This window comes from Phoca vitulina, unplaced genomic scaffold, assembly GCF_004348235.1.
Source record: "Phoca vitulina isolate PV1807 unplaced genomic scaffold, GSC_HSeal_1.0 scaffold16, whole genome shotgun sequence".
NCBI lineage: Eukaryota > Metazoa > Chordata > Mammalia > Carnivora > Phocidae > Phoca > Phoca vitulina.
In genome coordinates, this window is record NW_022589719.1 from 27,795,346 (window position 1) to 27,867,434 (window position 72,089).

Below are 72,089 nucleotides of genomic sequence, written 5' to 3' on the forward strand. Positions count from 1 at the left end.
ATACCAAATACTTAATAATTCACTCACAATAAGGTAAACTTATACTTTATACCTATAAGGTAACAATTTTTATTCTCATTTTTAGATAAAAGATATAATATTTTAATAAGTTGGTAAGTTAATATGAATATATAAATTAATGTATCACTTAGTCAAGACCACATACCTAGTACATAAAAGGGTTTGGAATTAATTCTAAGCTTCGATGCTCTGAGGATTGAGTCTTTCAGAACTGCATCTCCAGAATTAGCTTGCATGAATTGAAGCATAATAAAAACTTCAAGTACTCTTTCTACCATTTGTCTGATGGCTATTAAAACATTGTTCTAGTCATCATGCTTAGGGAAAAAGAGAAAGAGAAAGAGGAACTGGAAAAGGTTCAGAGGAAAGCTAAAACATGAGTAAATAAGGATGAAATGGTATTATAAAGTATATTGGAATAGAGTTTGCTTAACTCAGAGAACACTAACCCAATAGCAAAGGATTTTCATAAGGGAAGATCACCATTAGGATTCTACGTTCATGAAAAACTGAATGCTGGAAGGTAAAGTTGGTCCTTTAATATGTTCTAACTGGCAAGTGGCTAGAGGCTGTCTCATCAGGATTTTTTAATTTAGGAAGACCTGCTCTTATTAGGAAACACCAGAGAATGACAAGGTAGAGTGTGTAAATGAATACAAGTTCTTCTCCTCCCTTCATCCATGTCCTTGCAATATGACAGTATAGATCTTCCCGTGAAGGTATGGAGTGTTTCCTTATCCTCAAATATGGGTTGTCTCTGCAATTTGCGTAGGTCAATGAGAGATTAGCATACATGATTCAGCAGAAGTTTAAAAAACATTCGTGAGTTAGAGAAGAACCAAGAGCCTACCAACTGCCAGATATGTGACTGAGGTTATGCTAAATCATCTAGCTTTGGCCACTCCACCAACTGACCACAGATGCAGAGAAAACCTGGCACACAAGAGCTGGGCTTGACCAGACCGGTAGAACCACCCACATGACCCACAGAATTCTGAGCAAAATCAAATGCTGGTTGTTTGAAGCCACTAAGTTTTGAGGTGGTTTGTTCACAGCTAAAGTTAATAAAATCAGGTGGCAAAAACAAAAGTGATAGGCTAAACAGACACTATGTCTACTTTAAGAAGTGGATTATTAATTAATTCTGAGGGCCTGAGAGCTTTTGTCCCCTACCTCCTGAAGACAGAGAACTAGAATAAGTATTCGCAATACTCATTTATTTCGGAACTAAAATGTCTTCACAGATCATCTAGCCCAGCCTGATCAATGTACATATATGGAATCTGAAACCAAGAGAGGGGATGTGACTTGCCCAAGGTCACAGTGAGTTCCTGACTGAACTAGGACTACTGGGCAGGTCCTCTGACCTCCAGTCCTGGGTATTTTATTCACTAACCTTGAGATCTCGACCAATCCTGAGATTCCATGACTCTGTGACTCTATGGTTCTATAATTCCAAGACAAAGCACAACAATGCCAGTGCTCCAGGCAGCCTTGGTACAGAAGAAGAACATGGTCTAGACTTAAGTACCATCAAGAACATTTTTTCATTTCAAAATACCAACTGCACCATCATGGATTCAAACGCTGCACACAATCCTGTGTTTCTGGTATTTCCCCCAGATATCACTGTTCCTGACTTGCAGTCAGCAGACCTTACAGCCACAACCTATGATACAAGCGGCCCTTTTCCAAAATTACTTGCTACAAAAATGAAAATCTTAGGGGTAAGTCAGATTTGCCCCAATGTATACTCTACTGAGGGTGTGTTACGGACGGTTTGTGCTCCCCACAGTTCATAGTTGAAACCATAATTCCAGTGTAATGGTGTTTGGAGGTGGGGCTTTTTGGGAGTAATTACTTCATGATGGTAAAGCCCTCATGAATGGGATTAGTGCCCTTATAAGAAGAGGTCAGAGAGGTAGCTAGCTCTCTTTCCACCATGTGAAGTTACAAAAGAGAAGTGGGCGGTCTGCAACCCAGAAGGGGTCTACACCAGAACCCAACCATGCTGGCACCCTGATCTCAAACTTTCAGCCTACAGAATCATGAGAAATAAATTCCTGTTTTTTATAAGCCACCCAGTCTATGAACCATGGGCTTAATCAACCACCCCCAGCAGGATGTTACAGATTCTATAACTTTGCAATAGAAGCTGAACTAAGATAGGGGGTGGGGGAGAAGAAGAGGGAAAGAAATGTCTGGTGGCACAATGTTTCAAGGTAGGAGCTAATTCCAACTTTTATTTCCATCCAGTTCAGGAAGTATATGTCACATTTCTAAACCAATTATGTAAAAGGTTCTATGGAGAGGAAGATATAAAATGAATAAGCCAAAATCCCTGGGCTCTTGAAGATTGCAGTTAAAGTAAAAATCTCCAAACTCACTACCTAGCAGTTTTTTCATAGTTAAGTTCAGAGAAAAGAAAGAGAAAATCAGGTAGACGTCAATAGATCAGATTTTATATCCTGGGTTACTGAGTTCGACAGTTTTACATTTTCCCAATCAAGACTCAGAATTCAGTTTCACAATATTAAATGGTATTTTTATATGTGGGGCTTTTGCAGAAAATCCCCTTAATACTGTAAATGCTCATCTCTCCACCCACTTATCCATTTCATGACTATTAATTATTTTTTATTTACCAATCTCCTTTCAGAAAATGTGATTCAGTATGTTTAAGGCTGTGATAGTGTCTATATCTTATAAAATATTTGTCATTTCAACCCCAAGCCTTCCAGAGTGGAAAATAGAAAGAAATTGACTTTTTTTTCCCAGGAAAAAAAAACAAAGTAGAGAAAAATGGCCCACTGACATGCAGAAAAGGGCCGTCAGTCTAAACTGCTTTAGCATCTATTCAAATACAATGGTACTGAAACTTCTGCCAAAGCGTTCAAATTACTTTAACAAATATGGATTGAACTATGTGCAAAAAACTATGCTAGACACTATGGGGGTTACAGAAATAAATACAACCTAGTTTCTCTCATTGAGGAGAGAATACACAATTTAGAAAGAAAAAAATAACAATATTAAATACCATGTTTCACAGTAGCATCTAATAAGAGCCATAAATGGTTGGGGGTGAGAGGCAGGGGAACCCAGAGAGGGAACGGTTACTTCTATCTAAAAGCAATGGGACAACGTTATGGCAATTTTGGCATTTAGTCTGAACACTAAAGAAGTGATGGAATTTTAATAAGTAGATATGAAAGGGGAGGAGGAGAGCAGAATATTCTAGATAGAGAAAGCACCATGAACAAAGAACTCATGGTAGCATAGTTTGGGAATGACGAAAGAGCTGGGAGGAAGCACATTAGACTCGAAATATTTAAGGGGATTAAAAGACAAACAAAAAAAAAGAAATAAGAAAAATCAGGATGGATAAATACACTGCAGTACGTCCATACAAGGGAATGTTATTCAGTGCTCAAAATAAATAAGCCATCATGCCATGAAGATACATGAAGGAAACTAAAATATGCATTTCTAAATGAAAGAAGCCAGCCCGTAAAGACAACAAACTATATCATTCCAACTATGTGACATTCTGGAAAAGCCAAAAAATGGAGACAAAAAGATCAGTGGTTGCCAAGGGATGGAGCAGAGAGGGAGGGATGAATAGGTAGAGGACAGAGGATATTTAGAGCAGGAAAACTATTCTGCACAATACTATAATCGTGGATACATGTCATTACACATTTGTCAAAACCCACAGAATGTACAACAGCAACAGCGAAGCCTAATGTAAACTATGGATTCTGGCTGACAATGATGTGTCAGTGTCGGTTCAATTGTAACAAATATACCACATTGATATGGGATATTGGTAGTGGGGGAAGCAATAGGGGAGGGAAACAGGAAATAGATGGGAACTTTGTACTTTTCACTCAATTTTGCTGTGAACCTAAAACTGTTTTTAAAAAATAAAGCCTAGGCACGCCTGAGTGGCTCAGTTGGTTAAGCCCCGGCCTTCAGCTCAGGTCATGATCCCAGCGTCCTGGGATCCAGCCCCACATCGTGCTCCCTGCTTAGTGGGGAGCCTGCTTCTCCCTCTCCCTCTGCAGCTCCCCCTGCTTGTGCTCTCTCTGTCAAATAAATAAATAAAATCTTTAAAAAAATAAAAAATAAAAATAAAGCCTATTAATTTAAATAAAATGGTAAGTATGTACCGTAAATTTTGTTATAGATATTTTACCAACATTTTTTTAAAATGTGAAAAATAATATTTTGGGGAGAAAAGGAAACAACCAGGAAGGTAATTTGGAGACCTAATTGCCAAGAATCTTATACCCATCCCTACTTAGACTTTACAATATTGACAAGTAGTTTCCAATCTGTGAAATCAACAAATCACCTAAGGAGCTTTATAAAATGTGTATACCAAGTCCCCAGGCCTTGTTCCAGAACTACCGAATATCAATTTTGAGGGAGTGGGGGCGGGGGTTGAAATCTGTATTTTGTAAACACTTCTCTGAATTTGATGACCACCAGATTTGGGAGCTTTGTTTCAAACAAATTGAGAAGAGTAACCAGATTGGTTCTGTTTTGCGATCTTACTTCAGCACTGATATAACACTAGAATAGAGAAAAAGGAAGCTGGTGCAGAAAAGCCAGTTAGAAAACAATTTTAATAGTTTAGATGAATGGATAGTGGCTATTGAGTTGAACTTACTCAAATGGACTTGGACTTGAGGAAAAGGATATCCTTCACAATTCACCTACTTAAAGGTCATAGTTGCTATGGGAGTGAAAGAAAGGACTCAGAGAAGGTAGATGGAGAGTAAGAGGGCAGAGAACAAACACTCACACATGGTACACCTTCCATTCTTTACGTCATTCTCACCAATCTTCCCTAGCAATCGTCAAACCACTGCTTTACTTTTTTTTCATTATTTGTTCTATTTTTAATTTTTTGAGGAATCTCCATACTGTTTTCCATAGTGATACATCCCTACCAACAGTGCACCACATCCTCACCAGCATCTGCTATCTTGTCTTTTTGATGTTAGCCATTTTAACAGATGTGAGGTCCTATCACTTTGTGGTTTTGATTTTCATTTCCCCGCTGCTTGGAGAGTTTGACATGGTCTAACCTGGAGATTCTATTCAGTAAGTATAGGATATAGGATATAGGGCCTGAGAGTCTGCATCTCTAATTCTCAGGTGATCCTAATGTTGCCAATCCATGGGCTACATTTTCCAGAGCACTGATTTAGATCATTTTACCTGTTACCAAATATCAGTTAAAGGGATCAAGAAAACACCTGGGAGCATCATAAGGGGTTTCTACCATCCTTCCCCTATTTATAAAAGAAGGTAATCACCAAATCCTTTTAACCAAAAGAAGATCATGTATATTTTTGGAAAGGAAACCTACCATTTTGCTTTTTCCTTACCATGACTTTTTACTCTATTTATAGGCTATGCAGATCCTGTTTGGAGTGATGAACTTTTCTTTTGGAGTTGTTTTCCTTTTCACCCTTGAAAATCCATACCCACGGTTCCCCTTTATATTTGTTTCAGGATATCCATTCTGGAGCTCAGTTTTGGTGAGTATAGTCAATTGAGTTCAATTTGAAGCCATGACAACAGGGATACTAGGGAATTCTTAATTACAAAATGAGCTGCATTCAGTTGTAGGATATGCTTTGTAAAGATAAAATAAAAATCAACTTTATTGAAATCATTTCCCCATTAATTCATCAGAGTTGCTGACGTTCCATCTTTGGGTCCTGAAGTTCCTTTGGGAATATGTCCTTGGGTCTTGATGTCATTTGTCCATTCATTCATTCAAAATGAGTTGCTATCTATTATAAGCCAGATACATAGTGGAAGGCAATGAGGATCGAAAGGTTAATAATATATGGACCCTCACTATGAAAGACAGTATGAAGTTTCCTCAAAAAATTAAAAATAAAATGACCATATATGATCTAGCAATTCCACTTCTGGGAATATATCCAAAGGAAATGAAAACCCTATGTCACAGATACATCTGCAGCTCCACGTCCATAGCATTAGTCACAGAAGTCAAGACATGTAAACAAGCTAAGTGTCCATCAACAGATGAATGGATGATAAAGAAGTGTGTATATATATATATACAGGCCATAAAAAAACAAGGAAATCCTGCCACTTGCAACAACATGGTTAGACCTTAAGGGCATTATGTTAAGTGAAATAAGTCAGACAGGGAAAGACAAATACTGCATGATCTCACTGATATTTAGAACTTAAAAAAATTCATAGATAAAGAGCTCAGATTTAAGGTTACCAGGGGCAGAGAGTGAGGAGAGAGGGGATGGAGGGTGGTGGTCAAAAGGTACAAGCTTCCAGTAATAAGATAAATAAGTACTAGGGATACAACGTATAACAGGATGATTTCAATTAACACTGTTGTATGATATACATGAAATTTTTTAAGAGAGTCTCATCACAAAGAAAAATATTATTTTTCTCCTCTTTTTCTTTTTCCTTTTTTTTGGTGGGGGGTTGTATCTATATGAAATAATTAACGTGAAGTAAAATTATTATAATCATTTCACAATATATATAAGTCAAATCATTATGCATATGCCCTAAACTTATACAGTACTGTATGTTAATTACATCTCAATAAAACTGGGGAAAAAATAAACAAAAATAATAATACATGAGCCCTTCCTTCAAAGGGCTCTCAGTTTAGCAAGAAAGAAACATGTAAAGAGGTCATTTCAAGGTAATGTGATAAATGATATCACAGTGCTTGTGTAAGGAGAGATGAAAGATCAGTTTACTCCTTAGAAAAGTAAAGAAACAGGGAAAGCTTCTTAGATGTACCTTTGAGCTACACAGAGGCATTTACATAATTACATTCAATAAACATTATTTTAGCACCTAGTTTAGTGCCAGAGAATGGATGGTGTGTGGGAATTCAGGAAAAAGGCAGTTCTTGGTCTCAAGGTCTCTCAAATAGAGAGTCAGATCATCACCATATGGTGTGATGAGTGGTGACAGACATAGGAACTGCCTCTATAGGAAAGGTACCTACAAAAAGGAGGGGAAGATGCCCAGAGACACTCCAGCTTGGCTGAGTTTTAAAGGATGGGTGGTTAATCAGGATGAGAGCACCTAGAGAGGAAGGGTGGAAGGAATGGTAGAGAGTGGGGAATGGTTGGGCATAAGGGCTAGGGATATCTTGCTGCATGCCAAGGGAGAACCATGAACAAAAGGCTCAAGGTATGGGAGAACACTTTCTATCCTGTAAGAGTGAGGGTGAAGAGATAAGGCTGAAGAAATACAAGGCAGTGGGACTGGAAACTTAAAAACGCATGTGCTGTAGTCCGATCTGGAGTTTCTACCAGATGATGCTACCACATATGACTCACCTCCATGAAAATTCTTGGGATTTTTTTTCAGAATTCCCAGCATATTAGCTGGCAGAACATGCTGGATTGCAAATGGGTATGAAGGATGTGTCTGATAAGAATGACAGAATCTGATTTTATTGGTTGTGAACTGATTTGACACCAGTGTGGCATGATATCAAAGCTCAGTCCACAATAGCTATAAAAGGAAGGTAGATGAGAAAACTAAAGCCCAGTGAAGCTAAAAGAAAAAAAAAACAAAAAACTCATGTTCAAATAGATAGTTAAGGCTAAAGCTAATTTCTAGTTCAGTATTTTGTCCACTACTCATGTGTGGACAATCTTATCAGGCATCTCACCCTGCCCACTGCTCTGAGGATCGTGTGAATTAGGAAGGAAGACATGTGAACGAAACACATAGAAGTCTATTCTCTGAGAACTCTTTAACATCAGTTAAGCAAGCCCATCACTAAAATATTTATTCTTTTTAATAGTTCATTAATTCTGGAGCCTTCCTAGTTGCATTGGAAAGAAAAACCACAGAAACTCTGGTGAGTTACATTTTCCCCGTCACTAAAAATTTATAACTTTGAAATAATGATTTTAACCTTGAAAGTGAATTTGGAAAATCATTAACCCACTATAATTCCACAAACTGTCAAGTACTGATACCAACCAATGTCACTGGTCTTTTGTCCATAGAATCATAAAACAGTAGTGCCAAAAGAGTTTTCTAGGTCATCCAGTTTCTTATTTTATATATGAAAACACTGAGGCATAGAATAAAAGCCAAGTTCCTAAACAAAATGGTAAAATGGGTCTCAGCATTCCAGTAACTCATTCATTCATTCTTTCTGTCATGCCAGACACTTTGAAAGGCACTAGTTTGACTCACATGATAGGCACACTGTGAAGACAACCTAATTAAAAAATAAATAAATAAAATAACATAAAACCTTATAAGCAGAAGTTCAAAATAAGTAATACAGTGTTAATGAATGCAAAAGTCTAACTTACAGATAAATTTAAGTATAATATTTTTACTTTTCTCAAAGAATCAAAAATGTGAGATATTAATTAACAAGCCAATAAATTATTTCCAACACAGGACTTCTCCTGTAGGTTTGAAGTTTTAGGAAGGAATAAAAATTGCAAAGAAATACAATGTTTAGTTAAAAAGAGCCATAAAACAAAAATGCAAGTAGGTCATGATTTTTACCAGAGCATCAAAGTGCAGGGCAATGTGGCTATGCCTAAGTACCCCTTTTGTCCAGTGTGCACCTGTCCCCCCAACTAAATGGGAGTTAACTTATTAGGTACAGACTGTGGGGGATAGAAGGGTTATTAAAAGTTCACTGGATTCCCTCATTCTCTGGCTGAGTGCCTGAAGCCCAAAGGGATGAAGTGTCTCATATATGATCATACAGCTGCTTTGTGGCATTGCAATGCTGTGACTAAAACTCTCCCTCCAGTCTCCCCCACCACTATTTTTTGTCTGTAGACTCAGTGTTATGGTCTTCATCTCTTTCAGGTGAAGTTAAGCCGAATAATGAATTCTCTTAGTGCCCTGGCAGCAATAGCTGGAATCATTCTCCTCACATTGGGCCTCATTCTAGATCAACACTTCTTTTGTGGCTATGCTGAAACAATTAGTCAGTGTCAGGCCATTGCTACCCTATTCATTGTAAGTATACTGCATTTTTATGGCTAGGAGTAATGGGTGTAATCATAAAGATTGATTAGCATCTAATCAGCAAAATCCAAATAATGTGTGGACACATGTATTTTCTTTTATTTACAAACATTTATAGAAATCATAATATCTGATAGGTTACACCAGGCATTGTGGAATAGAAAATAAACACATTATAACCCCCAACTTGAGGAATTCACAGATGAGTAGAGAAGATAAAGCATATATACCAATGAGTATAATATAAAAGGTAGAGTGATATAGGAAGAAAAATGCAGGTATAGCAGTACGGTAGTGATTCATAGTCCCAGATATATATTAGAATCTTAAGTGGAATATTTTTATGGTTTTGGTTTTGGCTTTAATACTCAGACTGGACTTCTGATAAAACATGGTATATATTGAAAACAGGCATTTATTTCTGCTCTTTCCAAAATACCACTATTATTAGTTTAAGGGAATGGAAAAGATGTAAATCTACATGGAGAGAAAAATTAGTCAACAAGACCCATCAAAATTTGTCAAGAAAGCTGGAAAGTAATCAGTCACCTAAGGAAAAGGTAGTCTTCACAGAAGTAAAATATCACAGTTGCAAGAGTAGATATCTTTCCTCATCTTTTTCCTGTACTTAGAAGGAAAACATCTTGTCTTTCACCATTAAGTATGATGTCGGCTGAGGGTTTTTTAGATGGATTTGATCAAGTTGAAAAAGTTTCTTCTCTTCCTAGTTTGCTGAACATATTTACCATGTGTGTTGAATTTAGTGAAATGCTTTTTCTGTATCAACTGAGATGATCATGTGGTTTTTGTCCTTTATTCTATTGTTATGGTGCATTGCAGTGATTGACTTTTTTATCTTTTTTTTTATTATGTTATGTTAATCACCATACAGTACATCATTAGTTTTTCTTAATTTTATTATGTTATGTTAATCACCATACATCATTAGTTTTTGATGTAATGTTCCATGATTCATTGTTTGCATATAATGCCCAGTGCTCCATGCAATACGTGCCCTCCTTAATACCCATCACTTTTTTATCTTAAATAAAAATAAATTTATCCTGGGATAATCCCATTCAGTCATGCTGTATAATTCTTTTTAAATGTTGTTGGATTCAATTTTCTGGTACTTTGTTAAAGATTTTTACATCTTTATTTATAAGGGATCTTGGCCTATACTCATCTTTTCTTGTGATGTCTTTGGTTTTTGTGTCTGGTTAATATTGGCATTATAGAATGAGTTGGAAAATACTGCTTCCGTTTATACTTTCTGGTAAATTTTGAAAAAAATTATGTTGAATTTTCCATAAACATCTGGAAGACTTCACTGGTAAAGTCTCCTAGGTCTGGGCTTTTTTTTTTTTGTGAGAAGTTTTCTTAAATTACCTGTTATCAGTTTATTTAGATTTCCTATTCCTTCTTGGATCAGTTTCAGGGGTTTGTCCCTTATTGTCAGCATGAGTGAATGAAGGAACATGACAATACTGATTTTCAAAAAAGGCTGTCTTGGTAGTGCTGTGTTAGTAGAGTTGTCTACCAATAATCTAGAACCTTGAATTAGCATACAGGAGATAAAATAGCCAAGAGTATAAGCCCATCACCATCAATGGCATCAGTCATTTTGAGGGAGGGTAGTTTTGTTCCAGTCACCTTGAGTGGAAGCAGTCTAGTCCCTAATTCTGAGGAGCTTGGGCCACCTGTGTATTAGCTGTCCTATCTTTTAGACCATTTGCTTTTGTAAAGTTTCTAGAGGATTATAGCTTAACGTCTATAATAAGTGCGGTAGTGGTGGTGGTGGTGGTGGTGATTTTAGTAAGATCTTATCCAACAAGGCTCAAGTGTACTCTTTCCCTGATGATATTTCCAAAATAACCAGTCACCTGCCTAAGGTCACAAAGAATGATTAATTAGATGGCTGGCAAGGAAAAGTAGTCCACATCTGTTAGTGGAAAAAACTGACAAATTTATTATATAATCAGAGTTATCAGAATGAAAGTCAAATCATTCACTGAGATATAATACAGAATTAATTTCTGAGAATTTAGTCAATGATTACCAGGAAGTAAGAAGAAAATAGGGATAGTGAAGGCCTTGGAAAATCCACCCCTGCCTGCTGACTCAAGAAATCAGCAGCCTCCGACAGGTGGAATATGTGAAGAAGAGTCTCTCCTACAGCCAATTTCCTACATATAGATAAGACTAGAGAAGGTTCTTAAAAGATTTTAATGAGTAATCCAAGATAATTGGTCCTAGAAAGGATATTGGTCAAAGAGACATGTTACTTATTAGTCCTGGTGGCTGGCTAACAAGACATAACTCTTTTCCTAGGATTTATTCTTATAGATACACAAAAATATAGATAAAAGGCAGATAGACAGACAGGATGGTTAGTGGCAAAGCTTTGGCAGACCATCTTTTTCTTCACCCCCACCCCACCAAGGGAAAAGAAAACAAGAACAGATGTGAAGGGATAATGAAAAAGTCGTGGGAAACCTGACTCCCAGGACAAATAAAATAAACCCTACCCAATAAAAAGTGCTAGATCACCTCATCAACATAGATGTGCAAACCCTGGGCAGGGTTGCTCTCAGACAGCCAGTGGAATAGCCACTAAGTGAGTCAAAGGACCAGAACCGTAATAGTGAGGGGTCTGACAAGACCTCTCTGGGGCCTCTGTGACTGTCTAGCACCTTCAAAGACCACCGGGAAAATCAATGACGGTTAAAAGCTGAATTTATTAAATTTGCTAATCAAGGGAGAGCATGGGTCTCAGACACAATAGGGGGAAACAGAAAAGGGCATTTATAGGATTTCATCAGCTGGAGGAGTCATAAGGTAATTTTAGGGGAGAGTAACAGCAGTCTGGAAAGGAACTGGTTAGATTTGCAAACTAGACGAGTTGCAGAGACAGCCAATGGTCTAACTTTTGGAAAACATGAATTCACATGGAATTACGATTAAAACATCTCTCTGTGGCCCTATTTTGAACATAAAGCTCTGAGACATCTTATGTTAAAATCTTGAACTTAGATATTCGGTCTTGCATATCATGCTTTGATACTTTATCAATTTGCTGAGTCAAAGTACAGTTATTTTTCAAATCATGGTTTTGTTTCATTATCAATTCTCAGTAATCTTAACTAAAACAAAAACTAAAAACTATGAAAATTACCAAAAAGAAAAAGTAGAAGGAACTGGACTGATATCTAACTTCTCAAAAGCAACAATAAAAGCCAAAAGACTGAACAATATCTTCAGTATTCTGAAAAAAATAACTGCCAACCAATAACCTATCACTCACTACCCATTACTGTGATACAGATACATACAAACATACATACATACACAATGGAATATTACTCAACCATAAAAAAGAATGAAATCTTGTCATTTGCAATGACGTGGCTGAAGCTAGAGTGTACTATGCTAAGTGAAATAAGTCAAAGAAAGACAAATACCATATGATTTCACTCATATGTGGAGTGTAAGAAACAAAACAGATGAACAAAGGGGGGTAAATAAAGAGAGAGTCAATCTAGGAAAGGGGGGTAAATAAAGAGAGAGTCAATCTAGGAAAGAGACTCCTAACTATAGAGAAAAAACTGATGGTTGCTGGAAGGAGGTGGGCAGGGGATGAGCTAGGTGTGTGATGGGCATTAAGGAGGGCACTTGTGATGAGCACTGGGTGTTATATGTAAGTGACGAATCACTGAATTCTACTACTGAAACCAATATTACACTATATGTTAACTAACTAGAATTTAAATAAAAACTTGAAACAGAAAAAGGAGAAGAAAAACATCTTACAAGAATGAAGTGAAATGAAGAATTTTTAGAGATACAAAAATTGAGCTTGCCTCCTGCAGACCAGAATTAAAGGAATAAAGAATGAACTCCAAATAGAAAGAAAACGATAGCACAATGAGATGCAAGAAGGAATGAAGAACAAAGAATGTGATAAACGTGTGGACAAATACAAGTGAATACTGCTTGTGTAATGCAGTAATAATAATATATATTGAGATTAAAAATAAAGTATTTAAAATACCAGTCAGCATTAACATATAAGTAGAGAAGGGAGCAAATGGTGTTTTTGTTAGTTGTGTTTGCTAAGGACCTGAGTTTTCTCTGAGAAGAGCATGAAGGTTTGAAGAACTTTTAGACTTTGATATGTTTTAACACCTAATGGTATCATCAAAAGTAAAAAACTAGAACTAATAGATATATTTAGTCTATTATATCCAACAACAAAGAATACACAATTTTGTAACACATACCAACAAAAGATGACTATATATTGGTAAATATGACAATTCCAGATTAATACCAAAGGTTGAAGTCCTAGTGTATGACCTATGCAATAAAACCATAAGCAATGATAAAAATAATTTTAACCTGTGTGGTTGGATATTAAGCAGTAGGTTTCAAAGTAATTATTGGATCAGGAAAGAAATCATAATATGAATCCAAAGATGTTCTGAAATGAAAGCTCAAAAACTTGAGGGCGAAGGTAAAGCAATACTTTTAAGGCAATTCATAGCTTGGAAATGTAGACACTATAAAATATGAAACTTTGAAAAATAATGGCCCAAATATTAATCTCAGGGATTAAAGGAGAGAAAATTAGTCCAAAGAAAGAAGAAGAAAGGAATTAATATATAATGACAAGAGAAGAAATTAGTAAAAACAAAACAAAACAAAAATCATGCACACATCAGAAAGGATCAAAACAGCCAATGATTGGTTTACTGAAAATACTAGTAAAGTATACAAATCCTTTTTTTCTGGTTATGACAGAGTAATTTATATCAGAGCATCTCTCTAGTGAAAACCACTTTTATTAAGAGCTTATTAAAATAACAAAAAACTTCCAAATGTTTGAATATACATGAAAGAAACCATGGCAGCCAGGATTTAAAGTACAAGGATCCTGTGAGATTTGTACACGTTGAATGAACTAAACCCAAAATTCTCCATCACTTTTCTCCACAAGTTATTTCCTGACACCTAAGATGTGTAGGATGCAAAGCTCAGGAGCCAAGTTGATAAGAAGCTAAGAGGCTAAAAGGCCAAGAAGAGATTTCGGCAGTCATGCAGTACTGCAGACACACACACATTGTTCAGAGTCCACCAAGAGGAGTAGTGGAGTCTGGTAAACACCCCAAAATTTCACTTCTGAAGAAAGACTACACCCTAGAATTAAGGACAAAGGAAACAGACCAGCCTCACAAAACTGAAATTTGTCCTTGAATTATTTTGATCATGGTAACCTTCTCCTAATCTGTCTGATGGAAGAAAATTAATTCATCCCTAGAAGAAGATAACATAATTTAGAATTTCTACCATTTTTTGCATACTACATTTGTTATTAAGTGCAAAACAAAACAAAGCAAATTAGTCATACCAGAAGATAGGACTGAACATCTAAAAAATAAAAACAAAATAATCAGGGCATCTGGGTAGCTCAGTTGGTTAAGTGTCTGACTCTTGATTTTGGCTCAAGTCATGATCTCAGGATCCTGGGATCGAGGCCCAGGTCAGGCTCTGTGCTCAGGGGAGTCTGCTTTAGGATTCTCTCTCTCCCTCTCTCTCAGCCCTTTCCCCCACTCTCTCTCTCTCACTCTCTAAGATAAATAAATCTTTAAAAAAAAATAATCAATGATTGAAACCACCTCAGTGGTGACACAGATGGTAGGGTCATCAGATACAAACTTGACAATAAACATGGCTGTTATATCCAAGAGAGAAGAGAATGAGTTGGAGAATATTATGGGACACTGAAACCCATTAGAAAGAAGTCATTGGAATTTATAGAACCGCAACTAAGCACTCAGTAGATGGGGCGAACAGCATTATTAGACACTTCAGAAGGGCAAAGGAAGAGAATCAGTATAAAATATGAAGACTAATGCCCGAAGAGAAGAAAGTGATATAAAATATTAGAAAGAACAAACATAAGGGACATATGGAGCGGAACAGAAAAAAAGGTGCCCTATATACAACTGAAGAACCACAAGAGAGAAAATGAAAATGCAGCACAGAACAATGCTCACAGAGAGAATGGCTGATGATTTTGTAAAGGAATCAAAGACAAGACATGAACCACAAACAGGAAAATACAAGGAAAAGTACATAAAGCACATGATACTTAAATTTCTGAGGGAAAATAATGTATAAAGAGCAAAACCTAAAAAGAAGCTGGGGGTGGGGACAGAGGTGAATACATTACATTCAAAGGAACAAAGGTAAACTTCCAACTGACTTTTCATTTGGAGGCCTGGCAGAGGCCAGAAAACACTGGAATGACATTTTAAACTGCCGAAATAAAATACTGCTAATCCAGAATTCAGTGTTCAGTGAAAATGTTCTTTAAAAGTTAAGTTGAAGTAAAGATATCAGACTAACAAACCTGAAAACAATTGGTATTGGCAAATTAGTCCTGAACACAGTAATTACTAGTAAGAATACTGGATAGGTAATCAAAAACCTCCCAAAAGAGGAAAGTCCAGACCAGATGGCTTCACTGGTGAATTCTACTAGAAATTTAAAGAAGAATTAACACCAATCCTTAAGCTCTTCAAAAAAATAGAAAAGAAGGATCCAAATTCATTTTACAAGCCCAGGATTACCCACACCAAAACCAGACAACTATGCTACAAGAAAAGAAATTTCAAGTCAATATCCCTGATGAACATATATGCAAAAATTCTCAATACATTGTTAGCAAACTGAATTCAATAGTATATTAAAAGTCTCCTACACTATTATCAAGTGGTATTTATTCCAGGGATGCAAGGATGGTTCAACATACACAAATCAATAAATGTGATATACCACATTAACACAATGAAGGATGAAAATCATATGACCATCTCAATCGATGCAGAAAAAGAATCTAACAAAATTCAACATGAAAAAATTTAAATTCTCAACACACTGAGATAAAGGAGCATACCTCAACATAATAAAGGCCATATATGACAAGCCCACAGCTAACATGATACTAAACAGTGAAAAACCAAAACTTTTCCTCTAAAATCAGGAACAAGACAAAGATGCCTAGTCTCGTAATTTCTATTCAACAAAGTACAAGAAGTCCTGGCCAGAGCAACTGGGGGAAGAAAGAAAGAAAAATAGAAGGGAAGGGAAGAGAAGAGAACAAAGAAAAAGCATCCAAATCAGAAAGGCAGAAGTAAAAATATCTGTTTGCAGAGGACATATACTTAGAAAACCCTAAAGACTCCACCAAAAAACTATTAGAATAAAATAAATTCAATAAGATTGCAGGATACAAAAACCAACATACAAAAATCAGTTTCAGTTGCATTTCTATACACTAATAAAGAGCTATGAGAAAGAAATTATGAAAACAATCACATCAAAAAAGGTAATGTATTTAGGAATAAATTTAATCAAGGAGGTGAAAGATCTGTACACTGAAAACTTTAAGACATTGACGAAAGAAACTGAAGACACAAATAAATGGGAAGATATCCCCTGTTCATGGATTGGAAGAATTAATATTGTTAAAATGTCCATACTACCCAAAGCAGTATACAGATTTAATGCAATCCCCATCAAAACGCCAATGGCATTTTTCTTAGAAATAGAAAATAGTCCTAAAATTTTATGGAACCACAAAAGACCCCAAATAGCAACAGCAATCTTGAGAAAGAAAGAAAAACAAAGCTGAAGCCATCACATTTCCTGATTTCAAACTATACTACAAAGCTATAGCTATCAAAACAGCATCGTATGAGTATACAAATAGACACACAGGTCGGTGGAATGAATAGAGAGCCCAGAAATAAGCCCATGCATATATGGTCAATTAATTTACAACAAAGGAGCCAAGAATATATGACAGGGAAAGGACAGTCTCTTCAATAAATGGTATTAGGAAAATTAAACAGCCACACACAAAGAAATGAAAGTAGACTACTATCTTACACCATACACAAAAATCAATTCAAAATAGATTAAGGACTTGAATGTAAGACCTAAAACCATAAAACTCCTAGAAGAAAACACAGGTAGTAAACTACTTGATATCCATCCTGGCAATGATTTTTTGGATTTGACACCCAAAGCAAAAGCAACAAAAGCAAAATAAACAAGTGGGGCTACATCAAACTAAAAAGCTTCTGCACAACAAAGGAAACCACCAATAAAATGAAAATGCAGCCTATGGGATAGGAAAAAAATTTACAAATCACATATCTAATAAGCAAAATATATAAAGAATTTGTACAACTCAATAGCAAAAAAATAAAAATAAAAATAAAAAATGGGCAGAGGATCTGAAGAGACATTTTTCTAAAGAAGACATAACAGATGGCTAACAGGTACATGAAAAGATGTTCAGTATCATGAGCCATCAGGAAAATGCAAATCACAACCACAGTGAAATATCACTTCACATCTGTTAGAAGGTTATTATCAAAAAGACAAGAAATAACAAGTGTTGGTGAGGTTGTGGAGGAAATGGAACCCTTGTGCACTAGTGGTGGGAATGCAAGTGCAACCACTATGGAAAACAACATGGAGGGTCCTCAGAAGTTAAAACTACTATACAATCCAGCAATTCTACTTCTGAGTATTTATCAGAAAGAAAACACTAACTCAAAAAGATATGAACATCTTCATATTCATTGCAGCATCATTTACAATAGCCAAAACATGGAAACAAGCTAAGCATCCACCAATGGATGTATATGTGGTACATTTACAATGGAATATTATTCAGTGCCAAGAAAGAAGGAAATCCTACCATTTGCAACAACGTGAAAGGACTTTGAAGATATTATGCTAAATGAGATCTCTGTCTGACTGATGGAGGAAAACAAATACTGTACAATATCACTTACATGTGGAATCTTAAAAAAGCCACATTCATAAAAACAGAGTGGAATGGTGGTTACCAGGGGCTGTGGGGCAGAGAATTTGGACTGATGTTTGCCAAAGAGTACAAACTTCCAATTAGAAGATGAAAAAGTTCTGGAGATCTAATGCACAGCATTGTGCTTATTGTTAGCAATACTGTATTATATACTTCAATGTTGCAAAGAGATTAGATCTTAAACTGTTCCCATTACAAAAAGTGAAATGATAATTATGTGACATGAGAGAGGTGTTATCTAATGCCACAATGGTAATCATATTGCAACATATAAATGCTTCAAATCAACACACTGCACGCCTTGTGCACACAATGCACACACACAATGTTATATGTCAATTATATCTCAAGTTAAAAAAAAAAAAGGCAAGGCACAGAATGGGAGATAATCTCCTCAATGCATATATCTGACTAAAGACCCATATCCAGAATGTATTAAGCACACCTGAATATTAATAATAAAAAGACCAAAAAAAAAATGAGTAGGACTTGAACAAGTACTTCACAGTAAAAGATCTGCCAACAGCCGGTAAGCATGTAAAAACGTGCTCAACATTATTAGTTACCAGAGGAATGCAAATTCAAAATCACAATGTTTGTATGCACAGCAGAATGACTTTAATGAAAAGGACTGGCAAAAGAAAATGTTGGCAGGAAGGTAAAGCACATGGAATTCTTATACATTTTTGGTGGGAATGTAAAATGGCTCAGCCACATTGGAAAACTATTTGGTAGTTTTTATCAAAATTAACAAGGCCTATTTTATGTCTTAGCAATATATACAAGAATGTTCACAGAAAACCTATTCATAACAGTTAAAAACTAGAAACAATCCAAATGTCTATCAACAACAGAGTGGCTAGAGAAACTGGTTATTCAAACAACAGAATACTACTTAGCAACAAGAAAGAAAACAGACTACTGATACATGCAACAGCATGGATGAATCTCAGTCCATTATACTGAAAAAACAAATTCAGATACAAAAATGAACAGGCAAAGTTATTAAATGGTGTTAGTAATCAGAACAGTGGTTGCCTCTGGCTGGGGTAGGGAGATTGACTGGGAAGGGACACAAGCGAACTTACTGGGGTGATACATGTTGATCTGGAAATCAAAAAAGGGTAAAATACATATATACTTAAATATAAAATCTGGCATGGTAAAAGAAGTGGAAAATATTTTTAAAGCAGATAACAGCAGTTTCAATGCTTTTACATACAAAGAATGAATATAACTAACAAGTCAAGAACACAATTTAAAAAATGGACAAGATTATGAGGAAGGAATTTACAAAAATGCAAATGTGGTGGCCAAATATACTCAGAGTGATGTTCGAATTCACTAGTAGTCAGGGAAATGCCAATTAAATTAATAGTGGACTAAGATACATTTATTAGATTGGCAAAAATAAAAGTTATAAAAATTATCACAGGTTGGGAAATGGTGGAAAGGATGTTCCTGTGTATTGGTGGCAGAAATCTGAAATGTTACTACCGTTTCAGAAAGGAAGGAGGCATTTATTTATATGAAAGATATCCAGGTAGCTATCTCCATAGCAATTAAACACCTACATATAAGGGCATGTGTACAAGAATGCTTATTGCAGCATTATTCAGAGCATTAAGAATGAACAAACATGGGGCGCCTGGGGGCTCAGTCATTAAGCGTCTGCCTTCGGCTCAGGTCATGATCCCAGGGTCCTGGGATCGAGCCCCGCATGGGGCTCCTTCTCGGCGGAAAGCTTCTCCCTCTCCCACTCTCCCTGCTTGTGTTCCTGCTCTCACTATCTCTCTCTCTGTCAAATAAATAAATAAAATCTAAAAAAAAAAAAAAAAAAAAAGAATGAATAAACACAACAGAAGAGGAGGAAAAGTAAATAAATTATTTCCTGTCACTAAAGAATAAATGAATTATGGCAACTCTACCATGAGATTTTATCATGTGGCCATTAAAAACCATGTGGCTCTAAAATAAACAATATTTTAACCTATACTCAAAACATGTAGAAAGATACGGTTGCAGAACAGAATGTTAACCATATGACCTTCACAAACTTTCACCGGCAAAACACTTGTATGTCCAGCCTCTGGGTTCCTAACAAGGTGTGTATCCTATTCATGCTCTCTGTTGCCAAGCTACAAAGCATTTGAAAATGGTCTCTAGCAGTGATAAAAAGAACAGAAGACGGTACTATTCGCCTATGCTTCTTTTCTGTGTGTGTTTTTCTACACGTTCCTCTTTTGTCTGTGCCTTTAGGGTTTTTACCCTCTTTTTCTTTCCTTTTCTATTTCTGCTTCTATTTTTTTTCCCTATTTCTTAACCTTTCTTTCTCCTTCAACAGACCACTTTTTCACATTATTTCTTTGTATTGTATATATTTATGAAATGGAACATTTCTGCATATGATATAGAATGTGGATTGTTTTGTATGACTTTCTCTAAGAAAATAATGTGCTGTCCTGTGCTGAAACAGCTGTATGCTCTCGTGATCCTCCACTATTTTACTTCCTAAGCATCCGATACACTTGAGACATGTGGGAGAGATTTTCTTAAATGGGCATTGCTACCTCACTGTCATCAGAAAAACCATTATTGTGCTAATACCGTGATTCTTTTTTTCTTCTTCTTCTGTTACAGGGAATTTTGATTATGTTGATGGCCTTCAGCATTATTGAATTATTCATCTCTCTGTCTTTCTCAGTTATGAGGAGACCCTTTTATTGTTGTGACTAATGGTGCTGAATATCACCGTGGGAATAAAGACGTGTTATAATATCATCAAGAAGTGAATTATGTTTGTGAGAAAAAGCCAGAAGGAACATAGAATCTTAAGACTGGCAACTGTCGGAAGCAAAGGGAAGTGACTTAAGAGAGTGGGGTCTGGGAACACTTTTGGCTGATGAAAACACATCCTGCCTCTTTGCAATGCCATCTCTTCCTCTCCCCAAATCACATGGTCATCTTGGTGCCACTCCTCTGTTAGTCATGCATGCACTGAACCGAAGGACAGCAATGTAGTGTTGCCACTGTACAAACAGAGAAATGAACCAAAGCCCACGGTGTGGAGTGACCAGGTCTATCATATCTCCTGCTGATTTCTCTAAGACATTCTACCTAGTGGCTCCATGGTTGTGTGGAAAAATGAGTTGGTTGGAAGAATGGCTTGGCCCACAGATTTTGCACTGATACTGCAAGATCATCAATGTGAGCCACTCGTAACAACTAGAATAGTAACAAGGAGGATATATGTTGGTTGAAAGCCACTATAACGTTCCAGGAACCACGCTAAGTGTTTTTTGTGTATTACTCATTTAACCTCACAAAAAGTCTAAGAGGCGAATTTTATTATTATACACGGTTCGTGGACAAGGAAGCTGAAGGCTAGAGAAGGTGAGCAGAGTGCCCCAGGTGACAAAGCATGGTATCAACAGGCAGTCTGGCTCCAGAGCCCAGGGTCTTAATCCCTACACCAACATACCAACGTCTCTTAGACTCTTGGTCTCAGAACCCCTCTACACGCTGAAAAAATTATTGAAGACTCATTACACATCAATAAAAGTAACCTTTTATTAACATAACTGTTATTTTCCAAAATTAAAAAAAATGAGTGTGAAGAGTGGCACTGATACATAGTTTTACAAATCTCCTTTTTTAGCTTACTTAACATTCTTTTATTTTATTTTTAGCTATTTTTAGTTATAGTTTATTTACAAACAAAGGCACACACTTAATGTATACGTACTCTCCTGACGCCAACACCATAACCGAGGTACTAAGCATATCCATCAGCTCCAAAATTTTCTTGTGCTCTTTTGTGGGGTTTTGTTTCTTTGTTTTTTGATGAGACCATTTAACATGAGATCTATCTTCTTAACATATTTTAGTGTACAATTCTGTATTAGTAACTAAGTACTCTGTTGTACAGTAGATCTCTAGAACTTACTCATTTTGCATAACAAAAACTTTGAAAAACAAAGGCCAATTTAACTTTACTGCACATTCAAATCACCAGAGGAACTTTAATAACCTGCGCCGCCCCCACCGCCCCCAAATGCACCAGATACCACCCAATAGCAATGAAATCAGAATGTGGTGAGAGCCCGGCATCAATAGTTTTTAAAGATCTCTAGGTGATTCCAATGCAGAGCTTCTCTCGAGCTTAATAGAAGGCAATTGGATTCTGGTAACTGCTTTTGCATTCAGTCTGATGTGATATCTCATGTTCTGTAGCCTGTGGAGATGACAGATGTAAACTTGTGTAAAGGGAAACTAAAGTCTTGGTATTATTATGAGAGCTGTCTTGAGATCACAGACCCCCTGAAAGAGCCTCAAGGACTCCGGGAGATTCCCAGGCCTCACAGGGAGATGGCTGCCTTACATTATATTTCCTTCCGCTGACTGAACACCTGCTAAGTATTAGGGATCTTCCTTCTGTCATCCCAGCTGTCATGACAGCCCTCTGAGGTAGGTACATCTAGCCTGTGTCCTCAGACATGAAAACTGTAGCTCAAAGTGGTTGATTTTTCTGAGACCACAAAAGGGAGTAGGATTTAGAACCAGGATTTGAGTCAAGATGCCCAACTCCAAATCTCATTATCCTTTGCTTCTTTTGGCATAGAAAACATTTAGCATATGCAAAGAGATAAACTATCAGGTTTTCATTTCTGCCATAAGCTGGAAGGAGAAAGGCCTATGGGTACATATGTGAGGGCAGGAGGCAGGGGAGTGAGATTCTAATGAAAAATATTTATTTAAAAAATTTATTTCCAGTGGAATCATGTTCTGATGAAAAATATCTGGTGCCTGAGTGAGGCTGAGAGGTATGGGTATGTGAGATATATTTAAGGGTAAGAATCCCCATCACCTAACAATAAGGGCTTTTAAGTCAGACCTAGGTCTAAATGTCAGTTTTACAATTTAAAGCTTAGTGACTTGAACAAGTTATTTAACCTTTGTGAGCTTTAAACTCCTAGACTAAAATGCAATAATATTATCTACCTAATGGGTTTACCATGAGCCTTAAATGAAATGTGAACTAATTTAATCAGTGCCTTGAACTTAAAAATCACATGGTAAATGGTAGGTTTTCTTTTGAATTTATAATTGAGGTTTTTTTTGCTTTCCATGCATCACTTTTTATCACATATGTGGCTTGGGGGCCAGTTTCCATCATTTCCTGATTGTTAGTCCCCACAATTACAAAATGGAATCAATACTATAGGTGTTATATGGACAGTGCTTGGCATATAAGTAGGTGTTCAACTCATTTTATTTGCCTGTTAAAAATATAAAGTAGTCCCTCAGAACAGAAGGAAGACCTCGTAAACTACAAAGCTCTCCTGATACTGGATAGCATTGTGATAATCATCTGGATGGGAGAACTAAAGCAGAATCACAATCTCTCACAGCAATCAGAAACACCAGCCCCACTTTCAAGGGACATACAGACAAATGGCTGAGTAAGGCAAGGACACAAGTAATTATGATGTAGAATGTAGTTTCCACAGGAGAGGCAAAATGTTCCAAGGACAAAAAAAAAAAAAAATAGAGTTAGGAGGTAGGGGGAATAAAAGGAAGGCAAATATGAACTAAATTAAAGTTTAGTTAATAAAATTTTGTGTAGACTTTAAGAAAGAGATCATCGTCTGGAAGCAAGAGGGCCACTAGGTAATGACAAGAGGGGAAGAGATTTTAAATGTGTACATATTTGACCTGATATCCTCAAACACTACAGAGAAAAAAAAATTATGAAACACAGGAAGTGCTACTGACAGATCCAGACTGTAGTTGGGATTTCAACACACAGCACTGCAGTCAATCAAGCCAAACCAGCAAAGACAAAGTGAAAGTTTGTTTGTTTATATAAATTCAAATGCAAGTTTATTCAGGAGGAATCACGCAAGAGCTGCCTAACTGATCTCACTGGCCACAAAAAAAACAGAGTAACAAACACTCTAAGACAGACTTGGAAAAACAGGGCCTACATAGAGAAAAGGATACGAAAATTCAGGTTGTGTGAGAAAAGGATATGAAAACTCAGTCCAAGCCTCACTGATGCCAGGCATTTGCCAAATTTCCATGCCAACTAACATGAAGGCAGATTCCAGTGACCACCCATCATCCTGGACTCCAATCTCTGGCCTCACAAGCACCCACAGCTCAGATCTGCTGTAATTATCATCCCTGTCGCCAACATTCAAGCACTCCAGCAGATCATCAGACCTACATCCAGATGCTTAAATAGACAGCAGATCTTATGTTTCTGCTCCTCTTCTCTCTATAAGATTTATGAGAGGTGACTGTATGCCTTTTACTTGTGTATACTTGATGACAGCAAGTTCTCTATTCACATGGTAGCCTGTTCCACTAATGAACTGCTTCAATGGTGGGAAGATGGCACTTGTTTTGATGTCACCCCAAAATCAGGCACTCCAGAACTACTCCTACCCATCGGCTCTAACCCTCTGATCCAAACCGTCATCATAGAGAGATGCAGAGGGAGAAACAGAGAACAGAGGAAGGAGGTGGGGAGAGAGAGAGAGGTGAGAAGAGAGAGGGATAGAGGGAGAGATGGAGGGAAGATAGGAATTAACCTCAAATTTGGCAGGAGAGCTGCCATATTTTTAGATTAGGCAAACAACTACCTAATTATAGCCCTGGGGGTCTCATAAAATAAAGCAAGGGACAAGGAAATTAAAAGCAATGAGAAATCCAACATATGGACATAAAAGTTGTATATGGTGGGGGCAGGGGAAACAATATCTTTGGGCAAAACTTTCTTTGATTTTTTCCCAAATATTTACACTTCCCTGGCTACCGGCTTCCTCCATTCTCTCACTTGATCTAGCAGTGGTATAGCTCCAGGCCAGACTGAAAAGAGAGGGGACACAAGGGAATGAGACAGATGGAAGAAAAAGAGGGGGTTTGTCGGTAAAAGGGCTACTTCAGTTTGTATCCCAAAACATGGAACTCTTGCCTCAAGCTTCTGAGGATGTATTCTACAGCACCAACGTACACTTTTAGGCCATTTCTAGTAAATCCCACACAAGACATACATGGTTCCACTAGAACCCTAAGTGTGGGTAAATGTGGACAATATTTGGAGAGGGATACCTACAACACTCCCAAACGACCGGGCTTAATGATTCTTCAATCTCTCCACTTGGATACCTTCTTCCTACCTACTCACTCCTAAAAGTGAAGTAAAAAGGTAAAAGTCCTAACAGCCCATCTTTAGAGAATTTCTAGAGCCCTTCTTGCCCTTGGGGATCCACCATCCACACCTGCTTACAGGGTGGGGGCTGCAAAGTTCTTCTAATTAAGGTAGCGTAAAGTACGCCAGGCAGTCCCCTGGGGTCCTTTTCAAGAAGTGAAACCTCCTGGTAAGGCAGAAACTTTTTTGTATATCCTTTGGCTCTGGTAAGTGTGCATTAAACCGAAGTGATTGGGGCAAAGGCCAAGGTAGCAGAAGCCACTGATTTCCTGTCACCTGGTATCTATGAGAGGCCCCAGACCTGCCTTATGTCACTCACCCCTGTGTATGTGAGACACCAGCAGTGGAAGTGAACTCAGCAGCAAGCATCCGAATCAGCCACGCGCCCGAAGGCTTCGGACACTCAGGTAAGGAGCCAGTTTGCTTTTTTTAAGCGACTAAAAGGGAGTGACGGGTAAAGCATTGGATGGTTTTGGAGACTAGATTCTCGGCTTTCCCTCAAGGGTTCCCTGGTCAGGTCTTCTGGTATTGTCACAATGTGAGGAGGGGTACCAGGGCTTGCTGCCCACCCACTCCCTTAACCACTCCCTCTCTCAAAAGAGAGCCTGGCCAATGAACTAGGAGCCATTCTACAAAAGCAGCAGATTGCAGCATGTAGACAATAGCGTTGTTACCAAGCTCCTGGGCTCAAACCAGAGCTCCACCACCTGCAGATCTACAGGCAAGTTACCAAACCTCTACGTTCCTCGGTTTGCTCACCTATAAGATGGCAGCCAATGTATTACCCACTGCTTTATCTAAGATTAAATGAGCTAAAATCCTAAAGCTCTTAGAACCACCTGGTTCTACAGAAGAAAGTAATCAGCCATGGCTATCATGAAAATATTTCGACTTCTCTCGTTCTGAATGTTTTTTTCTCCAAAGATATCCTGCTAGATGTGAATACCCTGAGATGTTGTTAAACATCACAGGCTAACATTTTCTGGAGGGGACTTGGGGACATCAAACTGAGCACAAAATTCCTGCCTCAAATCTATCACAGAAGCCTACAGTGAGACTGCGCACTGTAGACGAGGAAGGTTTAAGGAAGGGCCACAAAGATGAGTTTTAGCCACGTCATAATTGTTTCCTAAAACCAATATATAATGTGATTACCTTTCCTGTTTCCCACAAAATGGCTTGATCTCACTGATCATCAAGCGAGGTGAAACGATCACCTTTTGGTCCAACATCCTGAGCATTTATGTGTAAATCTTCCCTGAGGAAAAAGTTCAGTTTAACATTTATTGAGCTCATAGTACACGGAGAAAACAGGTTCTCTATGTAACCCTAGCAGGACATCCCTTAAGAAATGTACACCCCATTAGAAAAGTTACAGTATTAGCTCATGAGAAAGAAAACAGTTGGTGACAAGGAAGGAATGCAGAGAGCTGGGGGCTTTGAAGAAGCCATGCGAGATAGTCTCAGGTGATGTGAGTGTCTAATGGGGAGTCTGGCCCTGAAGGGGGCGGGAGGGGAGCATTTCAATGTGGACAGGGTTCCAAGAAGAAAGCAGGATATGTGTCCAGATCAGTGGCTCCGGTGGGGAGCGGTGGGGTGCAGCTTCAGAAGGGCTGTAGACCTGCACCTTGAAGGCCATGGGGGGCCAGGTACAGGTTTCTCCCAGAGGCAATAACAGTCCAGACAAAGAGTTCAAGCTCAGGATGGGCAGGCCTTCAAGTGGTGATTTGGGGCCTGATCTAGCGGCTCTACAGAGGATGGATTAGACAAGAGAAAGACCAAAGGCAGAAGAGTAGGGCTTTTGTGCTAACCCAGGAGGGGAAATGAGAATCAAACTCATGGGGTGACACTGGGAGTAGAAAATGGTCCACACGCCAAGTAAGACACCTTACAGAGGAAGAAGCGGCATGACTGACCGAACATGGAGATGAAGGAGCTGGAGAGAAACATGGCTCCCGCTCTTTAAGCCTGGGGGACAGGGGGACAGAAATAAAGCAGTCTGAGTGGTCCTGCCTGAGGAAAGACCACAGACTCTGCAGCACAGGCCTCGGACACAGCAGCCTCAGCTGAGTGGCTCTGGCAGCATCCGGCAGGCAGCGAAGCTCGCGGAGCGAGTGGGTGGTGAGGCGGTGGAGGCGACGAGCTCGGAAGAAGCTGGCGCTAAGACAGGACACTAGGCAGTGGCTGGGGACATTGCCAGATTGAAGGAAGGGGGCTGGGAATGGGGACACTGCAGCACATTTTAATCACCAAAAGGTCCAGTAGTAACGGTTCTTGTTTGAGTGTTTAGTACATTATAAATTGCAAATCACCTCATGTTCCCGAACAGTACTCTGAATAGTGAGGCGAGAGCAGTGGCAAGCAGCAGAGCCGGGACCAGCACTTTCCGTGGTACAGCCGCACAAATAAGACTGAAGGTACAAGAACCACTTTCTCTGAAGGACTGACGTCCTGGTGCACGGAGATGGCTGAGGAGCACAGGCAGAGGGAAAGGAAGTCAGAACATCCTTCCTCAGAGATAATACGCGCATGAGGCCAGAAAGGATAAAAATGCAGAACTATTTTGAGTGGCAAAGGAGGAAGTTGAGGTGACAAAATCTAGGCAGCTTTGAACTTCTCATTACATGATGTAATTACTGGACCTAAAAGTCATTATTTGAACCAAAACCCATAAAGGCTGTGAGATTTTCTGCAGCGGATGTACACAGAAACAGTGGTGCCTTTTAAAAACCAAAAAAAGATTTGCAGAAGTCACTGTAATAAAATATGGGGCAGTGTCTGATCGACTGAGCCCTGATGGTAATGCAGTTTAGTGAAAACGAAATCCTACTGTGATCACATTCTGACCAATGTGCCCAGTAACCCTTGCTAATATACCAACTAGGCTTGGAGCACAACTGTGTGTTGGGCACTGTTTAAGTCATTGTGAAAAATTAAAAAACAATGACAGGGCAAAGCTGCAGGAATCTATGATATCCTTAGGAGTATGTGCTCTAATTTTATATATTCCCATACAACAAAAATTTCATTACCTAGTCTATAATGCTCTGGCATAAAAATATGTATATATTTTAGAGAGATTATTTCCATAAAAAATGAAGCAGCATATTGAAACGGGTATGTTTATGTTTATAAACTACTATTTTACATAATACGTGTTGAAGGCTTCATAGAAACAGAGTTGCCATAGTGAGACATCAATTTTAATAGCGAAATAAAATATTTCTCCCCAACAGTCACCACTGCCCCTAGCCACTGCAGACGTGGCCCCAGTAGGACGTGGCTTATACAGGAGGTTTATCTCCCCAATAATACAGACATAGCCTCAGGCAGTTGAAAAATAAGGAGAAATTAAAACAACACTAGTCCAGTTGTCTTGTTCTGTCCAGAGAACTGATGACCTTTGCTCTTTAAATTGTCCTCACTAAGAAGAGCCCTCTGGAGAGGAGTGTGGGGACTCCAGCTCATTCCCTTCCTACCAATGGGAAAATTAACCTCTCTGGGCTTGCACTTCCACATCTGCAAAAAAGACAAAATGCCTACTTAGTAAGGCAGGCGGCTTGGCACTAGATGCATGACATCCCAGGCATGCAGAGGGTGCTCAGTAAACAACTGAACTACGTGGTCTGGCCACGAGGCAGCAGTAAGAGCGCCAGCCTCAGAGCTGCGGTGACTGCCTTCTGGTTTGACTGTCACCGAATGCAAGGTCTGTAACGAGCCACAGCCCATCCCTGGGCTGCAGCTTCCTCATTTGTCAAACGAACAGAATGGTTTCTGAGGTTTTAACCAGCTCCAAAAATTCTGCCTGGTGATAAGAATCAGTCTGTAAACTCCTTCGTGGGCTATATTAATACATTCCTTTTCGTCAGTGATCTTGTTGGTTGGTTTGTGGTGCAAAGCACCAAAACCTCCAAGACCACATGACACCTGATAATTGAGAGGTGAAGCAAAATCAAGTGCAAAGCACCCAGTTGAAGCCTCCTCTCTTCCCTTCAGCCCGTGGTCCTGAAAAATATTGTTTTCGATTGCTTTCTAGTCACCCAAATAGCACATCCATCTGAAGAGGGGAGAGGTTCATAAGTGAAAGGCTGAACCCCTGTTCTGCACGGGGGCCAAAGCAGCCAGATACCTTGTTAGATAGGTCCAAGCCCTCACTTTCAATCTCTAGTAGTCATGTAACTGGAACAAGTGACCTAACGATTTCGTGCCCCATCACCTTTTCTACACAATAGAAGCAACAATTCATCCCTTGTCCACTCTGTGAGGCTTAAGTGAACTTCAGATTGTGAAATCTCTTTGTCACTATAAAGTGGGTGCAAACACGAGGCCTGGGCGACTCCCAAGCACCTGTCCCACAGCACACCGACAGGCACCCAGCTCGGTGTGACTTCAACAGGATAAGCAAGCTGGGCAGACAGTCTTGGTCTCCAAGGCCCCTTACATGACTTACAGTTGACAAAGACGAGACCAAAGATGTGTCCCTAAAGAGAGATGTCCAGGGCCCAGGAAAGACCCAATAGAATTCATGTAAGTAATTGACATAAACAAATGCCAAAAGGAAGCACAGATGAAGACAGTTGAACAGTCTTACAACATGAGAACTGGGAAGGGTCTTGGTAATAATCACTAACTTCAGAAATGAATAAATCATGAAATCTAAGAACAGACAGCACTTCCTACTTTCTCCCCATGTATGAGGCACTTTCATATGCAAACTTACTTATTTCTCACAATGTATCTGTGACAGGGGTACTGGTCTCATTTTTCCAATGGGAAAGACAGGAACTAATGCTCCTAAAGGTAATAATACTAAGAACTAGAATAGCAACAAAAACAGGTAATAATTATGCAGACACGAGTGCTTTACATACATTTATTTCCTCAGCAATGTTAAGAAACTACTCAATCCACATAATTTAGATACTGAACAAGAGGGTCAAGGTCTCTGCTTTGATGGAATTTATATTCTAGTGGGGAGAAAATGCCAATAAACAAGCAAGCAAATAATCAAGGTAATTCCCCATAGTGGTAAGTACCATGAAGCAAAAAACTGGGGTGCTGTGGATGAGGATCACTGTGGACTGAGGACTCGGGCAAGGCTTTTTCTGAGGAGCTGACATTTGAGCTACACCTGAATGAAAAGACACCAGCCACACACACAGTCCATCAGTCAATTTAAGTCTTACAGAAACCCTATATTATAAGACAAGAATGGTAATTCCCATTTTGCAGTTGAAAAACTTGAGGCCCAGAGAATTTAAAGAACTTGCCTGTAGTTTTGCAGCAACAGAATAATCACAATTTGAACCTAGGCAACCTGTCTCAGGAGGCCAAGTCTTACATACAACCATAGAGAGCCTCCTTAAAGTGGTTTATTCAAGGTTGCAGAGCTGGTGGTAGAGGAAGACTAGAATCAGCTCCTATTGACTCTAATGAGTGCTCACCATACTCCTTCACGATGCCTCTGGCCCATCACAACGGACAAAAGCAGGTAAGCAAAAGGATGAGGATAAGGCAATGACAAAATACATTTTCCAATATGAGAGTGTAGAAAAGCATCCAGGAATGAGAGACACACGGGCCATGCAGACAGACGAACATGGATTTCTCTACAATGATAAAGCATGCCCCAAACATGGTTGTCAAGAATCCTGGCAGGGAGGTCAGTTCGCTTTTGTGCTACGTGTCCCTGGTGTCTGAGCAGTTGGCTGGCAGTCATCAAGGATCAGGTAATGCAGTTTGTTGAGCCAAGTCGGCAGTTTGTGAAGGACTCAATTCGAGTGGTTAAAAGATGCACTAAACCTGATAGAAAAGAATGCCAGAAGATTGCCATGGCAACAGCAATAGGATTTGCTATAATGGGATTCATTGGCTTTTTTGTGAAATTAATCCTTATCCCTATTAATAACATCATTGTGGGCAGCTGAATACCTTTTTAGAAGAGTTTTTCATCTTGGGGATTGGTATGAATAAGTGAGGATTTGAGAAGCTCATGGAGTAAAAATTTGCCTATATGTTTTGTGTTTTTCTTTCATTTTTTTGTCTTCCAAGGTGTTTTGTGTTTGTAAATTAAAACAATTTCAAAAAAAAAAAAAAAGAATCCTGGCAGGGATCCCTGGGCTCATGGGTCCTTGCCTGAGATGCCCCCTTCAGATCCTGTCTTCAAACACAGCAGTAGGCTTTGCCTCAGACTCAAAGCCACTGGGAAGAGGCCATGTCTACCCTCAACAACATTCATGGAAGGAATACGGAGAAAAGTATTCAGATGCACGAGACAAGATAAAAGACTGCTGAAAATCCTATTCTCTCTCTCTCTCTGCCCATTTTATTATTTGTTCTATTTTTAGGAGTTCTGAGGGTGAAATGACGACACCCAGAAATTCAAGGAGTGGAATTTTCCAAGCCGATCCTATGAAAGGTCCTACTGCCATGCATCCTGTTCAAAAAATAATTCCCAAAAGGATGCCTTCAGTGGTGGGCCCTACACAAAACTTCTTCATGAGGGAACCTAAGACATTAGGGGTAAGTCAGCTGCACTCCATTCTGTATCCTAGAGACTCTCTGGCCTACAGAAGCAGATGCTGTAGGCTAGGTACAGAATGCAATCCAACTAGAAGGTATTTGACCCAACCCGAGATGTTGTTTACATCTGACACAATGTGCCAAATCAGGGACGTGCAGAGAAATTACCACAGTGATCTTTCCCCTTTTGATTTTGTGGTTTGCATATTTAGGGGTCTCCCATCCAAGTTTGTCACCAGCATCCCAGACATCTGCCTTGGAAATGCCCCAGGTGGTGGGGAAAATGGATCTGAACAAGACAAAGGTCTTGGCACCTCCACCACTTCTTTTAGGCATTTTACGCAACCCCAAGTCAGGAGCCAGGGCTTCTAGCCTTACCTTTGTTTTCTGACTTGATGATGACTTCAGTGCATCATCAGTGCCCCCATTCTCTCTCCAGGCCATCCAGATTATGAATGGGCTCTTCCACATTGCCCTAGGCGGCCTCCTGATGATTCACACGGATGTCTATGCACCTATATGTATAACTGTGTGGTACCCTCTCTGGGGAGGCATTATGGTGAGTAAGAGCTAACAACCATTTGGGAAGTGATGCAGACAAAAAGGCTGAAGAAAGTATATGGCTGGGAAATAGGTTACGAGGTTAAAATAATTTACCGGAAAGAGAAGTTGACTAAATTGAGCATGAATCCCATTGAAAGTCAGTGGTCATGCTTCACGTGAATTCAGAGGGAAGGAAGATTGTCCAAAGTGGGACCTCTCCAAAGTCAATGTGGAGAGGGGGGAGAAGGGCACTAAACATTTGGACCATACAGCATGGTGTTTCAGAAAGCAGGAAGGCAGGGGAGCATCCCATTTCCTCCCACCTGGTCCTTTCTCCTACAGTTCTGTGCAGCTTTGTCGCAGGTGGTAAAATCAGTCCCATCCCAAATGAATCTCCTCTGGCTTATCAGCAGAGCAGCAATCCTTATGGTTCTTTCATGTACATGTTTTCCAAGCTTGTAACCTTGTCTGGGTGTGGTATGGGGCAGCCATGTTTATGCCATCATGATACTTCCATAGTTGCCACTATAAAGATGTGTCCAGGATTGAAAATTTCAGAACAAAGAGAGATGGATTAAAACAAGAGTTTCCCCCATTTTATGTCCTGAACAGTAGACAAGGAAGATAAGAAATAATCGCCGTCACTTCCTGCAATGGCCAACATTTTAGTGGAGCGCCTACGGCCTTCAGGCCAAGTATTTCCTTCCACACTGATTCACTCTTCATTGGCATCAGTCCTTTAAACCACTGTGAACTCCAAAGAGAAATCCACAAATTCAAAAAAGAAAAAAGAAAAACTAAAACTAAAACTTTCAAATTCACAGTTGTTAGTATTCACTGACCTGAAAACATGAGTTCTGCCTCTGGTCTTACTATATTCCTAGTCACAGCTCCCCAGTTAGTTGAATAAAAGGCATAGACTGAATATAGCTGAGCACGAATAAAGGAGAAATGTGACTGCTGAAAAATGAATGAATACTGTAAAAATGGCTGGACAGTTTTGTGAAAGGGGTTGGAAATGTGGATAGCTTTTTTACAACCAGGTCTCAATGTAAAAAGTGACCTCCCTCTCTGCCTCTCTCCCTCTCTGCCTCTTCTCCCATGTCCCCCACGCCTTCCCCAACCACCACCTCTTTTTTCACAGTATATCATTTCTGGATCACTCCTGGCAGCAGCGGACAAAAACCCCAGGAAGAGTTTGGCAAGTAATCGTATGTCCTTCTTTCCCCACATCAGAGAAATATCTACTTTCTCAGTTGAAAACAAAAACCTTTAAAAACCTTTGGGATGACAGTAGCACTGAGTTATCTCTCAATCCCCAAAAGCAAAATATTCTCTAGAAAGCTGCTGTGATGTTATTCATAATAAACTTGGAAATGAGACCTACCTGAATTATGTCTGTGGAAACAGAATTATAGGCTGACCCATGAACAGCAACATGCTATGGTCTAATGAATGTTAAATGTTGTGTGAGAGTAACAGATCTCTTTGAGAGCTGTGTCATTTCTCTTAGACCACCATTTAGGAAACTCTAATCAATACTGTGATTCACTTAAACCTCGTTAAATGTGAGCAAGTCAGTTTACCTCTATAAAATGGTGCTACCATATTGTCATGAGGATGAATGGCCTAATATACATGAAAGTGCTTCAGAGGCTTCAAGGACCTACAGGGGGACTTACTCTATAACCCCTGTAACACATGTACACCCAGGGTCATGAGCTTATCAGCAAGTTCCTCCCCCAAGTTTTTTATACTTACTAATAAGTTATTACTAATTTGTGTCACTTCCAAAGTCAGTGAGGGATTGAGTGAATGGAAATGGCTCTTCTCTAGAGTGGTCTGACAAACTCAGTTTTGGGCGGGGGGGAGGAACAAGTTGTTTTATTCTCCAGATATAGCCAGTCCTACTGACTTGCCATCTGTAGGTCTTATTGCCAGGGATGAGCTATGTATGTCTTAAAATGATTATTTTAAGATAATCCTATACTATTAGGTACTTGTCATATATATTTTCCTGTTTCGACCTTTTATCATTCCTGCAAGTAGAACGCTCCCTCTGACACCCTTTACCTACGCTACCTAGAGACGTCAGCCCTAATGACATTTTGAAAGATGGCAGGCTCAGGCTGATTGCAACCTGTGTCAACAGGGAGTAGGTGGTGGTGTTCCTGCCACTGTTGTTTCCACTTGTTGGTATAGACCCAGAGGGTTCTATCTGCTCCTTCCCTCCCTAAACCCACAGAACCATCTCACTTCATTGTGATGGAAGAAGCTCCTTCCCCCCTCTTCCCTCTACCTTCCTATGCAGACGTAATCTGAATACTATTTATATTCACTCACTCAACCAATATTTACTGAATGCCTAGCAGGGTGATAGCAGTGGCAGTGAAAGCAAGTGCAGGGGTACAAAATAGAAGAATTTAGGATGACGCCTAGAATTTTCTCTTGATAAACTGGATATGAAGCAGTAAAATGAGATGGGGAAGACCAAGGAAGGAATGCAAGTTAGAGATGAAGGTTGTCATTTTACAGTGACAAGGACACTAAAACCACTGAGAGAAGTATAGTTTAATATGATGTAGGTGTAGTGCCCTTGTGAGTCAGAGGAATGGCATCTGGAATTCCTTCCTAGCTTAGATTCTTCAAATGAAATCAAACCCCATTAACAAATCTTCATGTCTCCATTTCAGGTCAAAGGGAAAATGATAATGAACTCATTGAGCCTCTTTGCTGCTATTTCTGGAATAATTTTTTTGATCATGGACATATTTAATATTACCATTTCCCATTTTTTTAAAATGGATAATTTGAATCTTATTAACGTTTCCATGCCATATATTAACATACACAACTGTGAACCAGCCAACCCTGCTGAGAAAAACTCTCTGTCTATACAATATTGTGACAGCATACGATCTGTTTTCCTGGTAAGTGTGAAATCAGGTTTCTTTTCAGGGAAGAAATTTAGTGTTTTTATTATGAGTGTCAACTCTGGATCAAGATATCTGCTACTTACTGCCTATACAGCTTTTGGGCAAGAATTTTAACCACATTCTGCCTCAGTTTCTCCAGCTGTAAAATGGGGAAATTAACAGTACTTATCTCGTAGGGCTGTTTTGAGTGATTAAGTTAACATATGCAAAATGCTTAGAACTGGAACACAGAAAATGCTACGTGTTTGCTTTAAAATTAATTATTATTATTATTACTGGTTAATAATTATTGGTATGATTAAGATGGACACTGAAGAAGTACCTACGTTATTATGAACATCTTTTGCCTCAATGAATTTTCCAGGTAGAATCTGAAGGGGGAAAATGTATCTTCCAAGTATAGATAGGTTTCCTTCATTGTGATACCATACCACCTAAAGCTGGATACAACTTAATTTGGGATTCAGTGGTTAATTTTTCCTACATAGGACTGATTCTTCAACTAATTTCCGTTGCCTTATTTTCTATCAGCAACATGCATTAACCATCTGTGGGGTGCCAGTTGTTGTGCTAAGTGTTAGGGTTTTAAAGATAATAGTAGTTCTTACAGTTGATCATTACCTAAAGAACTGAACTTCTAATCTTAATTTTAGCCAACAGTCACTGACTGAGCAGCAGCCATATTCTTTAAGCTATTATTTATTTTTGCCCTTGTTTTTTCTGTCGTTCTTCAGGGCATTTTTGCTGTGATGGGGATCTTTACCTTCTTCCAGAAACTTGTGACGGCTGGCATTGTTGAGAATGAATGGAAACAACTGTGCTCCAAACCTAAATCTGTAAGTAGTAGCCACCCTGTCCACTCACCCCCTCTGGGAAATCATACCTACAAAAAAATCATTTACAGCAAATGTAATCTAATCTATCTTTGAGACTAAGAGCTTCATGAAAAATGGTCTTGGCAGATTTCTGGAAAGCAGAAAATACCTAATGAGGCAAAAGTGTCTTGAAATTTGAAATAAGCCTAAAGTTTAGACAGAGGATACAGCCCTCTAATATGTGCACTTACTGACCCTGAGTTCCGCTTCACTCCACATGCCCATCTCGATTTCATGATTCCACACTGAGCGTGTAAAAGTGGGGTGGCTGCAGGTTGAAGGCTGATAAAAGCACTAGTTCATCCACTTAATTTCTCAGTATTCCCTCCCCCCCGCCCCGCACCTGCACCTTTTCATCAAATCCCTCTTCCAAAACAGTAGGTTCAGAGAGGCTCCACAATTGGGAGATAGGAACATCCCAGTGACAGATTGATTATCAACTGCTTCGAACTACAGAATGTTAGCTTAAAATTTAGAAATCATCACAGTTCCTTCATTTTACAGATGAGAAAAACAGGATTCGAGGGAAAACAAACTTCCCAAAGTTATATCCAATAAAGGCAAATCAAAACTAGAATCTAAATCCTCAATTACTGCAGTGTTCTTTCCCAAATACTGTGTGATCATTCCAGGCAATGTAGCAAATATCTGCTAACCTTGAAGATGAGCTTTGATAAGTGACTTGATCCCTTGGGAAATCAGTCCTGGTATTTGGAGGCATATAGGAAATAACATAAACAGCATAAAAACCAGGAGGTATTTGATAAATATTCATAGAGTTTGTTGACAAATGTGCCAATATAAAAGGTCAAGAAACGTTTGTTTAATTTTGTGTCCTAGGATGTAGTTGTCCTGTTAGCTGCTGAAGAAAAAAAAGAACAGCCAATTGAAACAACTGATGAAATGGTTGAGCTGACTGAAATATCTTCCCAACCAAAGAATGAAGAAGAGATTGAAATTATTCCAGTCCAAGAAGAAGAAGAAGAAATGGAAATAAACTTCCCAGAACCTCCCCAGGATCAGGAACCTTCACCAATAGAAAATGACAGCATTCCTTAAATTTCTTTTTTTTCTTTCTGTTTCCTTTTCTTAGGCATTAGAAACGTGTTCATAGCTTCCAAGAGACATATCCACCCCCATTTCCTGAGGCCTTCTGCAAGTATCCTCCATCTGTCTCTCTGGCCTTTGCATGGAGTGACCACAGCTCACTCATGCTCACACTCTCTCTCTCTCTCTCATGCAGAGAACACAGCCATTGCAGGCAAAACATGTCAGCATGTTTCCTGTCCAGGGCAGCTTACTTACATTACAACAAGGCAGACTAGGTGCTGCGCCGCATGATTTCTCACTAGCCTTTTCCTTGGATAAGGCTTTGTAGTAGTGGTCAAAGTGGCAATTCCATCTCTGCCCCTAATGAGAAAGATAAACGTGGGCTCCAGGCCATCCCAAAACTATCTTTAATTCCTTCCACATCTACATATTTTGTGGAGTCTCTTTTGCACCACTGTCTTAAGGAAAGTAAAAAATAGTAATAATGAGGTGCAATAAGGAACTATTCCATCTTTCTATGGGGCTGACACTGTGGTACATTCTTAGAGCGTCCACACCCCATCACAGAAGCTCTAAGTGGCCAATACCAACCCTTTCTTTGTACAAACAGCACAGCTTATAAATGGACATGTCTGTATCTGTCTTAACTTTTCTTAACTCCTGCTCTAGGCTCTTGGTTGCACTCTCTACCTACTTTTAGCCTTTAGGCAAGAGAAGAATCAAAGAAAATGCCATAATGAGTACCCAAATCTTAAATGATAATCAACAGTTGTATTTGTAATTTCCAGTTCACAAAGTAGTCTATCAAATAATTACATTTGATCTTCCATAATCAAGAAAAAAAACCCTATCCATGTCCATCATACAAATGATTCAAAGAGGCTAAGTAATTTATAAAGAAGTAAAGGTAATTTGTCAGTGGTCACAGCTAGTAATTTTGAGAGCCTTTTTTCATACCCAGATCTTCTTACTCAAATCCTATAATGTCTGAAATAACCAAACTGCCTGCATAAACTACTTGAGCAAAGTCAACAGGTTTTAATAAGCACCTGCTCTCTGACCAGCATGAAATAGGTGTTGAGAGAGACACAAAAGAGTCAGGAATCAAGTTTTACTCCTTGGGGATAAAAAGACTTAAACATTCACAACATTTGGAAAACTACTTACATCATTAATATATACTTAGCTGTTAGATTACATAATGTAGACACTAAGTACTATGGACATTCTCAAAAAAGAAGATCATGCTTGAAAATAATACAATTAGTTATGATGCCAAATCTCAGGCAAAAGCTACCTTACTTCTCAATTCCTGTTTATATTAAGACATACTAGTACCCTACATAGAAAGAATGTTACTATAATCTATCAATTACATTTGAGCATTTTCTATATGTTAAGTGCTGCCAGATTCTGGCAGGTATACAAAGAGATTTCTACTCCTTGTGATATTTCTACTTTTTTAGGGACCACCAACAGAAGATATTTTCTGTGATTAGAAAAAAAAGAGATAAGACATTTCTCTATGTAAAGTCCTCAAAATTAGCTTTAAATGAATAAAACTATATTTGTATTCTTGTCTGAAACCGATGATTCAAATATGGTGTTTGCCCAGTCTTCTGTGTTCTTGTGATGTCAACCCATGAGGGAAGCTCCCATAGCCTTAAATTCATATTCACATAAGCTCAATCTGAGTTTGAACTGTGTGATGTCAGGACTTCAACTATTTATGCCAGCGTATTCTGACACACAGATTCCCAAGGAATATTTTCATGGAAAATTTAATAATTGAATAACAGATTTCTCCCACTTAGCACTCCAGAATGTGGCTAAAATATAGAACAGGCAATCTTGCCCTGAACTAGAGGAAAGGGACAAAAGCAGTGGCAGACCAGAGGAAAACAATTAATGAGAAAACCTTCAAAGAAGACAAGATCTCACCTCTATCTTATTTTCTCCACTTCTGAAATATATATGAGGATCTCTCTCCGAATCCACTGTCTTTAATATATATTTTTTTCAAGTATGTTTTTTATTCAAGTACATACTTTATTATATATATTTTTATATATATTTTATATATTTTTATTCAAGTATAATTAGCATACTGTATTATATTAGTTATTTTATTCATTTTTATGATCTCAAATAATTAGTTTTTACTGACCTCATGTAACTTCTTATGAGACAGCACTAATGTCTATGGTTGAAGAAGAATGAAAGTAATTGCTATGATTTCTCCCCAATTATCCCTTTGGCAATTTGTTCCTAATGGGGTGACTAACCACCCCAGTCTATCTGGGACTGAAGGACTTCCTGAAATGCAGAACTTTCAGTGCTAAAACCCAAATAGTGAGAGGCAAACCAGGATGGTTGGTCACCCCAGTTCACAATAATACATAATTGTACCTAGTTGCAATCACTATATAATCTGCTTTTTATACTTAACATTATATCATACATATTTTTCCTTATTGATATATAATTTTCATAAGTTATTTTTCATGGTAACTTAGTACTTCATTGAGTCAATATAGAATAATTCAATATTCCTCTATAGTCGGGTACTAAGGGCCTTTTTTTTTTTTTTTGGAAATGTTTGGAGCTACAGAAAACATGAGCAAGATACACATTTCCTCTTCTCATTATTCAAAATGTGGCTTTACACTTCAAGCATTGTCACAATCTGTCAATAGAAGTAATGAAATCAAGCCAGGAAATTAATTTAACACTTGACAAGAGAATAGTCAAAGATTTAATACATCAAAATGGTAGCTTCAGACTGATTTAGCATGAGTTCACTGATAGATTTTATATGTTTTAAATTCTTGGTGCAAAACCTAAAACATTGATGCGGAAGGTTGAAATTGGAAATTTCCTAAGTCTAAAATTATTTTTTTTTAATTTTTATTTATTTAAGTAATCTCTACACCCAACGTGGGGCTCAAACTCACAACCCTGAGATCAAGAGTTGTGTGCTTTTCTGACCAAGACAGCCAGGCAGCCCAAGTCTACAGTTCTTAAAGGGGTTTCCTTTAATTCAAAACTTGGTTGTGTGTTCTGAACTAAAGAGGACCACACAATATAAAATGAATATGGTAGGATCATATGGTGGCAAAATCAAAGCTAACTTAAGATTTTCCTCTGGAGTCATGTTTGCCCTTTACTCACCTCTTCCCTTGGTGACTTACTGTAAGAAAATTACTCTTACCTATTATGTATTCTGCTGCAAGAAAGAACAAAAATCTTAAAGTAAGACACAAACCAATCATTGGGAAATCATTCATTCATTCATCCAAAAATATCTGTTGATCTCAGCCTACTGGTGAGCAAAAATGAGCAGAGATCTCTCCTCTTAGAGCTTATTATCTGGTTAGAGAAAGAGACATTAGCAAAATATCCACAGGGCACCTACTATGGGTAAGACATACTGTTAAGTACAGAGGGGTATACCTAAAGATAAGAGAAGCTCCCAGCCCTCAAAAATTTTAGAGGTGATTAAAAGATGTACATATTAAAAGATAAGCAAACTCTCAACAAAGTTAGTACAGAAGATATGTACCTCAACATAATAAAGGCCATATATGACAAACCCACAACCACAATCATACTCAACAATGAAAAAATGAAAGCTTTTCCTCTAGGATCAAGAATAAGGATGCCCAGTCTAACCACTTTTATTCAACATAGTATTGGAAGTCCTGGCCATAGAAATTAGGCAAGAAAAAGAAATAAAGTCACCCAAGCTGGAAAGAAAGAAGTAAAACTGTCACTATTTAAAGATGACATGATACTAAATATAGAAAACCCTAAAAACTCCACCAAAAACTCTAGAGCTAATAAATGAAATAAGTAAAGTCACAGGATACAAACTTAACATACAGAAATCAGTTGCATTTCTGATAGCAATAATGAGCTATCAGAAAGAGAAATTAAGAAAATTAAGAAAACAATCCCATTTACAATTGCATAAAAAAGAATAAAATACCTGGGAATAAATTTAACCAAGGAAATAAAAGACTTGTACTTTGAAAACTGTAAGACACTGATGAAAGAAATTGAAGTGACACAAATAAATGAAAAGATATGCTGTGCTCGTGAACTGGAAGAATATTGTTAAATGTCCATACCACCCAAAGTAATCTACAGATTCAATGCAATCCCCGTCAAAATACCAAAACCATTTTTCACAGAACTAGAACAAAGAATCCTAAAATTTGTATGGAACCACAGAAAAACCCGAAATAGCCAAAGCAATGTTCAGAAAGAAAAACAAAACTGGAGGTTATCACACTCCTTGATTTCAAACATTACTACAAAGCTATAGTAATCAAAACAGTATAATACTGGCACAAAAACAGACACATAACATCAATGGAATGAAATAGAAAGCCCAGAAATAAACCCACACTTAAATAGTCAATTAATCTATGATAAAAGGTGCAAGAATATACAATGGGGAAAAGACAGTTTCTTCAATAAATGGAATTGGGTAAACTGGACAGCTAACATGCAAAAGAATGAAACTGGACCACTATCTTACACCATATACAAAAATAAATTCAAAATGGATTAAAGACTTAAATGTAAGAACTGAAATCATAAAATTACTAGAAGAAAACACAGGCAGTAAGCTCTTTGACATCAATTTTAGCAGTATTTTTTTGTACCAGGCTCCTCAGGCGAACACAATAAAAGCTAAAATACACAAATGGGATTATATCAAACTAAAAAGCTTTTGCACAGCAAAGGAAACCAACAACAAAACAGAAAGGCAAACTACTGAATGGGAGAAGATATTTGCAAATCATATATCCAATAAGAGACTGATATCCAAAATATATAAAGAACTTACACAATTTCATGTTTTAAAAAACCCAATTAAAAGATGGGCAGAGGACCTGAATAGACATTTTTCCAAAGAAGACACACAGGTGGACAACTGGCACACGAAAAGATGCTCAACATCACTAATTATCAGGGAAATGCAAACGGAAACTACAGGAGATATCCCTTCACACAGGTCAGATTGGCTATTATCAAAAAGACAAAAAAATAACAAGTGTTGGTGGAGATGGAGAAAAGGGAATCCTCATACACTGTTGGTGGGAATGTAAATTGGTACAGTAACTATGGAAAACAGTATAGGGGTTCCTCAAAAACTAAAAATAGAACTACAGGGGCACCTAGGTGGCTCAGTCAGTTAAGCATCCGCCTCTTGATCTCAGCTCAGGTTTTGATTCAGGGCTGTGAGTTCAAGCCCCACACTGGGCTCCAGGCTGGGCATGGAGCCTAGTTAAAATAAAATAAAATAAAAAATAGAACTACAATACAATTCAGCAATTCCACTTCTGAGTATCCAAAGAAAATAAAAACACCAATTCAAAGAGATATATGCAACTCTTATGTTCACTGAAGCATTATTTGTAATAGCCAAGATATGGAAGCAACCTAAGTATCCACTGATAGATGGAGAAAGATGTGAAGTGTGTGTGTGTGTGTGTGTGTGTGTGTGTGTGTGTGTGTGTGTGTGTGTGTGGAATATTACTCAGCCATAAAAAATAATGAAATCTTGCCATTTAAGATGACATGGATGGACGTGGAGGGTATTATGCTACATGAAATAAGTCAGATAAAGACAAATACCAAATGGTTTCACTTACATGTGAAATCTAAAAGACAAAATGAATGAATAAACAAAACATAAAGACTCACAGATACAGGAAATAAGCTGTTGGTTACCAGAGAGGGGAGGTGTTGGGGGAGGGAGGAGCAAAATCAGTGAAGAGGGTTAAGAGGTACAAGCTTTCAGGTATAAAATAAGTAAGTCATGGGGATGTAATGCATAGCACAGGAAATGGAATATAGTCAATAGTATTGTAATAACTTTATATGGTGACTAATGGTCACTAATTTGAGGTCATTTCAATGCGCATAAAAATACTGAACCATTATACATACACCTGAAACTAATAGGATATTGTATATCAATTTTACTTAAGTAAGAACATACAATAAAAATTTATTTTATGGGAAAAATAAAAGGAAACCAGTAGAGGTTCAGGAAAATTCAATGGGAAAAAAATAATCTTTTCAATAAATTATGGTGGAAAAACTGATAGACACATGAAAATGAAATTGGACACTTACCTCACACTACACACAAAATTAGCTCAAAATGGAGCAGAGGCCTAAACGTAAGAGTTTAAACTAGAAAACTCTTAGAAGAAAACAGAAGTGGAAACTTCACAACATTGGATTAGGCAATGGTTTCTTAGGAATGACATCAGAAGCACAAGCAAACAAAGAAAAAATAAATTGGACATCAGAGAAATTAAAAACTTTTGTGCTTCAAACAGCACAATAAAGAAAGTGAAAATACAACCCACCAAAGGGGAGAAAATATTTGTAAATCATATATCTGAGAAGAGTCTAGTATCTAAAATGTATAAAGAAAGCTTATAGCTCAACAATTAAAAAGACAAATACCCAATTTAAAAAGTGACAAAGGATTTGAATACATATTTCTCCAAGGAAAACATACAAATTACCAATAAGCACATGAAAAGATGCCAGCATCATTCGTCACTAGGGCAATGCAAATCGAAACCACAATGAGAAACTACATCACCCCCACAGGGATGGCTATAATCAAAAAGAAAGTAACAAGAGTTGGTGAATATTTGAAGAAATTGGAACCCTCATATAATACTGCTAGTGGTAATATAAAATGGTGTAACTCCTTGAAAAATATATTTGGCAGTTCTTCACAAAGCTAAATGTAAAGTTACTAAAATACCCAGTAGTCCACTGATAGATATATTCTCAAGAGAACCGAAAACATATGATCACACAGAAACCTGCACACAAATGTTCTTGTATACAAAAAGCAGAAACAGCCCAAATGTCTATTAACTGATGAATAAAGAAAATGTGGTATATCCATATAATAAAACATTATTTAGCCATCAAAAGGAACGATATTCTGGTACATGTCACAATTTGGATGAACCTTGGAAACACCTCATTAAGTACAGGAAACCAGAAATAAGAAGACACAAATTTATGATTCTATTTATACAAAATGCCTGTCACAGGCAAATCGATAGAAACAGAGCCAAGGTCAGTGGTTGCCGAGGCTGGGAGCAGAGGAAAAGGGACAGTGACTGTTAATTAATTCAGGTTTCCTTTGGAGGTGATGAAAATATTCTGGAATTTATAGTGGTGATGGCTACAAAACTTTGTGAATATATTTAAAAACGCTTAAAATGGGTGGGTTTTATGGTGTGTGAATGTACTCCAATAAAAATAATTTTAAAAGAGATAGATGGCCGGGAAGGACTAAATAACAGTAAAATGCCTAGTGCATAGTGCAAAATGGTTGCTCAAAAGTGTTAAGGAGGGGCGCCTGGGTGGCTTAGTTGGTTAAACATCTGCCTTCAGCTCAGGTCATGATCCCAGGGTCCTGGGATCGAACCCCGCATCAGGCTCCCCGCTCTGCGGGAAGCCTGCTTCTCCCTCTCCCACTCCCCCTACTTGTGTTCCCTCTCTCGCTGTGTCTCTCTGTCAAATAAATAAATAAAATCTTTTTAAAAAAAAGTGTTAAGGAAATGAGTGAGCTCTATGAGGGCTTGCTTAGAGCATCACAAGAAAACCTCATGGAATAGGAGGGATTTGAGTTGAATTGAGAATAGGTAGAATCTATAGTAAGAGAATAAGGAAAAGATATTCCAGGTAGGTGGGGCAATACCTATACAGGATGAAAACGGAAACATTCTAGTTGTGTTCAGGGGCAATAACAGAATCACCTAGATGGGTTTTGGTTAAATTAGTAGGTAATTAGACCCAAGGCAATAGAGAAAGGCTGGAACCACAGTATGCAGAATCTCCAATGCCCACCGCATCTGGACCTGGATTCTTAAGCATTAGGGAATCACTGGAGGTGTTTGAGTCGGGAAGCAAGAAATTACAAAAGTGAGACAACAGGAATAAATAACAAAGTAGACCTGAATTAGAAACTAGAAAAAAAAAAGGGGGAGTGTACATAAAGATATTCTGGAATAGACAGAACTTAATGGATATGAAGGACTTTATTAGCTATAAAAGGGAAGAAATCAAAGATCTCTCTCAGCTTTGAGTTTGGATGACAGGGGTAGGAAGGGCATGAGATGGGGATGATGCTAATGGAGAGAGATGGGAAACTGAGAAACTGTAGGCACAAGAATTGGATCATGAGCTCAGACTAGACTGGTTCTAGAATTTCACACTATAGATTAAAGATTCATTCTGATATGCAAACACCTGCAAGTCCAAGTTGGAAAATCAGATGGGAGAACAGGACTGAAAATGGAATTGCAGGAAGGATTCATCTAAAACTGATAGATTTAATGAATGGGAGTTCCTGGGGGAGGGTGACACTTTGTAAGGAATGCCCACACTTAGCTGTTGCCAGAGAAAGTAAAATCAGTAAAGATGAAATTGAGGATGTCAAGGAAAGTAGGAGAGGGACTTAAGAGAGTGTCCTGTTTTGGAAGCTGAGGAAGGACATGTGTCTCAAAGGGCAAGGAGGCAGCAGAGCGGTGTTGCTGAGAAGTCCTAAAGCACGAGGACTGAGCAGAGGCCACTGGGTTCAGGAATCAGGTCACTGGCAGCATTAGGAGAAACAATCGCAGAAGGGTATTCAGGAAAGACTCACTGCGATTCACTGAAAAGTGAATGTGGCAGGAAAACATTTAAACCATTTAAACCGTAAGAGCATCTGCTTTGGGATGTTTAGTCATTAAGGCAAGGAGAGAGATAATTCAGGGGTTTGGGAGAGAAGCAGGGAGGGAATTACCCAGAATGCTGGGCAGCCTAAAACCTGCAAGCACAGACAAGTATGAGGCTACATTCATTTAACAAATTCAAGTATGTATTGAGCACCTACCATGTGCTTGGTACTGTTCTAAGTGATGAGAATGTAAGCAGTGAACAACACGGACAAAAATTCCTGCACTCGTGGGGTTCACGTCATGCAGATGTATTAACGTGCGTTTACCAGGGAGTGGTGAAGAGGATGTAGCCCCGTGTGGACACTTGCACTCGCTTAGCAGCTGGGGTTCAGTTGTATCACTTCTAACTTAAGTTCTGACAACTTACAATTATGGGTGGCTTTCACGGTGTCCCTGATCTTCAAACCAGTGTGTTCTCAGCTTTGATAGGAACAACCAACATGCAGCACGGTTGAAACAAATCCATGGGCTGCAGCATCAGTGACAAGAGCAATAATAGTCTTTGGGGCTAACCAGATGAGATGAAGGAAGAGAGAAGTCGCTGGCCCTAAAACGCCTAGACGCTCTCATCATGTAAATAACTCTGGCACCATTTTTCAACAGCTCCTGCAGTAAAAGAGCTGCTGAGAGATCCAGCCACCTCTCTGTGCTTTCATCTTCGTAGGAAATGAAACTTGTTAAGTTATGCTTTTACGTTTGCAGGAAACAGCTGCAGTGAATCTAGGTTTATGGCAGGAACAATCCAAGTCACAAGACAGTAGAAAACTTTATTAAAACTTATTACATGAAGCAGACACATGCATTTTTTTTCTTTTAATTGAAGTTGAAATTTTAAAAACTCTCATGTGAGTCTAAGGTGCTTTGGTTTGAGGACCACTGGTCTAAATTCCTTCTGTGGAATCCAAATAATTAAGACAAAATTTATGTAACTTCTTATCACTTTAAGCAGTTCCTAAAATACACTTTTGCATCATAAAGACATTATTCCAAGAATTTTGAAGAAATGATGGGGAAAAAAGACAACATAAAATTTAATGGTCTTTTCTGACCAATTTTCACCTTGTTATCTAGATACTTCCACTTCATTGTAATTCTCTGCCTGGCTCTCGTCTGCCACAATCTGATGTTCCTTTGTTTATTTGTTCATTTCTCCTTCCAAGAACACAAGGCCTGAGAGCTGGGACCTGACTGTAGTGTTTATCACTGACCCTCCAGCACGTAAGAGTGTGTGCTGCAGAGAAGGTCCTCAGACAGCATCTATTAAATAATCACGGCGGAAAAGCAGTTCCGGTTACTTGGATTCACATTAATCAAGAGACATACTCTTTTCTCTATATAACATTTATAATGGATTTCTTTTTTTAAAAAAAAGATTTTAGTTATTTGGGAGAGAGAGAGCATGAGCAGGGGGAAGGGGAGAGGCAGAGGGAGAAGCAGGCTCCCCGATGAGCAGGGAGCCCGATATGGGGCTCGATCCCAGGACCCCGGGATCATGACCTGAGCCAAAGGCAGATGCTTAACCAACTGAGCCACCCAGGCGCCCCTATAATGGGTTTCAAGTATGTATGTTTATCTCTCCATATCCTTATTTTAATGGTTACATAATAGTCCATCACTAGAAATGCCAAAATTATTTTACTATCTTGTTGGTAAGCATTACAGATGACATTAGTTGTACACAGTACCTAGCTGTCTATATATCTAGATATCTGTTCTCTCATTTAACTACTAAAATATGTTCAGTTTTATTCTTCTTTTATCCATTTATTAAAGAAATTTATATTAGAAGTCAGTGAAATATTGAATCAAAGGGATTTCAATATTTTTTCATGTGTGACAATTTGTTCTATATAGTTTATAGATAAGATGTACTGTCCCCCTAAAAGATAGATGTAAAATAATTTTAATAAATTACCACTCTCTCTTTTTCACACCCTCTTCCTCATTAATTCATCAAGCAGAGAACTGTATGTCATCGTGATAATTTCTTATTGCTAGTGAAATGAAACAGCATTCTAATATATTAATTGATTTTTCTTTTTTGTTTTATTTGCCTGCTAAAATGTTTTCCCTTTGTTTATGCTTTCAGTAAATTAATAATATCAAATATTTAAAACATAGTGGAAATGCAAGACATAACGAACCACAAGACCCAAACAGTGTGGAATAAAACTATGTTCATTTTTTTCTCTCTACCTCTCTTTTTCTTTCCTTCTTATTTCTTTTGTTTTTCTTGGGGTTTTTGTTTTGTTTTGTTTTGTTTTTTTGGAGAGGGTACCTTTAAAGAAGGTGGATGCTTTAATTTGTGAATAAATGAAATAAAAGAGATAATGAAGAGATAATTTAATAAAGAGAGTAGAGTTGGTGACAGAAAAGATACAATGAGTTAAAGAAGACAGGAGTAGAATGTTATCAGAGAAAAAACGGGAAGGCAATATTTAACAGCATTCTATAGCATTATCTAAGAAAGAGGAAGATACTTAATAGGGGGGATAAGCCTGCTGAGCCAAGCTACTGTCCATCATAGAAGAAATGAGAATTGCTCTTTTTGGATATTCAGCAGAGAACAAGGTGCTGCAAGAGATTTTACAGGCAATCAAAGATGACGATAGAAGCAAAAAGTGTCCTAAACAAGAGGAGGTGTAAAACCAAGGACTAGATGAGACATCCAGAAGCAAGTGAGCTCATCTTGCTATGTCTAGATGCAAAGCAGTTCAGGTAATGATTCCGTCAGGTAATGAATCACTGAAGTCCATAATGAATCAGTCAGGTGATGAATCACTGAGGTCTACATTTCAACCGGCAGGGCAGGAATGAGAACAAAGAGCAAAGGGACAGCAATGGCAAGAAAGAGCGATGCTCTGCTGGAACAAAGACTGCTCTCTATAAGGCATCTCAATTTAGAACTTTGCCTGCACATGAAAGGACTGAAATGAGGAAATGGATTTAAATCAATACAAGAAATATATTGGTTTAAATAAGGGGAAGAGAAACTGCTTTTTGTTAAATATACACCATGTAACAGGCATTAGGGTAGAAGCATTATAACCAGTAAATTATGTATTCCTCACCTCCACCCAGTTGCAGTGGGTGTGACTCCATTTTACACATGAAGAAATGGAGTTTAAAGGAATGTCACTTCTCAAAGTCACAGGGCTAGTAAGAGGGGCGCTGGGATTCACAAATCAGTCTAACGACAAACTCCTCATCCTTTCTCCTACTGTCTCTCTTAAGGTTAAAAAGGAAAATCTCTGTCTTCCTCTAAAGATGCACCATCTTCTATCAATTCTATAATTCATTTTTTTCACATTATAATATCTTTGAAATCTCACAGTGTTACAGGCTAAGTGACACCACTTTACTTTCTTAGTGTTTTATAAAATAACAGTGCATCCTACCAACAATGATGTGACAGAGTCAATGGAATTAGATATATAACTGGCTCTTGATAGAAGTTCTGGCAGATATATTTTTAAAAATAAAAAAGCAGTTTAGATTTGGATATTCACTCTTAGATGGATGGCAGGTGTCTGGAACAGAAAATTTCTAAGAGGTGTCTTCTTTGTTTGGCTATGTTCTTTACACTTAAATGATGGCTCTTATCTCTCAAATATTCTACCTTCCAATAATTGGCAGAAATCATTTTCTACAGAAGCTCTTTTGCTTTGCTTGTCTGAAGAACATGAACATTCTGTGATAGACTACACCCACAAAAAGAATCTTTTATTAATAATGCAAAAGCTCAGGTGTGCTTGGGGGGTATCCTGTAAAATCAGAGAAGGATCATGGAGGAGAAAGCTCAGGGCCCTCGCCCCATAATCAAGAGATCGGGCCCACACTGCACCTCCTTCATCTCCTACGCCAGAAAGCAAATACTCATGGCGGGGGGGGGGGGGGGGCAGAGAGTGAACAGGATGTTCATCTGGGGATGGAGCCAGGAGCTGGCCAGTCTTGTGTTCCCCCCACATCCATACCCCTATTTCCTAACCTGGGGAGAGGGTGGGCTGCATTTCTCCCACTCAAAAACTCAGGGGAGAATATGAAAGGTGACCACCAAACATGGCCACTCATCCGTTTTAACTGATTCTTTTGGGGGAGAGTCAATGAGAGAGAATTTAGAGGCCACTAACAGATCCTGGTATTGGCCAAAGTGACATTCTCAGGCCAATGCTTTTAAATCAAAGACTGCTTCTCAGCCCCAGAGATCCCACAGAGCGCTTACCTCAGAGGAAATCCTGCTCGAAGGCAGGGTCAAGGATGAGTTGGTGAAATCCTTCCCCACCAAGCACTGTAAATTCTTCTCTTATGAACCCACTGGATTGCAGAGTAACCTCATATTTCATTGATTTTCATTCACTGACTCTCTCATTAGGATATCAGCTTTTCCATTCCCCTCAGCATCCCCAGTTCCTGCTCAGTCAATCCTTTTTGAATAATTACATTAGACTTATTCTTTAAGAACCTAGTGAAATCACCTCTGACATAACTTCTATCAGCAGCATTAACTTCTCAAGGCACTCAGATTAGAACAAAAATAAGTATGTCTTTATCTTCTATGCAACTTTCCTTTCCTCCAAATACCCCCCAAATATCAGTTCCAAGTACTTCAGCTTTTATTCTCTTGGCTCAAACTTTCTGAGAGGGGAGAGGTAGTTCAAATCACTACTGTAGTTAATCCTATTGTCTATAACTTCTGAGCCAACACATGAGTCCCACCTATGTATTCCTATGGATTCCACGCGCAGGCCAGGCTGTCCTCCTCCCCCGTCCCTGCGTTTCTGGGGTCCTGCACTTGCCCTTGTTCCCACAGCCACTTTAACCCCCACCCTGATGGTTCTTTCCCCACTTCTCTAAGCAAATAAGTCAAGTCCCTGAGTCTTTCCTATGTATCAAACACTATACAGAGTGTTTTGCATACGTATTCATTTCCCCATCGCAACAAGCCTTTGGCATAGACACTGACTGCTATTTCCCCTTTTCAGTGATGAGCTGACTGAAGCGCAGAGAGGCTAACTTGCCCAAGGTCACAACTGGCAAGAGGGAAAATAGGAATCTGAACCCAGGGTATCTGCATTAGATCCCACCTTAGGCTAGGCCTTCCTTTTTTTCTTTTTTAAGGTTTTATTTATTTGAGAGAGTGAGCATGAGCAGAGGGAGGAGCAGAGGGAGAGGGAGAATCCTTTTCTCTTTTCAAACACTGTCTTTAACCTTTACATTTATAACCTCACATCCACGTAGGTTTATTTTGTTGTTTGTTTCTACTTTTTATCTTGAAATCATTTTAGATTCACAAACAGGTTGTTAAAATAGTATGAAAGCTCCTGGGTACCCATCTCCCAGCCTCCCCCCATGCTCACCCCTTCCATAATCATAGTATAATTACTAAAACCAGGGAACTGACATTTGTATACTATTAACTAATAAACCTTAGAACTTATTTCACCAGTTTTTACGTACAATATTTTTATGTGTATATAGTTTATTTATCATGTGTACAGATTCATGTAATGACCACCACAGTCGAAATTCAGAACGGTTCTACCACCCCAAAAACACTCCCTTGAGAATACAGAACTCTTCATAATCACAAACCAACTCCCCCATGTTATCCCTTCACAGGCATACCCTCATCGCTAACCCCGGCAACCATCTGTTCACCATCACATATATTTTGTTATTTTAAGAATATACTATAGATAGAATCATATAGTATGTAACCTTCTGAGATTGGCTTTTTTCATTCAACATAATACCCCTGAGATCCATCAGTTGTTGTATGCATCAAAAGTCTATTACTCTTTATTACTAAATAGTATTCATTGAATGAAAACTATTTACTTTGCTTACCTGCTTCTATAGCTTTTTCTAGCTTCCTATGCTTCCTCTACTATAATCATCCAGTGATTCTCAAAATATGGTGGTTACCTTCAACTGGGAATGATGATTAAAAATTCTGAACCCCATGTCAGATCCATTCAATCTGAGTATCTGTGGGTAAGGACTAGGGCTACAATATCCATAATTCAAACACAGCAGTGCAGTGTAATAATGGTTACTTTTTAGCTGCATTAAGCTAGAAACCAATGTGGCCACTATTTAAATTAGAAATGGTGATGGTTAACTAGCATTCTAATTATGAAACCCATTCTCCAGAGGCAATTAGTTGTAGTGATTGACGTTAGACACTTTGCTAATTAGAGCAATAAATGTCATAATTTTTTTTTGAAAATGGGTGGCTTCTGACATAGTACTGGTGTTGAGGGAGCAGAAGGCAAGCTGGGGACAAAGCACAAGCTGACATCCTGCAACCCCCTACCCCAACTCCTGGGTGGGATATGTGTGACATTCCTCCAGGAAACTTCCAACTATCTTAATATTAATGCTTTGCTAGAGGGAAAAACCACCTTAGCTTGATAATAGTCAGGCCTCCAGTAACCTGAAGGGTCTTCTTTAGCATATGAAAGTCCTTTTGGACACCTCCCTTTTTCCTTACCTCCCCCAACTCCCAAGTATATAATCAGCCATTCCTCATAATGCCAGGGCAGCAGCTTTTTGTCCCCGTGCTTTAATAAAATCACCTTTTTGCACAAAGAGGTCTCAGGAATTCTTTCTCACCAACATCCCAAAACTATGTCAGTGGCATGTTAGAAATGGGTTTCCACTGGTGAAATGGAAGGTACTAATATTTCAGAAACATCCCCCACCCTTACATGAACAGGATATAAGTATTTGACTATGTCTGTAACCTTTACCCTTACCTATGCATTGAACCAGAGGGCTCTGATGAGAGAATCCTATCTTAGGATACTTGGGCGTGCCAGCTCAGTTGAAGCTTTCATGCAGAACAGGAGAAAGAGGAGCCCCTAAAAGACACAGCCCCTAAAGTGTGAAAGTACTTTCTGTCCTGTTCACTCATCAGAACATAAGGCAGTATCTGGTACTGAACTGGCCCTCAGTAAACATCTAGTGAATTTTAAAACATGTTCTGTTCTTCTGCACTTTCCTAGTGTTGACTAGTGTCACTAAACCAATTAATCCATACCTAGTAGAATTCAAGGCCTTTAGCAGACAAATACTTTCTTTAGGATCAAGATATTTGACCCAGAGACATATGGTGCAAGCACTGTTCTAAGATTCCCAGGTGTTCATCAATTTCTAGGACCACACAATGTCAGGGGAGAAGCACAAGGCCATGTTTTCTTGCCTCCCAAGGTTCCAAGCTAACTAATTTCCTGATATTCCAGAAAAAAAATTAAAAGTGAAATGAAAAAACAAAAATTAACCACGAAGGACATCTGGTGGTGAAATCTTGTCACCATTATGTCAAATTACTTCTCCGTACTGCACTTGTCACTTGAGGCCACAACTCAGGCTCAGAAACCACACAAACACAGTTTCTAAGCCTTGTGAAAAGGCACAACCCTGGAAGCCCCACGTATCCATTCAAGAATGCACTCTGCATCCTGGTTGGCTCCTAAGTACCTAAGACTCAGTCAGACCCAAGCTCCCTGCTGGGGAATAATCTGAATATTTCGATGTCAAGAGAAATGCAAGATGTTTTACAATGAAAAGATGAAAGGGCAAAAGCAAACGCCAGAAAGTTAGAAAAACAGAATGATTACAAACAGTGATGGCAGGTAATCTAATTTAACAACAACTAGCAAAGAAATGGTGGATGATTTTGATATTAACATATCTGCAAAAAGCCATGACCAATCACCTTCTGAATTTTATATCCCATCAAAAGAAGGTCCAGGGACGCCTGGGTGGCACAGTGGGCTGAGCGTCTGACCCGTGGTTTCGACTCAGGTCTGATCTCAGGGTCATGCGATCGAGCCTGCGTCAGGCTCCGTGCTCAGCACACAGTTTGAGTTTCTCTCTCCCTCTTCCTCTGCCCCTCCCTCCTGTGCTGTCTCTCTCTCACTGAAATAAAGAAATCTTTAAAAATAAAAAGCTCCACAAGTCAAAAGTTAACCTTTCCAGAATCCATTTTTTTTTAAAGATTTTATTTATTTATTTGAGAGAGAGAGTGAGAGAGAGAGCACATGAGGAGGGAGGGTTAAAGGGAGAAGCAGACTCCCTGCCGACCGAGCAGGAAGCCCGATGTGGGACTCAATCATGGGACTCCAGGATCATGACCTGAGCCGAAAACAGTTGCTTAACCAACCGAGCCACCCAGGTGCCCCAGAATCCATTTTTTTAATCAAAAGAAAAAAAGTTACTCTATAACTTTACAGGATAAATTGTTGGAACTGACTACTGATAGGTTGAAAGTGTGTTTTGAAAATATGGCCTCACTTACCTTATTAGGAATAAGATGTTAAATATCCTGCATTTGCTGAAAATATTCTAAAATCTCTCCTTTTCCTGTCAACATACCACTGTGTGATTGATTTCTCTACTCTTGAGTATTATTAAAACAAAACATAGAAACAATTTAAAAATACATTATCCTCTGCAAGTAGCACTGCCCTCAACCCAATTTAGATTAACCAAATAATAAGCAGGAAACAAACTAATCTAAATGTGGAACTTTAAACTTTTCACTAAAAGTTTACACAGTGTTCATTCCAAGCATGAGTAATGCTTGGAAAATCATGAGTACCCATGATTTCCCTTGTAACTTTTCATTTAGCTACAATTTTGAAAAGACAAAAAGTTATGTACAATATAATATTGATTGCTATGAATGAATGCTTTCAATATTGTGACTGTTTTCTATTTTCCCTGTTATGTATGCTTAAACTATATTTATTATAATTTTCTGCCTACTGAGTCTAACAAAAGAACTGGGGTTGAATAGTTTTTCTTTTTTCCTAGTAAATCATTTTGTTTTCATATTTTCCAAAATTGTTAGTTCCCAATGGATTGAAAAGAAAATTTTTTAAACAGTCTTTCTTCTCAGCTAGTTTGTGAAACTCTGGGCTGGAGGTCTGTGTCCTTGGTCAGTGGTCCTGTTACTCCACCCCACCCGTGGAACCAGGGTGGATCTTCACACCCGCACAAAATCAAGCTCGGACCACGCCTCTCTGGATCTTGTCTAAAATTTGGACTGTTAATTTATTTCTTAGGAATCCAGCTTCACAATTTCCCCAGGCTTGAAATTTCCTAAAATAATGACTTACTTATTAGAAAAGCTAACTAAAGAAGTGTTTTCATTGTACTTAACTTATAATAACAGATCTCTGGGTATACAATAGAGTTCTAGTAAGTATACACACATAAAAATTTCAGACTAAAAGAACAAATCATTCGCTCCATAATATTTTTGCCATAGAAGTTCACTCAGTTACCTATGTGCAAAGTTTAGAAGATTGGGATGTATGCAATTTAACAAACTGACCAGCAATTTCTCTTAATACAGGACAATGTGTCTTTATATAGAGACAAACAGGAGAAAACAGTAAACAGCTAACCACTCAACAGTACAAAGAAGCCCCCTTAGCAGCTAGCCTGCATTGCTCAGGTGCTGTATAAGAAAGACACTGTACTTGTGAATATGCATGGCATTCTCTCACTAGGGCCATACCACTCCTCTGGCTGTTTCCGGTTTTTGAGAAATCAAGTAGGCACAGATTAATGTACTTCTAAAATGATAATCCAGTGACAACATAAAGTCAGTGAAATAGGCTATTAACTAGCAATAGTGATTTGACAAGAAAAATTAAATGCAATACTGTCCACTTTTTAGAGAAATGGAGTAGGGGTGTACTTTTAGTTGACCAAGAAATTAATATAATTGATATAAATGACATGAGAATACTTGAAATCATGCTGAAAATCTGTAGAAAAACAGCAAGTATATTATCTTGTTGGTAAAAGAGAAGTAATTCTTTAAGAAAGGTTTGTTAGCCTTTAATTTGAGAATGAATATTAACAAAATATAACTCAGCAATTCACGCATCAGCATCTTAATTTTGTTCTATGAAACAAAGGGATGTGACCAAGAAAACAGCAGACAAAAGAAATTTAGATTATGACCTGGCTACCCTGGGTAGTACCTCTAAGGTAGGGCACCTATTGAAAGAATTCCACCCAAATGTGTTGAAAGGAAAATATTTGCATGGTTAAGGGGCTGATGCTCAGTTTTCTACAGAAATTACTATAGACGAGAGCAGTCCAATTTTGCTATGAAAGTCAGGTATTACAACATATGTAAAAGTGGTATTTGCGGGCCTTGATTTTCAGCATTTACTAGCTGTATGATCCTGGGCAAGTTACTTAACCTCTTTATGATTCAGTTTTATAAAGTTAATCTATGAAAGATGCTTAGAATGAGGCATGTCAAAGTATAAGCTTTTAAAAACTGTTAGCTACATTATCATAATAATAGCAACTACTATCAAATATCCCTTCTTTAGTTGGGTTTTCATTATCTACTGATATAATTTCCACACTTTCTCTGGAAATCCTTTCAGTTGTAGGTCAAAGAACTGCAATCCCACAGGATACCACCATAGGCAGTTGTTGGATAAGATCACTGAAGTAGAAACCACATGTTCTAGAATACTTATACTTCCTGGTAGGCCTTATTTCAGAGCTCTGAACTCTGAAGAATGAGTTCCATATTGACTTAAGAAAGAAGCTTTCTCTTCCCTTATAAAAACGAAGTAAGCAGTTTATTTCAAAAATTAATGTTTAACTAATAACACGTCACCTTTCTTTAATGTTAAACTCAGTTTTACAAATATGTTTCTAAGCCAGTCACACAAAAGAGGTTATGAAATGATGCTATATCTCCTGCCCTCTTGGAATTTAGAGATTGTTTGAAGAAATAAGAATCAAAATAATACATGAAAGAATCACATCACCAACAGCACCAACCACACACTCAGGAGATCAGGAAGGAGAGAGAACAATGCAGAAGTCTTATGAAGTAAGATTTATTGCATGGATGTGGGTCTGGAAGGCTGCAGGAGAAAGGAGGGCACTCTAGGTTTAAAAAACACCATTTATTTTCACCTTTCTTCTTCTGCTGTCTGGATAACATGAATCATGGTAATCATGAGATACTTGCCAGCCAGTTACCATGACTCTTCCTAAAACAATGCTGATTTCTTGTTCCTTTATTCACCTTCAGCCTTTGAGCAATGTTATTGTCTGAAACTGTCACTTTCCTAGCTCACAGCATTAATAAGTCTTCAGTACCTATTTTTCCATTTTAGAAAAATACATACAAATGTAAAACCACCAGAGAAAGAAATTTTTCAATAGTATATACAGGAAAAAAAAAAAAAAAAAAACATGAAAAGAGAAATCTGTATTCACTCTACTAATTCGTTCAACATATACTGAATGGATCTTATCATGTTGAGACACTGTATAATACCACGGCGAGGGGTGGGACATTGGCCCCTGCCCAAGGATCTCGCCCTTAAGGCATTCAGTTGTATCTGTGAGACAGGCCTGAAGGTAAATAATTGAAATGTAGTAAGACCCTTCCCCAAAATGGAATAGCATGCCACTCTTAAGAATTACAATACTTAGGTGTTTGGTGACATGAAAAACCGTTTATAAAACATGAAGCTACGAAAGCAGGTTATAAAACTTATAAACAAAATGATCCTAATTTGGTGATTTTACAAAATCATAAATGTCTCTCTGTAAAACGTATATTTACAAACAAAAGATTGAAAATTCTAAATGAAAATATTACCATTGATTATGTGTGGGTGGTGGGAGTATGGATGCTTTTTTCTTTCTCTTCCTTTTTATTATCTACATTTTCCTATTTTGTTCATCTAACTTAAAAGATGTTGAAATGCAGTATGATGTTGCACTAATGAGTATCAGAAAGTACAAAGGGGCTGGAGGAAATGAGCACCTAAGTGTTTGGGTGGGTCAGAAAAGGCTTCCCAGAGCAAGGATGAAACTGTGAAAGCACAGCAAGCATAATACAAAGTTTACAACTGGGACTATGTATCCACTTGGGGTGGGTTTTTACAAGGATAAGACTTTGGAATTAAATAAAGATAGGAGACAGGTTGGATTGACACAAGGAAGTAAAAAGTACCTATTATACCCAGATAAACATTTCCAACTAGCACAGAACTTGGAGAAAGAGAAAGCAGACAGGTGCCAAAGAAACAGAGTAAGTCTACTGACTTATTTATCTATCTCTTCACCCAAATCAATGGGCATAAACAGCAGGGCTGGTCTGTCTGTGTGGGCTCTCTGCAGCATCCCATTCTCTAGGTTGGAGGGATGAAGCCAATCTTGACTCTTAAATTGGGCCAAATAGATAAATGAGGGAAAAGAAATCATGAGAGGGATGAAATAGGAAATGAAACAAGGGGAAAATGAAAAACAGGACAGAAATAAAAAAAAAAAAAGAATGTCAGTTGCTATAACACAGGTAAAAGATACTTCAAGAAAAAAAATTAAAAATTCAGGGGCACCTGGGTGGCTCAGTCGGTTAAGTGTCTACCTTCAGCTCAGGTCATGATCCCAGAGTTCTGGGATAGAGCCCCACATCAGGTTCCCCACTCAGCGGGGAGCCTGCTTCTCCCTCTCCCTCTGCCGCTCCCCCTGCTTGTGCTCTCTCGCTGTCAAATAAATAAAACCTTAAAACAAAATCAAAATTCATGCTAAGAGAGATGACACATAGGAGGTTCAAATGTATGCCATTCCATGAATATTAATCAACAAGGGGAAGCAATGACCCAATGCGAGCAATCTGATGATAATGTGGCTACCACAGGACTACAAAGCACAGCAAAAACACTGTAGCACTGCTTTTGTAATATATTTTAATTAAGGTGCTTTGTTATGGGGGAAAAAAACAAAAATAAGTGGGGAATATCACTGATTTTCACTAAGTCGGTATTTTTATTCATGTACGTACTTGGGTAACACAGTAGAAATGATTTGGTATTATGCTCTCCTGTATGCTACCTCTTCTCAAAGATAGCAGTCATCTTCACCCTATAATGTTAAAAGTGAAATTCATATGGAAGGGAGGAAGAAAAAAACTAGAATAAAGTAAATTATTACAATTTTTATTTGTGACAGTCCTGTCCTTTTGATCTCATCAGACCTATTTTTTGATGTGTTTCTTGGGTTTACAAATAATTACAGTTGCTCTAATTTTTAGATGAAAAGACAAATGATAGTAAGTATTTTACCAATGGTCAAGAAAAAAATTCCACAATAGGTGCAATCAATGGAAACAGTCTATTCATTGGTTTCCCTTTTCTTTTTTAAGATTCTATTTATTTATTTGACAGAGAGAGACACAGCAAGAGAGGGAACACAAGCGGGGGGAGTGGGAGAGGCAGAAGCAGGCTTCCCACGGAGCAGGGAGCCCAATGCGGGGCTCGATCCCAGGACCCTGGGACCATGACCTGAGCCGAAGGCAGACGCCCAATGACTGAGCCACCCAGGCGCCCCGGTTTCCCTTTTCTTCCATCATTTTCAGGATTATCCTCATTTCAACTATATAATTACTTAGTTATTCCTGCAAGCATTTTTCCTTCCCCTTGTACCAAACTATGTAACCAGTACAGCTGTTTACACATTAAGTCATTTTGGTATAAAGTCAAAGGATGGAGACTGGCTCAGCTCTTTAATTCTTTTTATAAAACCAGAACTTGATCTGTAAAAATGCATCTGAGACTAGCATAATCATTATAAACTATTAATAATCTGGATTCCATATGGAACTCACAGGATAGGGCTTAGTCCAGAAAGTAAATAGCAGATATTAAATTTTAAAATGTTGATAAATAGGGTGCCTGGGTGTCTCAGTCGTTAAGCATCTGCCTTCGGCTCAGGTCATGATCCCAGGGTCCTGGGATGGAGTCCCACATCGGGCTCCCTGCTCGGCAGGAAGCCTGCTTCTCCCTCTCCCATTCCCCCTGCTTGTGTTCCTGCTCTCGCTCTCTCTCTCTCTGTCAAATAAATAAATAAAACTTAAAAAAAAAAAATGTTGATAAATAAATGAGAAGCCTTAGTTTTTGTATTAAATTTCTCGATGAAACAAACAAAACTGACAAAAACAGGAAAGGAAGGAGGTAATGAGATCATATACATGCAGAAATTATTTAATTGCTTTAATACTTTAAAAAAAATTCAAGAAAAATCTTGTTCTGGTTAATTTCTGTACCCTGAGCTCTCATCTCCCATCTCCCTGGTGTTGAAATTAACCTTTTGAGTCCAATCTCCATTATAAACTTTTCATATGCCTACATCCACTTCTGAAAGCTAGCCTTTGGGCTCTGATAACAGAAGGATAGCTATCTTTTATCAAGCTCTTGCCATAGGCTGGGCAGATTTAACAGCTTAATAAGAATTAGGATTATCCTATCTTCATACCAGCCACTGAGTTTTTTTTCTAATTTACTTAAATTCAATTTAGTTAACATATACTTACTAGTTTCAGGGGTAGAATTTAGTGATTCTTCAGTTGCATATAACACCCAGTGCTCATTACTTCAAGTGCCCTCCTTAATGCCCATCACCCAATTACCCCATCCCCCATGCACCTTCCCTCCAGCAAACCTTAGTTTGTTTCCTATTGTTAAGAGTTTCTCATGCTTTGTCTCCCTCTCAGTTTTTATCTTATTTTTATTACCCTTCCCCTAAGATCCTCTGTTTTGTTCCTTAAATTCCACATATGAGTGAAATCATATTGTATTTGTCTCTCTCTGACTGACTTATTTTGCTTAGCATAATACCTTCTATTTCCATCCACATCATTGCAAAAGGCCAAGATTTCATTCTTTTTGATGCCTAAGTAATATTCCATTATATACATATACCACTTCTTTATCCATTCATCTCTCAATGGACATCTTGGCTCTTTCCATATTTTAGCTATCGTGGACATTGCTGCTATATACATTGGTGTACACGTGACCCTTTAAATCACTATGTTGCTGATTTGGATGCCTTTTATTTCTTTTTGTTGTGTGATTGCTGAGGCTACAACTTCCAGTACTATGTTGAACAACAGTGGTGAGAGTAAACATCTGTGTCATGTTCCTGACCTTAGGGGAAAAGCTCTCAGTTTTTCCCTGTTGAAAATTATATTTGCTATGGGTCTTTCGTATATGGCTTTTATGATATTGAGGTATGTTCCCTCTATCCCTACACAGCAGAGAGTTTTTATCCAAAGGAATGCTGTATTTTGTCAAAGCTTTTTCTGCACCAGTTGAGAGGATCATATGATTCTTGTCCTTTCTTTAATGTGGTGGATCACACTGATTGATTTGCAGATGTTGAGCCACCCCTGAAGCCCAAGAATAAATACCACTTGGTCGTGGTGAATAATCCTTTTAACGTACAATTGGATGCTATTAGCTAGTATCTTGGTGAGAATTTTTGCATCCATGTTCATCAGGGATATTGGTCTGTAATTCTTTTTTAGTGGGATCAAGATAATGCTGGCCTCATAGAACAAGTTTGGAAGTTTTCCTTCCATTTCTGTTTTTTGGAACAGTTTCAGAAGAATAGGTATTATTTCTTCTTTAAATGTTTGATAGAATTCCCCTGGGAAGCCCTCCGGCCCTGGACTCTTGTTTGGTGGGAGATTTTTGATTACTGCTTCAATTTCTTTGCTGGTTGTGGGTCTGTTCAGCTTTTCTATTTCTTCATGTTTCAGGTTTGGTAGTTTATAAGTTTCTAGGAATTTATCCATTTCTTTCAGATTGCCTAATTTGTTGGCATACAATTGCTCATAATATTCTCTTAATTGTTCGGGGGCTCCTGGGTGGCTCAGTCGTTAAGCGTCTGCCTTCGGGTCAAGTCATGATCCCAGGGTCCTGGGATCGAGCCCTGCATCGGGCTCCCTGCTCCACGGGAAGCCTGCTTCTCCCTCTCCCACTCCCCCTGCTTGTGTTCCCTCTCTTGCTGTGTCTCTCTCTGTCAAAAAAAATAAAATAAAAAAATAAAATCTTTAAAAAAAATTTTTCTCTTAATTGTATTTCTTCGGTGTTTGTTTTGCTCTCCTCTTTCTTTCATGATTTTATTTGGGTCATTTCTCTTTTCTTTTTGATAAGTCTGGCTAGGGATTTATCAATTTTATTAATTCTTTCAAAGAACCATCTCCTAGTTTCATTGATCTGTTCAGTTTTTTTTATTTCTGTATCATTGATTTCTGCTCTAATCTTTATTTCTCTTCTCCTGTTGGATTTAGGCTTTACTTGATGTTCTTTTTCCAGCTCCTTTAGGTGTAAGATGAGGTTGTGTGTTTGAGACTTTTCCCGCTTCTTGAAGAAGGCCTGTATTGCTACATACTTCCCTCGTTGGATTGCCTTTGCTGCATCCCAAAGGTTCTGAACTGTCGTGTTTTCATTTTCATTTACTTCCATGTATTTTTTAATTCTTCTTTAATTTCCTGGTTGACTGATTCATTCTTTAGTAAGATGTTCTTTAACTTCCATGCATTTGTGGCCCTTCCAAATATTTTCTTGTGATTGACTTCAAGTTTTATAGCATTGTGGTCTGAAACTATGCATGGTATGATCTCAATCTTTTTGTACCAGTTGAGACCTGTTTGTGACCCAGTACATGATCTACTCAGGAGAATGTTCCATGTGCACCCGAGAAGAATGTGTATTCTTGTATTCTGCTGTTTTAGAAATGCTCTCAATATATCTGTTAAGTCCATCTGATCCAGTGTGTCATTCAAAGTCCTTGTTCCCTTGTTGATGTGCTTAGATGATCTGTCCACTGCTGTGAGTGGGGTGTTAAAGTTCCCTGCTGTTATTGTATTATTATCAACAGTGTTTCTTTAATTTTGTTATTGTTTTAAAAATTAGGCTGCTCCCAAGTTAGAGGCATAAATGTTTACAATTGTTAGATCTTCTTGTTGGACCCTTTTATTATGATATAGTGTCCTTCCTCATCTCTTATTATAGTCTGGTTTAAAATCTAGTTTGTTTGGTACAAGGATGGCTACTCCAGCTTTGTTTTGCTGTCCATTAGCATGATAAGTGGTTCTCCACACCCTCACTTTCAATCTGGAGGTGTCTTTGAATCTAAAATGAGTCTCTTGTAAGCAGCGTATCAATGCATCTTGTTTTTTTATCCATTCTGATACCCTATGTCTTTTGATTGGAGTCCGTTTACATTCAGGGTAATTATTGAAAGATATGAATTTAGTGCCATTGTATTACCTGTAAAGTCGCTGTTCCTGTAGATTGTCTCTGTTCCTTTCTGGTCTTTATTACTTTGCGCTCTCTCTCTCTGTTCAAGAATCCCCTTTAATATTTCTTGCAGGGCTGTTTTAGTTTTTGTTTGTCCTGAAAACTCTCTCTCTCCTTCTATTCTGAATGACGGCCTTGCTGGATTAAGTATTCTTGGCTGCATATTTTTCTCATTTAGCATGTTGAATATATCATGCCCGGCCTTTCTGGACTGCCAGGTCTCTGTGGACAGGTCTGCGGCCAGCCTTATGTGTCTACCCTTATAGGTTAAGGACCTCTTGTCCAAGGTGCTTTCAGGATTTTCTCTTTATCTTTGAAATTTGCAAGCTTCACTATAATAATTCGAGATTTTTTTGTTGATTTTGAGGGGGGGGAGGTTCTCTGTGCCTCCTGGACTTAAATGCCTGCTTCCTTCCGCAGATTAGGGAAGTTCTCAGCTATAATTTGTTCAAACAAACCTTCTGCCCCCCTCTCCTGCTCCTTATCTTCTGGGACCCCTGTTATACGTATATTATTTTGCTTAATGGAATTGCTAAGTTCTCTAAGTTTCCTTTTGTGATCTAACAGTTTTCTTTCTCTCTTCTTTTCACCTTCCTTATTTTCCATCATTTTATCTTCTATATCACTGATTCTCCCTTCTGTTTCATTCATCCTCGTTTTTATGGCTTTCACTTAGTACTGCTTCTTGGTAATAGCATTTTTAATTTTGGCCTGACTAGATTTTAGTTCTTTTATCTCTACAGTAAGGGATTCTCTATTGTCTTCTATGCCTTTTTCAAGCCCAGCTAGTATCTTAATAATCATTTTAAATTCTAGTCCAGACATCTTACTTTTATCTGTATTGATTAAATCCCTGGAAGTGAGTACTACCATCTGTTCTTTCTCTTGGGGTGAATTTCTCTGTCTTGTCATTCTGTCTAGAAAAGAAAGGAAAGAAGAAAAAAAAAAACCAATAAAAACAGCAACAACAACAAAAACTTCAGGAAGTGTTTCTGGTGTATGCCGTGTACACCCTGCTATTGCGTTTTGGCTGCTCTTTCCACTGGTCTGTCCCCTACAGAGTTCCTCCTTGCTTGCAGCGGGGAGTGTCTGGACCTTGAACTGGTGTGATAAGCCTGGAAAAGAAAAAAGAAAAGGGAAAAAGGAAAAAAAAAAAAAAAAAAGCCTGATCCAAGAGAAAAGAAAAACAAAAATGCAAACAAACAAACAAAAAACCATAAGCCTATTTCCAAAGAATAAGAAAGAAAGAAGAAAGAGTAAGGAAAGAAGAGGAAAAAAAAAATAAGAAGCCTGACCCAAGAAATAAGGAAACAAACAAACGAACAAAAAATTATAAGCCTGATACCAAAACAAAAGAGGAGAAAAGAAAAAAGGAAACAATATATATATAAAAATAAAAGATAAAAAATAAAAAATGAGAAATAAAAAAATAAAAAATGTAAAAATGTAAAAAAATTAAGGGAAAAAAAAAAGAAGCAGCAGCAAGCCTGGTCCTATTTCCAGCAGATTCTGACGTTTTGGAGCATTCTTTAATCAGTAGATTTGGTACATGCGGCGGCCTGCACTGGTCTTCTGAGGGAGAGGCCTGCCGGGCTGGCTCACAAGCTGACTTGCCCTTGTAAAGATGCCCCTGCCAGGTGAAGGGGAGCAGGGTTTAGTGTAGGGGACTCCAGCCTCCACTGGAGATGCTGTGTTTCTCTCTGAAGTCCGACTGTGCTGTGGGTGCAGGGGGTAGGGGAAGAGGAAGAATATGGTGTCACCCAGCTGTCTCGTCCCAGGGAGCAGAACTACTGGCCACCGCTGTTCAGGAGGCCCTCTCAGAAAAGCGACCAATCTCCTGTGGCCCCGGCTTTCATCAGTTCCTTGCCCTTAACCCGTCTGTTCCTGGGCCATCAGCACACCTGGCACCACGAATCTCCTGTATTTTATCTCTGGCTGGTGGCTGGGATTCAAAACTCCAAGTTTTAAAAGGCCTGGCAAGGTGCAGGCCCAGTCCCCGGCCTGGAGGAGAGCCTGGCGGCGTGCCCAGCGCTGTCCTGTCCCAGAAGAGCAGCGGCACAGAGGCAGACGCTGAGAAGCAGCAGCCCGCTTGTCTGTAATCTGCCCGAGTCTCTGCTCTCTGCTCAGTTCTGCCACTGAAAAGCAGCTGCTCTGCCTGCACACAGGGGTTTAAGCCTATTGTGGCTCATGGTGAAAATTTAAGAGGTTTTCTGCCCCCTGCACACACCTCTGACCCTGCTGTTGAGCACTGTTCAACGGCTCACACTGGCCTTTTGTCCTTGGAGAGGCAAAATACGCTCTTCCAAATGTAGTCCAGGAAGGGGGGCGATCTTTCCCAGTGTGACTCAGGGGATCTCCTCACTGCGGCTTATTGTGCAGTCCCTACCCACTGTGCTCTCTCCCACTCTCTCCCTCTCCCTGACTCTGCTCCACAAAAAGTGTTCCCTCCCCTTCACGGCCATGAGGCTTTCCTCTCCAATTCACAGCTCCGAACCTCACATCTACCACATTCTCTCCCTCCAACTGTATAGATTGTTTCCTTAGTCCTCAGATCATCTTCCTAGTTGTTCAAAATAGTTGGATGTTGATCTAGCTGTGATCAAAGGACGAGGAAAGTTCAGGGTAACCCTACTACTCCACCATCTTAACTCTGCCTCCACACCAGCTACTTTGAATGACATCCTTAGTCTCATTTTATAGCTGAGACAGAGGGACTAACATGGATTTAGTTAAGAAAGTTGATCAAGGCCCCAGGGTTATTAAAGTAGCAGACTAGGGATTAAGGAGACCAGATTGGTAGGGTTTGAACACTAAATGGCCACTGAAACCACATGCACAGGTTATAAAACCTCATGTTCTCAAATGTTATTAGAGAGCTACAGAGAGTCACTCCAAGAATCACAGCTATGGAACTGTTTATTTTGTTTGTTTAAAATGAACTTTGGTGAATTAAAATTTGTTTCCACTCTGAAAAAAGTAATCTCTTAATCAGAGGTTTCCAAAATGTGTTTCCCACCTTTCCACTGAGTTTTCAACCTTTTTCAGTTGTATCTAGCACCCAAGCAGCTTAGAGTTAAGGGCTGAGTACAGGTTCTGATGCACTTCTCTCATTGTAAAATGGGGAGGATATTAGTACCTGCCTCGCTGGAGGTTTTAAAGACTAAGAGAGATAATATATTTCACCAACTAAGCAATAATTACCCAACACACGCAGTTATAATAGGTACAATTCTAAGAACTTTACATGGAATAACTCCTTCATACTCAAAGTAACCCTATAAGGAAGGTACTCTTAGGATCCTCATTTTACAGACAAGAAGGTAAGGCCAAGAGGGTTTAACAAACTTGCCAAAGACACAGAGCTGGTATCAGAGCCAGGATTCTAACCCTGAGTTCATGCTCCAAACCATGACACTGTACAGCCCCTATTAGGCCCACAATGAGGGCTTACTGAAATGTTAGCTCTCTAGACCGCTCACTTGAGGCTCACGGAGGAGAGACTGAATCATTAAGGAGTGAGTCTGGTTTGTAGAGTCTTCTCCAGAGCATCAGAAGACAGCAGTTTTGTTGCTGGGCAGTTGTAGGTGCAGAGCCGACCCACCAACCCTGGCCTGCAACACCAGCTCTGTAAGCGTCCCGAGTGAGCAGTGTGGTTGGAGTGGGGAACTCCAAGGCCAAGAGCTCAATTCTCTAGTCCTGGCTCTGCCACACGTTTTCTATGTGACCTTGATCACAGCATTTAACTTGTGTCACTTCAATTTCTCTTCTGTAAACCAAGGGTAAAGGACAGAATGATTGGAAAGGCTCTGAAATGCCAGGATTCTAGGACATAGTCTGAATAAGTGCCCCTGTTAAAATTCCAGTGTTGCAATGCGCCAGTGGACTACTCATACTTCCTGCGGTGATGAAGGCATTCAGAACTCCTTCTTTCTTAGTATTTATGGTGTACAAAAAAATGGTTTGGGGAGGATGTCTCAAAAAAGGAATCTAAGGACACTGAAGACAAACATTTTTAAGTGTCATAATTTTTTTTCAAGGATAAATACTGACTGCTGTCCGTATCTAGTTGTGCTAGTTGATTTCCAACAAAATTCCCCTTGGCCACAAAGGACCTGAGATACTCTGTGCTTCCAAAGGACAAAAATGAATAGGGAATCTCAAGAGTATTCTTCCTAAAGAACACGACAATTTAATTGGCCATATATGAATTATCTATTTGGAAAAGTAGTGACAAATAATTTTAAATCATGGACTGCCTTTCTTGCTGTCCAATTGTATTCTTGGCGCCATTAATTAGTTTTCTATTTACTCCTGTAACAAATTACCACAAATTGAGCAGCTTAAAACAATACAAATTCATTATCTGATAATTCTGTAGGCCACCGGTTTCACTGAGCTAAGGTCACAGTGTTGGCAGAGATGCATTCTTTTCCAGGGGCTCTAGGAAGAAGTTTATTTTCCTGGCTTTTTTCTGGCTTCTAGAGGCCACCTAGTCCTTGGCTCCCAGGCCCTTCCTCCATCTTCAAAGCTAGCAGCACAGCATCTCTCTGACCCTGCTTCCACCACCACATCTCTTTAACTCTCTTCTACCTCCTTCTTCTAATTTTAAGGACCCTTGTGATTACACTAGGGCCACCCAAATAACCCAGGAAATCTCCCTGTTTTAAGGTCAGCTGACTGTCAACCTTAATTCCATTTGCAACTTTAAATCCCCTTTGTCATGTAACCCAACACACTCATGGCTTCCTCGATTAGAATGTGGACATTTCTGGGGAAGGGAAGGTGCATTATTCTGCCTACCACCATCTCTTCCCTCCCTCTGTTGTCCTTCAGATGCCATGAACTCAAGGAAGGTTAATACATACAAATACTTTACAAAATCAAATAGGAATTGGAAAATAAAATTACTCCTATCTTCCCCTCCTTCACTTCCTTTGAACTATAGGGTGTATAGATTCCAAAGTCAAATGAGGATCATGTTTACATTGGTTGTCATTGCCCATTATTTGCTCACTTGCTCTATAGTATTTACATAGAAATTTGATGTTTGACAAGATTTTCTTTAACTTTTTTTTTTGTGGGGTAAAGTGATCAGTTTGTTATCTTTTGTAGTACTTAGGACATAATGATGTCATCCCAGCCAACAACCCAGCCCCGAATGTATGAAACCATACTCAGTCCTTATCCACCAAACAACGTCAAGGCTCCCAGGTCTCAACAAACCATGGGTTTCATACACCTGGGAAACCAAGCTCAGGGTGGTCAGCCTCCCCTCTTCGGGTCTCCAAGAATCATCACCAACAGTCAGCAAGATCAGGGAAACCCACAAGTGGTAATCCCAGCTACAGGAACAGCAACCATAAACTTCACAGAAGAAGCAAAGATATTAGGGGTAAGTCTACTTACTATGAGAATTTTAATTTTGCATTCGCAAGGTTATACTGTACTTATAAGTTATAGGTGGAGAGAAGTTTATGATCTCATGACCTACATTCAATCATTAAAAAGTTCTGAATGTTACTCTGGAAACTGTGTCCCTTTAAGGCAGAAATAATTCATCTGCATATAGACTTTACCCTGAGTTCACTTTATTTTAGATTCAAGAAAGACCCTAACAGGTGACAAAGGACTCTTCCTAGCAGGATGATTCAGTAACACTGACATTATGGGAACACCACTACTTCTAGCTTGATCTCACTTCTGCAAAGGACACTTTGGGCACCCTCAATCCCGTCTCAGTAGTGCAAGCCTCGTATTTGTATATAGGTGAATTCTCATTAAAATGAACATTGACAGCTGCCTTAAAAACAGAAACAACTATAAGTGGGCAGTCTGGGGAAACTGGGTGTGGAAGAATTCCTGGCCAGTCCATCTGCTGTGCCTTTCACCCAGGGCCTGTGCAGACGTTATGACTTAACTGCCATGTTACTTCTACAAAGGGCGCTTTAAACACTCATAATCTTGTTTATGTAAGCATTGTAAGACATGCCCTACTTGTAGATGAAGACCCACCTTCAGAGACAGAACTGTCAGTTTTTGCTGTGCTTTCCAGGTTCCTCATTCATGCCACTAACCATTCCACAACACAGTACTGTCTCTCCCTGTGTGCAGTTCTCACTTCTCTGCTAGAGCATTCAGTAAGTTATACTGAGTGCCCACTATGTACCAGAAACTCGTGCAGACATCTTACTACCGAGTTCAAGTTTCACCACTTTAGAAAAGTAAAAATAAGCATTGCCCCCACTAGCAGGCAGATCGAGGCTGTGGGGGTGGCCCCTCAGATCCTCCTCCTGGCAGAGAAAGGATATTCCCTGCTCCCACTGAGCAAAGGGACAAACTGGCATCCCACAAAGCCGACCCCACACAGGTGCTGGGAAGACTACAGAGAACAAAACAGGCACAACCTCTGCCCTCACGTAGACTAGGATCACAGAGCTCAGACTACACACATGTTAGAAGGTGATACATGATTTGGACAGAATAAAGAAGTGTAAAACGGCTAATAATTAGTACCAGGCAGTGAAGGGTATGGGTAGCCATTTCAAGTTGATCAGAGTAGGCTTTCCTTAGAAGATGACGTTTGAGCAAAGACATGAGGGGAGGAGCAAGCCACACAGTCATCTGGGCAAGAGCTTCCAGGTAAAGTTGGAAAGGTCTCTAGAGGAAAACGTGTGCTGTGTTTGAAGAACAGGGAGGAGGCCAGTAAAGTAGAACAGTATGATGGAGGGAGGTTGTCGCCTCAAGGAGGGCAGAGGAGGGGTGGGGGCCAGACCCTGTGAGGCCTGGAGGACAGAGGCTCTGTTTTGTACTCTGAGTGGAGTCGGGAAACGCTGGAGCATTCTGCCTGGGAACAAAGAGGTACTCAAGAAAAGCACTTTAAAGTGATGGATGCTATTTTGTTTTTAAAAGCCCCAGCTGGCAGAAGCTACTTCTTCTCCCTGAAGATTGTACACTTATGCTATTAGTAGCTCCCAGTCATAACAATGCAGGGGCCTCAGGGGGTAGGATGGGGAGCATGTGCCCCAGTTGACTCAGAACTCAAAGTGGTTCTGTGGCCGAAACTCCAGAGTGAGTTAAATGACTAAATTACTGTCTGGCCCGTAGGCAAGCTTGGTGAGTAAATGGTAGAGCCATCGTTATACCGGGAGAAAAGTAAGCCAGTATTAATCCAATATCTAACTGCCATCAAGATGATGGCAAGGATGAGAATAAGAAGTTTGTGGCCAGATGACTGAATTGCCGCTCTAAGGAAGAGCTTGTAAAAACCAATTATAATGCCTAATGCAGGAGTCCTTCAACTGAGATCCATGACTGGCTTTAGCCCATGACACCTCTGAAGTCATGTGCAAAAGTGTGGTGTGTGTATGTATGGATGTGTAAGACCAGATTTTCAAGGAGAAGATTCATAGTTTTTATTACTCTCAAAGAAATTCATTGAGTACTCAAAGAAAATATTAATCTCTTAGCATTATTTAGGAAGCTGTGATTTTTTCCAATTCTGTTTTGGCTTAATAACTTAACTGTATTTAATAGCAAGTTATTGAAGAAATAAACACAGCAATCTTTGTATTTGCAGTCTTCTTGGGTAGATAAGATGTAAGTTGAGGAAGAAACAAATGGTAAATCTACGGTTAGCTTCTGGCCCAAAGTACAAGCACTTACTTCTCACAAATCTGTTTATTCAGGATGAAAGAAGGTGTTCTAAGAGGTACAAAGATGTATCCTCTGTCTTTGAGAATATGCCTTGGTCAATAAGAAAATGTTTGCATACCTGCAATTTAAAAAAATAACAATATAAATGAGTACAAAACCAAGTAATAAGATGTATAATTTACAGATAAAACAGAAATTTAGGAAGAAAAAAGCTTAAATTGACTAATATAATCAAGATAACTTCACAGAAGAGCTGGAGCTGAGCCTGAGGGGAGGCCATATTCAAAAGCTAAAAGACATGGGTGCTGGAATCAATTTGCTGTATTAACTTTCCAGATCTGCCGCTCAGTAATTGTTTGGACATTGCTATGGTCTGAATGACCTCCCAAAACTCCTATGTTGAAATCCTAACCCTAACAATGATAGTATTAGGACGTGGGCCTTTAGGAGGTACTTATTAGTTCATGAAGGTGGAGCCCCCATGAATGGGCTTATGAAAGAGGTTCCTCAGAGATCCTGAGCCTTTTCCACTATGTGAGGACACAATGAGGAGGCACCGTTAGGAACCAGGGAGAGGGCCCTCACTAGAAGCAACCTTCATGAACTTGAACATCCCAGCCTCCAGAACTGTGAGCAATACATTTCTGTTGTTTATAAGCTACCCAGAGGGTAGCACAGTATTTTCTTTAGCAGCCCGAGAAGACTAAAACAGACACCTCTGCATCTCCATCCAGTCGCTGGGAAGATTACATGAAACGATAAAAGTGAAGTGTTTAGAATATTATCAAATATATAGTTAATGCCCCAAAAATTCATTGGTACTTCCTTCATGGATACTTTCCCCATAACTGGGATCTGCCATGCAGAGAATAGGTCCATCTGAAACAGCCATCGAAGTCACAGTTAAAGCATTTTTTTCAGAGTCTTTTAGAGGCTCTCAGGGGACACCAATGCATGCTTAACAAGGAGCAGCTTCTAAAGAACTCTCCTTGGGCCACCCTTACAAGCCAGCCCAGATACCTCAAACAAGGCCTACGCTGCGGGCCTGGCTCCAGCATATGCCAGAATCTTCCTGGCCCACCTCTGCTGTAGAGTAGGCATGCCTAAAGGACACTCGTGCCTCTTGACGGAGGAGACGATAAATACGCAGGAGCAGCAATGTCAGTAATGTCTCCTTAGTGCCTGTAAATGAAGAAGCAACTTTAACACGCCTGTTTTCTTTTTTCAGGCAATCCAGATCATGATTGGATTGATGCACATTGGCTTCGGAATTATTTTAGGTCTCATGAACGTCATTTATAGACAAGTTTGGGGATTTGCTTCCTTTGCTTTTATTAGTGGATATCCATTCTGGGGTGGCATCTCTGTGAGTAGACTGCTAGAACACCTCTCCTTCTCAGTTTATCAAGGA

At 38.8% G+C, this 72,089-nt stretch overlaps 4 protein-coding genes across 4 annotated transcripts in view; all 4 read left to right on the forward strand.

Moving 5' to 3' along the window:
• The first annotated feature begins 1,532 nt into the window (after positions 1 to 1,532).
• On the forward strand, positions 1,533 to 20,701 carry MS4A5 (membrane spanning 4-domains A5). The gene is made up of 5 exons (XM_032414800.1): positions 1,533 to 1,748; positions 5,445 to 5,573; positions 7,865 to 7,921; positions 8,902 to 9,054; positions 20,606 to 20,701. The coding sequence occupies exons 1-5, from the start codon at positions 1,596 to 1,598 to the stop codon at positions 20,699 to 20,701; spliced, it is 588 nt and encodes a 195-aa protein (XP_032270691.1). The 5' UTR covers positions 1,533 to 1,595.
• Positions 20,702 to 25,459: 4,758 nt separating this feature from the next.
• MS4A1 (membrane spanning 4-domains A1) lies at positions 25,460 to 37,430 on the forward strand. The gene is made up of 7 exons (XM_032414488.1): positions 25,460 to 25,588; positions 31,529 to 31,703; positions 32,143 to 32,262; positions 33,391 to 33,447; positions 34,940 to 35,176; positions 35,917 to 36,018; positions 36,898 to 37,430. The coding sequence occupies exons 2-7, from the start codon at positions 31,545 to 31,547 to the stop codon at positions 37,114 to 37,116; spliced, it is 894 nt and encodes a 297-aa protein (XP_032270379.1). The 5' UTR covers positions 25,460 to 25,588; positions 31,529 to 31,544; the 3' UTR covers positions 37,117 to 37,430.
• On the forward strand, positions 30,806 to 31,108 carry LOC116638703 (protein transport protein Sec61 subunit gamma-like). The gene has a single exon (XM_032414801.1). It carries the CDS (start codon positions 30,806 to 30,808, stop codon positions 31,106 to 31,108), a length of 303 nt encoding a protein of 100 aa, XP_032270692.1.
• Positions 37,431 to 68,150: 30,720 nt separating the features above from the next.
• LOC116638704 (membrane-spanning 4-domains subfamily A member 12-like) overlaps positions 68,151 to 72,089 on the forward strand; it is a 10,426-nt gene continuing 6,487 nt past the window's right edge. Inside the window, exons 1-2 of the mRNA XM_032414803.1 lie at positions 68,151 to 68,417; positions 71,907 to 72,044. Of these exons, the coding sequence (XP_032270694.1) occupies positions 68,151 to 68,417; positions 71,907 to 72,044 (405 nt within the window). The remainder of the gene's footprint in view (positions 68,418 to 71,906; positions 72,045 to 72,089) is intronic.

Excerpts from the sequence above, each read along its gene's own strand:
- MS4A5 (XM_032414800.1), top strand. The coding sequence starts at position 1,596 with ATGGATTCAAACGCTGCACACAATCCTGTGTTTCTGGTATTTCCCCCA. Across the intron at positions 5,574-7,864 it reads CATTCTGGAGCTCAGTTTTG|TTCATTAATTCTGGAGCCTT; the intron begins GTGAGTATAGTC and ends TCTTTTTAATAG. Across the intron at positions 7,922-8,901 it reads GAAAAACCACAGAAACTCTG|GTGAAGTTAAGCCGAATAAT; the intron begins GTGAGTTACATT and ends CATCTCTTTCAG.
- LOC116638703 (XM_032414801.1), top strand. The coding sequence starts at position 30,806 with ATGCCCCAAACATGGTTGTCAAGAATCCTGGCAGGGAGGTCAGTTCGC.
- MS4A1 (XM_032414488.1), top strand. The coding sequence starts at position 31,545 with ATGACGACACCCAGAAATTCAAGGAGTGGAATTTTCCAAGCCGATCCT. Across the intron at positions 31,704-32,142 it reads GGGAACCTAAGACATTAGGG|GCCATCCAGATTATGAATGG; the intron begins GTAAGTCAGCTG and ends TTCTCTCTCCAG. Across the intron at positions 32,263-33,390 it reads CTCTCTGGGGAGGCATTATG|TATATCATTTCTGGATCACT; the intron begins GTGAGTAAGAGC and ends CTTTTTTCACAG.